This window comes from Capricornis sumatraensis, chromosome 18 (genome assembly GCF_032405125.1).
Source record: "Capricornis sumatraensis isolate serow.1 chromosome 18, serow.2, whole genome shotgun sequence".
In the NCBI taxonomy this organism is placed as follows: domain Eukaryota; kingdom Metazoa; phylum Chordata; class Mammalia; order Artiodactyla; family Bovidae; genus Capricornis; species Capricornis sumatraensis.
In genome coordinates, this window is record NC_091086.1 from 14885888 (window position 1) to 14957976 (window position 72089).

A 72089-nucleotide genomic window follows, 5' to 3' on the forward strand; every position below is an offset into this window, starting at 1 on the left:
GGTTGGAAAAATATACATCATAATTTTCAAACTTTTCTTTAATGGAATATAACCACTCCAAATTCTGTTAGCTACTTAATTCTTTCCTGCTCCTCATTCTATTTGCTTTGCCAGTAATTCTCAAAGATTGACTAACATTGTAAATCTAATGTTTGGACATAGCAGTTGGAAAATTTTCAATGTTTCCTAAATAAAAGCATGATACTAGAAGACTATAGATTTGGGGTCGGGGGGGGACAAGTTTTGGAACTAGAAATAAGATGAGCTTAGGAAGAGTTAACCTTTCTAAGTCTCCATTTCCTCAACTGTTAAATGAGCATATAAATAGAATTTATTATCATTGTGAAGATTAAATGACTGAAGGTGATTATGGGACATTTAATAAGGATGCAGGAAATGGTGGCAATTAATATTTCAGGGTATGGAATATTAGGATAACACTTCAGAGCTTTGAGAATTAATAGAGCATGTCAGACTCTGATATAAGAAACTAGTTCTGGATTATACACTTGATTGCTCAGACTGAGAAGGTTTCGGGAAACACAGAGAAAAGAAGCCAAACTGATCAAAACCGGGGGAAAAATCTTGTGGAGAATGTCTCACAGTTCTCATTCTGGCTAACATTAGCATCACCTTAGAAGCTTTAAAAGTAAGACCTTGATTCCCACAATCTTACCCTACACCAATTATTTCAGAATCTCTAGGGGATGAGGCCCACACATTGAGATTTTGGGAGTTTTTGTTTGGGTTGTGTGTTTTTTTTAAGCTCTCTCCAGGTGATTCCAGTGATCTGCCGAAGTTGGAAAAAACTGGACTAAAAAACTGAATTAATTACCCCTGGAGAAGGGTAAGAGCTAGTCCTCGATTATATGAGGTTAAGAGAATCACCTCTTTCATTTCTGCTAATGATGAACCATCCTGTTTAAATTGCAGGCCAGTGGTGCTTCAGTGTAACATGCATGTGAATCCCTTGGAGATCTTGTCAGAATGCAGATTCTGACTCAGTATCAGTTGGAGGCTAATACTCTGCATTTCTGACCAGCTCCAGGTGGTGCCACTGCTGCTGGTCTGTGGACTATACTCTAAGGAGCCAAATGAGAGATCCAGAATTGCCATTAGGAACAAAAAGTAGAGAAATATTCATATTTGAAGTCTTGACATTTCTGAATATTTTTAATCAATTAATATTTACTGTACACCAATGGAAGCTGAAGCTCCAATACTTTGGCCACCTGATGCAAAGAGCCAAATCACTGGAAAAGACCCCGATGCTGGGAAAGACCGAGGGCAAGGAGAAAAGGAGGCAACAGAGGATGAGATGGTTGGAAGGTATCACTGGCTCAATAGACATGAGTCTGAGCAAGCTCCAGGAGATAGTGAAGGACAGAGAAACCTGGCATGCTACAGTCCATGGGATCACAAAGAGTTGGACAAAATGACTGAACAACAACAACTATGTACAAAATATATTTTGCAATCTTTTAAGAAAAGATAATTTCCAGCCAATTTTAAGTGTGAAGGCTTTCCTAAAGTGAAGGTACAACCTCTCAAACAGAGCCAACGTCTCCACCAGGTAGAGCAGTTTCAGTGCCCAAAGCCTGCTACACTATTAGAAGCCAGCAAACTGTTTTAATTTCTTTTATAAGAGAAGAAAAAAGATGAACTTTCAGGTCAAAGAAAATGTTTTAACGTATTAGTATATTTGACTTTGTGACAATGCAGTCTTAAAATGTAGTTATTTTACTTCATTTTTTATGGAGGAAGTGACCTGTGAAGGCAAAAGTGCCTAGGGCCCACAGAAGTCCCCAGCCATAATGCGGCTGTGTGCTCTGTTTCAGTCCCAGGTAGTTTTAGGAAAGCACACGAAGCCTGTTGTGGTTGATATTTGCATACTGATATTTACATGAACAGGAAAATGGGGAAGACATAAATTGCACCTTGACTGGAGTCAGCCCTAACACCCTACAGAGTTCATCACTTCCCATGTGCGTGATTTGAGGAACAGCAGGGATGCTCCATTGACAAAACACTGTTCCTCATCAGCTGGTTTCTACCATGGGAGACTTTTTGCACCTTCAGAGCCAGTCTCCAGGGGCTCAACTATCTAGAGACCCTTCCTTTGTGACACTGACCTTCTTTCAGCTCCAGTTCTTTTTGCCTTCCAGATCTAGGACCCCCATCTCAGGAACTCATCAGGGGATTTTCTTCAAAAAGAAGAAAGCATAATAATGAGATTCCGTTTTATAAGAAACATCAATTCTAATCAGTTCCTAGAAGTGTAAATGTAGCCATTTATGGCTAAACAATGTCATCTTAATCACTATTATTCAATACATTAACCTCAACAAAAATTACTGATTGTTTTACTGTCCACTACTATAGCTGTAAGTCACATGATACTACTTAATTAAAATGAAATAAAATCTAAAAATCAGTTCCTCATTGCACTAGCCATGTTTTGAGTGCTCAGTAGCCACATGTACCAATTGGACAACGCTGATACAGACCATTTCCATGATTGCAGAAAGTTCCATTAGACAGTGATGTTTCAAGGATTTCAAGTAAAGAGGGGCCCACCCTTCCTGGACCCTCTGAAATGCAAGGCCAGTTGAGGAAGTATGCAGACTCTAGCTCAGGCGCATTTTTTGACTCCTATTTGTGAGCTGGTTTCCAGCTGCCCAGATCAACAGTTTCTTTCCTCTTTTCTAAACCACCCACGCCAGGCTTTCTAGAAAACCAACATTTTGTTGAAATCCCCTTGCCCTTCAAGAAAGCTAGCCTTTTTTGACTTGTGAAGGGCATTAAATTCTATTCTTGATCCATCCAAGGAATGGCAATGATTTTTCCCAGGATCTCTAACAGTTTTTATCCTAAAAAGTGATTGTTTATTTCCATCACTGGTTTGTTTAGGTTTTATCCTTGTAAAATTACTCTACTCTAGCTGTCCTCAAGTTGTTGTTGACTTCTTAGATTTTAAACTAACTCCAAGGCCCCTTTTTGATCTCCCAGGCAGTTCTGTGTAAGGCAGGCCAGCTGGATAATGCCCCAAATGCATGTGTCTGTAAATCCCCCATCATCAGCAATTTTCCTTCCAAGAGCACTGCTGGAGAGCTCAGGTATGAGGTACGGGGCAGAACAACTCATTATCTAATATTTCTCCAACCCCCTAACACCTGCTGAGTACTCACATGAAGCTATTAAATCCCAAGTCTTCACAGTTATATAACATAACCCCTGAAAAAACAGAGTTGATAACTGAGATTCTAACACCATTTTAATTAGGTAGGGAGGAGGTAATACAGGTGGGAAATAATGTGTGTGCAGCTGTCACATGGGCTGTAATTATGTTTAAGACTTCTGGTGACATGACAGATGGTGAGAACGCAGCTTCAGTGTTCTGCACATGATGTCATTTGGAAGCCTTAAAAAGCACGAATAGCTTTGGGCAGCTATTACTCATTAAAGAGGATTGAGATCCTGTTTTTCCATTTACAAAGGGCAGGCAGAGGAAGGGAAAATACAGGAAAATCTATAAATAAAATTGGTATGAATCAGTCCCCCCAAAAAACATTTTTTTATAAATACATTTTAACTCAGTTTTTTCATTCAGATCCATTTGATTGCTCCTAATATATAACCCAACAACTAAGTTTGGAATCTTGCCACTAAAGAATCCAAGAATTGCTTAATAGCCTGAGTTAAATGTCCTGAAATTTCTGAATCCAACTCAAAAGACCAAGATAGTTAATGCTAAGTGTAATGCACAAGAACTGTTTTATTGTTGCTATTTTCGATTCTGCAAAGACTCCATCCCCATTTACCACTGAAGTTGTATATTTTGGCAGAGCTTTTCCTTTGGACTTTAAGGGGGTAGGTAGGGCAAGTAACCTTATGCAGGTTCTGAGACTCCAACTCAGATAAAGAGACTTAAGAATCATCCATAATATGCCAAGGAAAATTGAAAGACATGGGGAAAAAGAGTCCAAAAATAACACGTCTTTAACTCTTCTTGTTTTGCAATAATATATTGTCCTATCCAGAGCCCTGCCATAAAAGGAAGTTGTTCTATCAAAGAAAACATCTTAAATGGTCACTCGCTGACATTATTGCATAGTGTAAATAATTCATTTTTAATTTTGAAAAATCATTTCAGCCATAGATGAGCATGGGAAGCAACCACGACAGAAGGGATGGACAAGCTCAGGGCTTACAAGACGGCCTCTGCCTTCTTCTAGACCAGGGACCAGCAAACTTCCTCTGTAAAGGGCCGTTAATAAATATTAAATAATAAATATTTTAGGCTTTGTGGACTGTATGGTCTCTGTCAAAACCACTCAACTCTGCTACTGTAGTACAAAAATAGTGAGCCACAATATGGAAACAAATGAGCTTGTTTGGGTTCCAGAAACCTGTGTTTACAAAAGCAAAGTGGGCCAGATTTGCCCCACAGGCTGTAGTTTGCCTGCCTGCTGCCGTAGACCACTGGAATATCATGGGGAGCTTTAAAAACACTGAAGCCTGGATATTGTCTCAAATATGGACAATTATATTTCTATAAGAAAAGCCACACTATGACAAAGAGTCCAGATTTTAACTGTAGAATTAAACTATAGAAATTAAAATTTAAGCTATAGGGAAGAAAAATAAAACAGACATAGTGTGAGGAAGAAAACAGAACTTTCCATCAGTTTACTTCAGTTGCTCAGTCATGTCCAACTCTTTGCAACCCCATGGACTGCAGCAAGCCAGGCTTCCCTGTCCATCACCAACTCCCGGAGCTTGCTCAAACTCATGTCCATCAAGGTGATGATGCCATCCAACCATCTCATCCTCTGTTGTCCCCTTCTTCTCCTGCCTTCAATCTTTCCCAGCATCAGGGTCTTTTCAAATAAGTCAGCTCGTTGCATTAGGTGGCCAAAGTATTGGAGTTTCAGCTTCCGCATCAGTCCTTCCAATGAATATTCAGGATTGATTTCCTTTAGAACTGATTGGTTTGATCTCCTTGCAGTCTAAGGAACTTTCAAGAGTCTTTTCCAACAACACAGTTCAAAAGCATCAATTCTTCAGCACTCAGCTTTCTTTATGGTCCAACTCTCACATCCATACATGACTACAGGAAAAACCATAGCTTTGACTAGACGGACCTTTGTTGGCAAAGTAATGTCTCTGCTTTTTAATATGCTGTCTAGGTTGGTCATAGCTTTTCTTCCAAGGAGCAAGCGTCCTTTAATTTCATGGCTGCAGTCACCATCTGCAGTAATTTTGGAGCCCAAGAAAATAAAGTCTCTTAATGTTTCTATTGTTTCCCCATTTATTTGCCATAAAGTGATGGGACCAGATGCCATGATCTTTGTTTTCTGAATGTTGAGTTTTAAGCCAGCTTTTTCACTCTCCTCTCTTACTTTCATCAAGAGGCTCCTTAGTTCCATAAATTTCCATAAATTCTCATTAGTACATTCCAGAGGTATAAAAGAAAATAATGTGTCTACCAAATAAGAACAGGAAGCTATGAAAAGGGGATAGAGGACAAGAAAGTATACTTAGACTGAAAAAATTAGGTGGTAAAGTTTAAAACTTCAACACAAGGCTGAAGACAATGTTGAGAAAATATCCCAGAAAGTTTAAGAAAAGGCAAATGATAGAGAAAAGGGAACCCTCCCACCTCGCTGGTGGGAATGTAAACTGGTACAGCCGCTGGAAAACAGTATGGAGGTTCCCTAAAAAGCTAAAAACAGAGTTACTGTGTGATACAGCAGTCCTCAACATTCAGAAAACTAGGATCATGGCATCCGGTCCCCTCACTTCATGGGAAATAGACGGGGAAACAGTGGACACAGTGGCTGACTATTTTTCTGGGCTCCAAAATCCCTGCAGATGGTGATTGCAGCCATGAAATTAAAACATGCTTACTCCTTGGAAGGAAAGTTATGACCAACCTAGATAGCATATTAGAAAGCAGAGACATTACTTTGCCAACAAAGGTCTGTCTAGTCAAGGCTATGGTTTTTCCAGTAGTCATGTATGGATGTGAGAGTCGGACTGTGAAGAAGGCTGAGTGCCAAAGAATTGATGCTTTTGAACTGTGTTGTTGGAGAAGACTCTTGAGAGTCCCTTGGACTGCAAGGAGATCCAACCAGTCCATCCTAAAGGAGATCAGCCCTGGGATTTCTTTGGAAGGAATGATGCTAAAGCTGAAACTCCAGTACTTTGGCCACCTCATGTGAAGAGTTGACTCATTGGAAAAGACTCTGATGCTGGGAGGGATTGGGGGCAGGAGGAGAAGGGGACGATAGAGGATGAGATGGCTGGATGGCATCACTGACTCGATGGACGTGAGTGTGAGTGAACTCCAGGAGTTGGTGATGGACAGGGAGGCCTGGCGTGCTGCGATTCCTGGGGTGGCAAAGAGTCAGACACGACTGAGCGACTGAACTGACTGACTGATACACCTAAAATGGTTAAGATAGTAAATATGTTAGGTGTATTTTACAATTAAATATTTTTTAATTTTAAGTAGCTAATTTCTAATTTTGTAGTTACATATCTGAACTTAAAAAAATGCGTGGCCCAGGTCCATTCAGAAACTTTGACATTTCTCCAATTTCCTAAATAGGTATAGTAACACTTAACCGTGTACCCCTTATACTACAGTACAGGGTAGACTTCTGGTCTGCATGTGACGACAGAAGTCAGCCTTTGTCCCTTCTCACCCATACACTCATGGTGCCTCGAAGATACCACTGTAACAATAGCTACCACATTGTGCTTTAATTGATTGCTAATCATGTTGCTGGTTAAGAGACAATGTTAAGTGGAAAGAGCAGCCTTTATCAGACAGACCTGACTTTCCCCTTGCTAACTATTTTCCTCTAGCAAGTTAACTTTCAAGATGTGCTTCAGTTACCCTCAATGTGAAGAACATAACATGAACCTTACATGCATTTTTGAGACTCTGGTGAAGACTGGAGCTAGTACTCAGCCAGAACTTGGTGAAATGATAGGCTTCTTTATTGTTTATGTCTTCTTTTCTGGATTCAAAGGTCTTCTAAAGGACTTACTTATCTCTTTGTGAACCCCTAGTATCAACACAATACTGCATGCCTTCAGTTCAGTTCAGTTCAGTTGCTCAGTCATGTCCGACTCTTTGCGACCCCATGAATCACAGCACGCCAGGCCTCCCTGTCCATCACCAGCTCCCGGAGTTCACTCAGACTCATGTCCATCGAGTCCATGATGCCATCAGCCATCTCATCCTCTGTCGTCCCCTTCTCCTCCTGCCCCCAATCCCTCCCAGCATCAGAGTCTTTTCCAATGAGTCAACTCTTCGCATGAGGGGGCCAAAGTACTGGAGCTTCAGCTTTAGCATCATTCCTTCCAAAGAAATCCCAGGGCTGATCTCCTTCAGAATGGACTGGTTGGATCTCCTTGCAGTCCAACGGACTCTCAAGAGTCTTCTCCAACACCACAGTTCAAAAGCATCAATTCTTCAGCACTCAGCCTTCTTCACAGTCCAACTCTCACATCCATACATGACCACTGCAAAAACCATAGCCTTGACTAGACTGGATGTCCTGACAAGAGCCATTTCAGCAAACAGAACTGTCAACTGATAGACACTGATGAACGCTCTAAAGCCAGCAGCACGCAGACCAGCCCACACCAGAATGTCACTAGCGCATGGCAGTACCCCAGAGTCAGGAGGGACGCTATGGGAACTAACCCTCCCCAGGGACAGTCAGTGACATTGTAGAATTCTCCTTGTGGGACATTTGAAATTCTAGACACCTAACAATTGTTGCTTCTTTTCCTTTTTTTATGCATCATAGTTTATAAATATGTTTTACATTAACGATATTTCCTTTAGGTGCACTGAGGTAAGATATTCATTTTAGAGTGCTTCCTGAGAAACAGACAGCCCCCTGTGGGACACAGAGATGCATTCAAGCCTGACCAGTCCCATCAGTGTTCCCTCCTTTTGAAAATCCACCTACATCAACATTTTCTATGGATGGTTGTGATGTAAGAAACACAAAGGCTCTGCATAAGCTCCCCCGACCCTCCCTTGTTTAACATAAGTCAAATTTCTAAAGCATAGGGCACCACACCCTAATCCCTTCGACAGCAAAGCTCTTCTGTTGCTCTTGTCCTTTTATGTTTTGCCTCACCCCATCTCTTGACATTTGCACGTGGGAGCATCAAATTGCAGGGTGGAAAGGGAAACGATCTGATTTCTTCTGTGTATTCAGGAAAACGACCCAGCAGCAGGGTGTGCCTGGCATGCTCTTCACTCAATGTATTCCCTGGTCGGGCTGTGGTCCCACAGTTAGGCGGAGCCAGCCATGCTCTTCAGGCCAGAGGTCTGAGCAGACATGTCACCTGAAAGCCTTCTCCCCATCACTCATGCCTGGCCCCTACACCTGGAGGCACTGAGTCAGCAGGCGCTGGGAACATCCTGAACATGTGTGGTTTGAAAATGCTCCCCGGGTAATTCTGTTAGGTTCCTCTCCAGCTCTGCCCTTGGGAAACATCAGTGCTCCCCATGCTTCCCTTCTGAAGTACTGTTGGCAATCCTGCCTAAAAAGCCATTTCCTCATCAGCCACTGGTCTCATTCACCAGGGCTGTAAGGAATTTCACTATGGACCACAGCCTCAAAACCAAGACTACCACCAATGCTTAGTACATACCAGGGCTCTTATACTAACTTATTTAACTCTTACAACAACACTTTGAAATACTCGTTTTATCAAGAAAGAAACTCAGCCCGATATCCGGTATCATAACCGATACCCTACACGGCCTCTTGCAGTGAGTTTCAAAAGCCCTCAGGGGTCATATACTTCTTTATGGTCAAACTAACCCCAGTCACCATGCTGACCATTCCTACCCTGGTGCACCTGGCTCCCTCACCAGCCCCAGACTTCCCATCTCTTTGGTCTGCTCAGCCGCATAGCTTCTAAAAACAATATTTAAGATCTCGGTATTTTCCTACTGATCTCCTAAGTCTACTGATCTCCGGTCTTAGCTCAGGCTCTGCTTCCAGAAAATGTTCCTGCATGCCAAGCTCGATTAGGTACCTTATCTACACTTCCCTCTTGTTCTGTGTATTTCTTGATCACTAAACTTATTATGCAGCATCGTGACAGTCTGTGTCGGCTTCCATCTCCCTCGGCTGAGTTCACTAGGATCAGGAGTATGTTTCAATCATCTTTGGATCTGACACCTAGTACAAAATCTGGCAGAAGCAACAGATCACTATTTGTTGAATAAACATTGGTTTCAGTGTTACCTCCACCCCTCACCGTACAGAAAGAGGTGTCCATTCTACTCTGGAGTCTGGACAAGAAGGAACATCTTCCAACAGCCCCTTATTAAGACTTCATCTCTAGAGACTACAGACTTATTCTTTGCATCTTTTTCTATTTTCCCTTTCAAACCCTCAGCCCAATACACATATATTCCTTTTTCATGCCTAAAGTGCCAGTGACACAAAAGTCTTGCTTAATATGCAAAAGATAAGCTCCCATTCAACCTCCAGCTTTTCTAACAGACAAGTCACCTTTATCATCCCGAAATCGCTCTTTCCCACCCTACCTAGACTTGCTGGTAGGGGACTTACAGCAACAGGTGAAAATGGGGCCTTAGGGCTTCTGGATGGGGGCTCCAAAATGTAGATGTGTGACAAATGGAAACATTTCATAGTCATCTGCAACCTCAAGGTTGTAGATACAAACTCTCTTGTCTTTCCCTTCTAAAATGTGAGGTCTTTGGAATTAGTTGCAGTTTGTGAAGTAGTGGGAGATGAGCAAGAACAGCCTGGAACCACCCAGTGGTTAAGGAGCTCAATAAGCCAAGGAAGAAGGAGCAAAGAATGGCAGGCGCTTTTCGCAACTTCTCTGTAAAACTTTTCATCTGGTTTTATAGATGACAAATATTTTTTATGATTTCTACTAACAATTTTATAAATAATTCCTATTGATCCCTAGAATGCTCATGATATACCAGATTACTGAACATACTATCAACAAATCTCATTGTTCATCGCTTTCTCCCGGCTCCCCTGCCCCCATCATATGCGTGTAGCTCAGGATCTATTTGTTTTGCCAGTCACTTCAGCACTGTTAAAATGTGCCACAGGTGGCTCAGACAGTAAAGAATCTGCCTGCACTGCAGGAGACCTGGGTTCAGTCCTTGAGTGGAGAAGGGAACAGCAACCCACTCCAGTATTCTTGCCTGAAAATCCCATGGATGGAGGAGCCTGGTAGGCTGCAGTCCATGGGGTCACTAAGAGTCGGACATGACTGAGCGACTTCACTTTCACTCTTCACTTTCATGCATTGGAGAAGGAAATGGCAACCCACTCCAGTGTTCTTGCCTGGAGAATCCCAGGGACGGGGGAGCCTGGTGGGCTGTCGTCTATGGGATCGACAGAGTTGGACATGACTGAAGCAACTCAGCAGCAGCAGCAGCAGCAGCATCTATTTGTTCTGCCAGTCACTTCAGCACTGTTAAAATGTGCCACAGGTGGCTCAGATAAATCTGGCTCAAAGAATCTGCCTGCAACGCGGGAGACCTGGGTTCAGTCCTTGGGTGCGGAAGATCCCCTGGAGAAGGGAACAGCAACCGACTCCAGTATTCTTGCCTGGAGAATTCCATGGACAGAGGAGCCTGGTGAGCTACAGTCCTTGGGGTTGCAAAGAGTCAGACACAGCTGAGCGACTAACACTATAACACACAAAATGGCCTTGATGACAAATACAAAATACCATCCTTAAAACACTCAGTAGAAAACACTGCTTTCTTCCTTCACACAATATGAGCTGTCTTAAGAAGCAGGTGAAGAGCACTTGAGAGAAGGATGCATATGGTGTTCCACAAAGCCTTTAACGTGCTGCTGGGCGACTTACACCTTTGACACTGACTGCATGACGAACTGTATAAACCACAATCAGCAAACATTACACTGCAAGATTAAAGCCTCAGTGGGAAAGTATCATTAATCACACCAAACACGTATTTGCTTTTTTTGTTGGCATCAAAATGCAATTGTTTCTCTATAAGTTAAACATACCTCATGGTGCAATGCTGAGCCAAATCTGTGTAGCTGGCAACATAAAAGGAAAGCTTATCGTCTTTCATCCATTGTATGAATGTTTTCCTCCAACCAAAATGATCAACTTGGATTAAAGTTTATTCTGGCCTCCTCTATCTGTGTTGCCAAACCCAGTGCTTCAGGTTTGAGTAAGTACAAAAGAATGATCTACGTTTGTCCACTCAGCTGATTAAAGAAACGGCTTCTTTAATCAGGAGGTAGAGGGAACAAGGTCACAGACACATTTGAGAACTTGGGGAAAAGCTCATATTTTCAACCTAAAATAATACACATTCACTCATATTCACCCAATTGTGAATTAGCCCTATCAAAGCCCTATTCATGGTCCACAGGTTAAGAACTCATACATTTGAACAAAAACTTCATAGGGTATAGAAACTAAATCATTTGCATTTCTTGGCAGCAATCCTATTAGCTAAAATTAAATATGATACCATTTTGAAGTAGGATTTAGTAATAAACCAGTTTTTAGAAAGGAGCTTGGAGGATCCTTCCCCTTTTAACCCCTCACAAAGAGCTTGTCCATAAGTATCAGCAAAGCACCCATCTGATACGGGGGTATTACAGAAAAAATATAAGGAACTCACACAACTCAACAGCAGAAAAAGAATAATCCAATTAAAAAATGGATCCAAATAACATTTGGGTAGATATTTTCCCAAAGAAGTCATCCAAATGGCCAACAGGTACACGAAAAGGTGCTCAGCATCACTAATTATCAGGGAAATGCAAACCAAAACCACAGTTAGTGGGCAAAACTGGGAAAGCTTAAGCTGAATCAACTCTGAATACTCATGGGAAGGACTGATGCTGAAGCTGAAGCGCCAATACTTTGGCCACCTGGTGCGAAGAGCTGACTCATTGAAAAGTCCCTGATGCTGAGAAAGATTGAGCGCAAGAGGAGAAGGGGGAGACAGAGAATGAGATGGTTAAATGGCATCACTGACTCAATGAACATAAGTTTGAGCAAACTCCAGGAGATAGTGAAGGACAGGGAAGCCTGGCATGCTGCCATTCACGGGGTTGCAAACGGTTGGACACGACTGAGTGACTGAATAACAATGACAAAAGCTGAAAATAGGATATTTGCATAATTGAGATTAGGAGTTTCTCTCCTAAATATTTCTCAACTACAAAGGGAAAAATAATAACCTAACTGTAGAGAAACCTGGCCTGCAGTGTTTTAATTAATTAAGCGATCAAAGCTAAAGTAATGAGACATATAGACATCATGAACACCTGCCCTGGCACTCTGAGAAAGACACAAGATCATTTGTGTGATATTCTTGCTCAAAACTCGTAACCTGAATCTAATCATGAGAAAACATCAGACAATCTCAAATTGAGGCTCATTCTACAAAATAACTGACCAGTCTAAAGTGTCAAGGTCATGAAAAACAAGGAAAGTGAAAGTCACTCAGCTGTGTCTGACTCTTTGCAACCTCATGGACTATACAGTTCATGGAATTCTCCAGGCCAGAATACTGGAGTGGGTAGCCTTTCTCTTCTCCGGGGTATCTTCCCAATCCAGGAATCGAACCCAGGTCTCTCACATTGCAAGTGGATTCTTCACCAGCTGAGCCACCACGGAAACCCAAGAATCCTGGAGTGGGTAGCCTATCCCTTCTCCAGCGGATCTTTCCCGACCCAGGAATTGAACTGGGTTCCTCCTGCATTACAGGTGGATTCTTTACCAGCTGAGCTACCAGGGAAGCAAGACTGAGGAATCATCACAGATTGGAGGAGATTGAGGAGACACAACTAAATGCAATGTAGGATCCTGAATTGGACCCTAGGACAGAAAAGGAATATCAGGGAGCAAACTGGAGGCCCTGGCATGCTCTCATAAACAGCCGTGCACCAATGTTCGTTTCCTGGTTTTGACTGTTGTGAACTTTGGGGGAAGCTGAGAGAAGCTGCACTGTTCCTAGAAATTTCCTGTAAAACTAAAATGACTTCACAATGAAAACATAATAAAATAAAAATCCTAGGGTTTGGAAGCCTTATGTCCTTGAAGCTTCCATTTTTATTTAGTTCTTAGGAGAGAGCTAGAAAACTCATTCTTTGTTTAGCCCTGAGGGAACAAGCCACCTTCCACTCTAGTAGCCCTACTCACCTCCATCTCAAGTCTGACATTTGCCTCTGAGGATTCAGCGTTCAAGTAGCAGATATTTATTTATTTCACAGCTTACTTCTTCTCTTATCCATTCAACATTTTGTCAATTGCTATTTAAGTGAGTCACCACTCAGATTTTAAATATTGTACTTACCTCTGTCTTTCCAGGATGGATCCAAGAGGCTCATATTTTTATTTCCTATACTGCTGAGAAAGAAACCCAGAGGAGAAGTAATCCATGTTACTATTTGGACTATTAATGTAACAGTTGATATTGGTTGAGCTGAACATTAAGCGTGAGTGTTCCTCTGACTATCAAGTGACCCTCACGTCCTGTTTTCTAAGAAAATCTATCACTGATCACACAGCTTCCTTACAGCAACAGCAGAGACAATGTTTTGTTTACAAGAACAACCAGTTACCTGAGGTTCTTTGCAAGAGCTTGATGTGTTCACCTTTTAACGACTTAGATTCCCCACATCTGTGGTTAATTCTTTTTTTAAGCGGCTTGTTCTTTCCTTCCCCTCAGCTTTACTGAGGTGTAATTGACAAATAGTGTATATGTCTAAGTTCTATAGTGTGATGACTTGATATACATATACAGTGATTACTACAACCAAACTACATATCCATCACCTCACACAGTTATGACCTTGTTTCTAATTGTGTTTTATTTGCATTAACTTAACACATTTACTGCAAAAACAGTAATTTTGATAGAGAATAGTACCAACTCCAAAGTTGTGAAAATTAATTAGTATATGTACATTGGTGAGAATAATGCCTTAGTAAGCATATTATTAGTATTAACCATTATTATCGTTCTTGTCCATCATTTTCCAGTTTTGATCACTCTTATTGTTAAAGCAGAATCAAACATGGTCTTCTTTACAAACTGATTAGCGAGATTGAAGGTGGGAGGAGAAGGGGATGACAGAGGATGAGATGGTTGGATGGCATCACCGATGAGATGGACCCGAGTTTGAGCAAGCCCCAGGAGTTGGTGATGGAGAGGGAAGCCTGGCATGCTGCAGTCCATGGGGTCGCAAAGAGTTGGACGCAACTGAACTGAACTGAGTTTCCTACCACTAATGATGCACTGTCTTGCGCTATCTTAAATTAACTTGTACTCACAAGATAAGTAAATAAAATTGCTAGGTTATGTGGATGTTTATGGTAATAATGTTGTCGTGGAAAATCATGTGTATGACCTCATAGTGTTCTCCTAGGAATTACAGGAAAATGAAGTTCAGACATGCTACTAGCAACAAATTTCATGCAATTGTTTTTTTCAGTTCTTTCTCATCATGTGGATCTTTTCCCATTCAAAGATAAGAATGGGTTAGACAGGTGAGCCTCAAAATCTTTTTTCCTAAGGGGAAAACAGTAAAAGAAAAATATCTGACCACTGCTTTCCACTTGTTTCCTATGAGGAAACTGCTTTTGACTCGAGCCTTCTGTTTTTTTAATTGGGAACACTTTGTCAAGCATCTATCTTAGTACACCTAAAACTAATATAACTTCAATTATATCTCAATTAAGAAAAACCTTATGTGAGTGCAGTGTTTTAGAGTAGCGTTTATTGAAAAATTGTCAACCCTTATTAACAGAATTCTAAACTAAAACCCTTCTGGTCAATATAGCCATCACATAGTCACAGCTAGTACAGTAAATCTGAATAAAGAAAAGTCTGCATTAATATATATGTTTAAAGACATAATTCTGCTTAAAATTTCATCTAAAACACTAATAATCCAATGGGAACTCACATCTTACTTTCATGAATAGGGGTCTTATTTGTACATACTGCAAATCATACCATTTGCTTTCAAAATCAGAGACTTGTAAGCAGTCTCTCTCAAATCAGTTAAACCCCTTATTTTATAGTGTATGCAATTAATTTATTTTAAAAACATCCTTTATACTAGAAAGCTTCAGCCTAAACTTTAAGTGATACAAATCATGTTAATAATCAGAGAAATTAAGAAAAAGCTCCAAAGAGGTTCAGGGCAAGCATTCTTTTTATAATCACAAACGTTGAGTAACACAGTAAAGCACCTAACGCACTTTGGCATGTCATTCCATTTATCTTCACAACAACCCTATAAAGGAAGTGACATTAACTCCACGTGACAGATGTGGAAGCCGAGGCCCAGGGACTTACCCAGGATCACGTAGCTCATGTTCTTTCCATTATTCTACATTGTTGAAAAGTTTCATCTTTAATTAAAAATAGGTGTTGGTTAGATTTTGTTTCCACATTTCTGGCTAGCATCTAATAATTATTGATGACTTCTGAACCCACTGTGTCAACATTACAATAACCAAGTATCTTCACTGTTTTCTGAGAGAACTCACCTGACTACTCAGCACCACAAACTTGATTGAGAGAAAAGGCTATGGAAAAAGCAGGTTTCTCATGGTTTTCAAAGTAATACTGCCACCTCGTGGACTACTAGTGAGCTAGGGGTTCTGATGCATGGTTTAATTAAGTTCCACCTGATTAAAATTCTCAATGGGCAGTAAGGCCAATTTCCAGAAACATTTTACATTGCAGCTCTCAGAAAAAGCAACCATTTCATCTTGTTCACAGTGATCACATTGCTGTTTTCACGTGAACTGCCCAAACTGGATCCAGTAAGCATTCCTTCACTCCATTCAGTTATTCAGCACATTTACTAAGCACCAACTAGGAATCATGGTGATATCGAGAATACAAAGATGAAAAAAGACATATTCCATGTTTCTAGAATATTCCTGCAATGGATAAGACTAGGTACTCTTCAACCAGACTAAGTTCAAACCCCAGATCTGCCACAAACCAACCGTGTGATTTTAGACAAGTCACCTAAACTTCCTGTCACTTCAGTGTCACCATATGTAGAGTGGGAATATGAGTAGCCATTGCCCCTAAGGTTAAAGTATCTCATTAACCCTAAGGGGCTTCCCTGGGGGCTCAGAAGGTAAAGAATCTGCCTACAATGCAGGAGACCCCATTTGATCCCTGGGTCGGGAAGATCCCCTGAAGGAAATGGCAGCCCACTCCAGTATTCTTGCCTGGAGAATTCCATGGGCAAGAGGAGTCTGGTGGGTTATTGTCCACAGGGTGGACAGGAGTCAGACACAACTGAGCGACTTTTACTCACCCTCACTCAATCTATGGAATACAAAGTACCTGGGAGAAGAGGTCTTTAAGGAACACATTTTGCAAATGATTCTGGTGGATGGAGCTTGACTGAAAGCTGGGCAGCACCTCCTTAGATGAAGATGAGCAGCAGGGATGAAACGTTACTTTGGGGTGGGAAGACGAAGACTTACACTGTAGATTAGGGTAATTCACGTCAATTTATCCCAGTATATATATCTCAAAATGCACAAAAGCTTACATAAAAACCTACTCAATGCATAACTGTGCAAGAATGGAAAGAGTCTGGCTAAACTGATTATGGCACATCTGGTTCAGTGAGATAGGGCAGGATAAAAAAACGGATGAAGCAGAGCTCGATGTACTAAGTTGGCAGATTCTCTGATGCACAGTAAGTGGAAAGCGAAATGCACAACAGCAAGTATAGGGCACTCCCATTTGTTTATAGAGTTGAAGGTGTGTGTGTGTGTGTGTGTAAGTCACTCCATCGTGTCCGACTCTGCTACCCATTTACTACAGCCCGCCAGGTTCTTCTGTCCATGGGATTCTCCAAGCAAGAATACTGGAGTGGGTTGTCATTCCCTTCTCCAGGGGGTCTTCCTTACTCAGGGATCGAGCCCAGGTCACTTGCATCAAAGGTAGATTCTTTACCATCTGAGCCACCAGGGAAGCCCAGAGTTGAGGGAATGTATGCTCTTATATTTGAAGATGTGTAGACTATTTGGGGAAGAATAGCGTGTGGATTGCCTTCCCGATCCTCTGCTCCGACTCGTTCTAGGTTTGTTCAGAACTGCAGAGCTGAAACACTAGAAACCACATCTCTCAGACTCTGCTGCAGACAGTGCTCTGGATGCAGGATTAGGCTCCACTAATCAGATATATTCACACAAGATTTGGAAGGCAGGAGGCAGAGGGGGGCGTGCTTCCTGTGTGCCCCTCTAGCCAGCTTCCTCGGCGGTCCTCCTGAGCGCTGCTAATGTTGTCCCCACACCCCTCATACAGCTGTCCTAACAGGTAGGGCAGGTGAGCCTCAATGCTTCTGGACCATTCTGCCCCATTCCTTCCCAAGAAAACCTCTCCTTAAAACGTTCACGTCATTTGACAACATATGGAACACTCCACTTTATTGTTCATCAATAAGGGCCACTCTGTATTCTTTAAAAAAAAAAAATGTATTTTTGGCTGCACTGGGTCTTCATTGCTACACATGGGCTTTGTCAAGCTGTGGCGAGCGGGGGCGGGCGGGGACCACTCTCTCGCTGCGTTGGCTTCTCGTTGCAGAGCCCCAGGGTGCGCGGGCCTCAGTAGCCGCGGGACACAGGCTTATGTCCCCGGCACCGGCAGCATCTCCAACCACTGGACCACCAGGGAAGTCTTCCCCAGATTTTTCAACACTGTTGCTCCTCGCTTGCTGTCACTCTCTCTGACGTTATTCCTGGCTTCATTCTGTCATAATCTTGGCCTGTTCACCAGCACATTCCATGTCTCCAGCTCACTACCTTTAATATCCAAACTGTAACTGCTCATCTCCACACATACCAACAGTCCGTCAACCCGGCCATTCTCAGTCCCTCATGATCTCGTTTCCTTCCTTACCCAGCTTTGATTCCACGGTGCATTATGTACTACTTCCATGTCTCAGCAATGCCCTTGTCCCTTTCTTAATTACTCCGCTCTGCTCTCACTGATGAAACCTCTGCTGTTGATTCCGTCCATACCTCGGCCTACCCGCCATCTGCATCCTCAGAGCCAAACGTGACTAGAGAAAAGCAGTCATGCTGACCAGTCTTGCTCGAAGTCCATAACACTTCTTCGCACGAGGGCCTGAGCTCTGCTGGTAATGCTACTTCCCTCTCTAGTATTTCCATTCCCCCAACAATAACAGCAGCAAACAACAGAAATAGTCTAGGTACTTTTATAGGCATTAACTCACTTAATTCTCACTGCCACTTTCTGTGGTTGTGTCTAATTAACAGATGAAGAAAATGAAATACAAAGTGGTAAAATAACTTGCCCAAAGTCACACAGTCACACAGCCAGCGAGTGGCTGAGCCAAGACTGAAACTCAGGCAGACAGGCTCCAAAGTATGAGCTCTTGACCTCTCATATCTACTCTATGTTCTCTTTTCAAACTTTCAACACCTCTGATCTCCACCTTCTCCAACCTGTTTCAGTTGGTTGTTTTTTCCAATAAAGGAACTCATTAAAGAACTTCCACAAACCACCAGCATCACTGCTACACACTTAACTGCATCTGTGTCCTATCTCTGTCTTCCTTCCTGAACAATGCCCAAACTATTCATACACTGTCTAAGCCAACCTTTGGGCACGCAGACCCCTACCTCCTCCCAAGGATGCTGATCCAGCCATTGGCATCCCTCTCCTATAATCATCAGTTTCCCCTTCTCTACAAAGGAATTACCCCCACAAGCATACACAGTCATTCCATTCAGAAAATTACTATATTTTAACAATCATTTTAAATGAGGCTTTTAATTAATGTTTGATAGAGCTGATTCAAGTCGAACAGACTAAATTTCTTTAAACAAACTTACTTATACTCGAGTCCTTTAAACAACTTAATAGCATTTATACATTGAAGGTATTTGATTTTCTTGTAAATAGCACTTCAAATCAACAAGCATTTGAAGCAACAAGCATTTGACCCAACAAGCAAAACTTTCCACAGTTTGTAACTTTTATAAATAAAATAAATTAAATGTGCAGTGAATAAGCTCTCTGAAATACTTCAATATTTCTGCAGGTTTAGTAACATCTTAAAAATACATTTCAACTAAAATTCACAAATCTAAAAACCTGTTAGGCATTTTTAGGCGTTTTAAGCTGGAAATGAAGGCCAATGTTACATTGTAATATGCCAATTACAAACAGTACTTCAAACAGCAAATACTACAGTTTGTCCCAAACTTTAAAACCTATTCATGAACTCAACACTGAACTATTGATGGCTATGAGAATTGTTTCCTAGCCTTTTTGAAAATTTATAATTATTACATATCTCATCTAAAAAATGGCAGCACTCTGGTGAAGTTGTGTTAAAGGGAATGAGTGGTTTTGGCCCCAGCAAGGAGGCCAGTTCACAGTGCCGGGATGAGGAACTCAAGCTTGGGAAATTCAAGGGTGAATTCAATGATAAATGAGAATACCAACCCTGGATGGTTGTGGTAAGAACCAGATCAAATAATCTATGAGAAAATCCTTGTCAAAAAACTCGTCTTAACTAGCTTTTTTGGAAGAACCTCAACCTTTCAGCTTTACTAGTATCCCATTTATCAGTGTATTTATGAAATTTAAAAAATAACTTATAAATTTTTACTGAGCAACTTCACTTTCACTTTTCACTTTCATCCATTGGAGAAGGAAATGGCAACCCACTCCAGTGTTCTTGCCTAGAGAATCCCAGGGACGGTGGAGCCTGATGGGCTGCCATCTATGGGGTCGCACAGAGTCGGACACGACTGAAGCGACTTAGCAGCAGCAACATAAAGACACAGCTTCTGATCTTGACTAATCTCATAATTACTCAAGGAAGCAAATTCTTGGTTTCTTATAAGCCACTGGGCTTCATAATGGCTTAAATCAATTCATGAAGGGAAAACCAGACTCTGTTTGAGCATACATCCTTATCAGAACATGGGAATACTTCTTTCTGCTTTAAAAATACACATATAAATTCAAAGAACTGGAAGTGAATTTAAGAGGCGATTGCAATTACAAATCTTCCTTTAATTAAGGACTCTTCTAGCCCAAGACATATTTCCTTACAAACAGTTAACTTCTTCAGGAACTGGGGGAAGGTGGAAAAGGGACCAAGCGTAAAATCAGTGTGCTAGAAATGAATAGTCAGTGACTCTCCATCAGGAATTGATACATCCCAGAAAGTCAAGAAGAAAATAAGAGTCTCTTTATAAAATATGTGATTTACGTTGAACCTAAAAAAAACATAAAAAATACAAGGGGTTCTGAAACACAAAATGATGTTAAGAATAGAGGAGGGAAAAATAACCTAAATACAGGCCAAAGAAAATGGTTTTCAGAGGTAGGTAGCGGCAAGATAAGCTCCAAATATACATATAAAAAGGCTGAAAGGCTATTGGTCACAAGAGAAATTGCAAATTTTATCATTCCCCTGACCTGAAATAAGCTGAAAAGCTGGTAGAAAGGCTGCATACTGAGGGGAAGAGGATAAATATGGTCCCGAAGGCCTACCTGCAGGCCCTGTCCCGAGCAGCAGTCAAGATTACGGGAAGAAAAAGAACACACAGGCTGGTGAGCACAATTTCTAGCTATCAAATCTTCCTCATCACACTCTCTGAATACATGTCAAACTCGTGTCAAGCATTCGGAGCTGGCCACTAAGCTGCCACACCAGGAACAGATGCAGCCCAATTACCAGCTGAGGTGGCACTTGTGACCTGGGGCAAATGACCACAGCAAGGAAAGGGGCCACATTCAGCTGGAGCCTGGGGACCCCAAGTGCACTGATTAGAGAATTCACTGGTTGTTGCCATTTGTTTTCCTGTTTTTCCACGACAGAAGGAAAAAATAAAGCCCTGTTCCTCTAGCAGGATTCTTAAGTCGGAACCCTCTCCAGAGTTCTGAGTGTCTACTCAAACGTTGAAACAGAACTCAGCTATATTAAAATTAATGTCGACCTGTCCAAGATGGACATACACTATGACCAAAACTGAGATCTCTTCCGGCTGAAGATGCCATGAAATAATTCAAAACAGAACATGGAAAACCATGTTTAAAAAGTTTCTTATTTTCCAAGCGTAGTTATTCCAGTCTCTTCTATAAAATTGCTTGTGCAAATAGATTTTTAAAATGTATCAAAGGGATTCTCTTCCCAGTAGTTAATAGCATCAAATCTATTTCATGTTAGGAGTTCTTACGTTTCCTATTAAGCAGACACTACGATTCAATCTTATTGTTCTCTAGAAATCCATCAGATGTATTATGCTGCAACACAGAAGTGCTTTCTTTCCTTGTCATGGTAGCAAAAAGCATATCCATCATCCCCAAGGTTTCCAGTAGTTCTCGCTGGTAATCAATCTCTTTTTCTACAAGTCCTTGAAGTACCAAAAACTTTTTATCAACTACAGGTGACTGACCAATCACAGGAAGATATATATCTAGAAAGAGAGGAAACATTAACTATAAACATCTTTCTAAACAAAACATGAACAGCAGAATTTAGAAAAAGTATAAAAATATTAAATATAAAAAACACCAAAACTCTGTACTTGTACAATTTATGCTTTACATAAACAATCCATCTGAATAAATGTATTTCAGAGAGAAATAATTCTGACTTATTTTTCATTTTCTCATTAAAAATTAGTCACGGTCATTGTAGGTATTTAAAGAAAAAAACTTTTTAAATTGTATTAACCCTAGTGCCAGCAATTGAAAGCCAATCCATTGTAAACATTCTACTCTACTTTAAAATGCACTGATTTACTATTATTGTTTTCTCCATGAAATCTTTACTGGAGACTTGATAAAGACAAGGTATTTCAATCTATTTGATTTCATTATCTGACACCTCTACTTCTTTAAGCATGCTAGAATTTTAGCAACTACTTACCAATAATTATTTCAGCAGCATTAATCAAAACAGGGGCAAATCTTGGCTGAGACAGATTCCTACGAAGCAAAAAATCTGTTTACTGAAACCTGTAAACTTTTAAAAAATCCTTAAAACAGATTTACTAAACTGTTCTGTCAGTTCTCTACAAAGCTCAAACTAAAAGTAAATTTGGAGATAAAATTTCAGATGCAAAATACATGCATTTCAGAGACAGAAAACATACCTTATCAAAAAATTAAGAACGCGACTGATTTCCTTTTCATCTCGACCTGCAAGGGCATTTGCAAGGACTCCTCTTCGATTTAGCTCCTTTATGATGGAAACTGTAACTTCGGGTGTCTTTATCGTACAAGTGGGCTAGAAAATTTTTCAGAGTCAACATGAGCAGCACAAGAAAAGAATCAGTCTTAGTATTCATTAATAATTACCAAATTTAAATGGGTTTTTTTCCTTCCCAATTTTGAGTCATGGCAAGAAACAAAATAATTCTTTTAAAAATAAACTCAATGTTATATGGCAGCCTGGAAGGGAGGGGAGCTTGGGAAAGAATGGATACATTTATAGCTGAATGGATACATTTACAGCTGAATGAATACATGAACAGTCCCTTCACTGTCTACCTGAAACTATCACAACACTGTTAACTGGCTATACCCCAATACAAAATAAAAAGTTAAAAATAAAAAAATTTTTTTAAGCTTCAGAATTCCCTGGTGACCCAGTGGCTAAGAATTTGCCTGCCAGTGCAGGAAACCTGTATTCAATCCCTGGTCTGGGATGATTTCACATGCCACAGGGCAACTAAGCCCATGCACTGCCACTACTGAAGCCCAGCACTTTCAAGTTCATCAGTTCAGCTGCTCAGCTGTGTCCAGCTTTTTGCAACCCCATAGACTGTAGCACACCAGGCTTCCCTGTCCATCACCAACTCCAGGAGCTTGCTCCAACTCATGTCCATTGAATATGTGATGCTATCCAACCATCTCAATCTTTCCCAGCATCAGGGTCTTTTTAGATGACTTAGTTCTTCGCATCAAGTGGCCAAAGGATTGGAGAGTTTCAGCTTCAGCATCAGTCCTTCCAATGAATATTCAGGACTGATTTCCTTTAGGACTGACTGGTTGGATCTCCTTGCAGTCCAAGGGGCCCTCCAACACCACACTTCAAAAGCATCAATTCTTTGGCACTCAGCTTTCTTTATAGTCCAACTCTCACATCCATACATGACTACTGGAAAAATCACAGCTTTGACTAGATGGACCTTTGTCTGCAAAGTAATGTCTCTGCTTTTTAATATGCTGTCTAGGTTGGTCATAGCTTTTCTTCAAAGAACCAAGTGTCTTTTTCATTTCATGGTTGCAGTCACCATCTGCAGTGATTTTGGAGCCCAAGAAAATAAAGTCTGTCACTGTTTCCACTGTTTCCCCACCTATTTGCCATGAGGTGATCCGACTGGTTCCAAACTGGGAAAGAAGTACATCAAGGCTAGAGTCCATGCTCCATAACAAAAGAAGCCACCAGGACACTCCCGTGAACTGTAACTAGAGAGAAGACCTCACTTGTCACAACTAAAGAAAGCCCACACAGCAACGAAGACCCAGTGCAGCTAAAAATAAATTATAAAAATAAAAAATAATGTCCTTGTAGGTTCATCAGTTGCAACAAATATACAGGCTATGCATGTGTGGGGCAGATGGCAGATGGGGAAGCTCTGTACCTTCCCCTCAATTATGCTCTGAACCTAAAGCTGCTCTAAAAAAAAAGTTTTTACAAAAAGAAAAATCGCACACACGTTACTGACTCACCTCAAGGACTCTGTCAAGCGCCTTAGAGATCCGGAAGTTTTTCAGATCCCTGTCATACAATTCTAGATGTTTCTTTGATGGTCTGTTGATCAAAATGTCATCCTGCATTGAAAAGCAAATTTACAAAGAAAAATCAATATCCAAATAGAGTTTCATTCAAAATAATCATAGTTTCACAGTGTCCTTGAACCCTATCATAAATAAGGGTCATAAGCCCATGAAGTCAATCAAATGAAAACACAACAATCTGCCACATGACCATGTTCTTAGTGGCCTGTGATTTTAACTTAGGATCCACACACAACACCTCCATCCTGGGCAGACACTGCTCGCTGCAACTCTCGTTACACAGCAAGCAGTCACTGAGTAGAAAGAGAAAACAAGAATCTGAGCAACCGCCTGGTCCCAATAAAGAAATCCTGGATCAATCATAACTTCTTTCTATCTCCATCTTCTCAGATGTCAAATGGAGATATTACTCTTTTTCAGGGTGATTTAGAAGATCAAACCAGACAGTGTGTGAAAGACACTGTTCTGAGCACAGTAATGCTGCCAAGATTCAGGGCATTAAGAAGTATCATTAGACAGTTTCTTCAACAAATCGTTTTAGGAAAACTGGACAGTTACATCCCCATTACTTATTAATTTAATGTCCCCAATCTAGCAATCTGGAGATAAATATGACATAGAGAAAAGTAAAATCAAGTTAAAAATGAAGCTAACTGCCAGGTGAACTACACTTTTTCAGTAATGTGCAGGGATGAAGCTGGCTATTCTACCAACTTTCATCTTTAAGAAATATATATGAAATATACAAATACCTGTTGTTTCATATAATTTTTTCCCTTAATAAAAGTTCGATATGCAGGCCGCCTTCTCCTGGGCACCGAATCCTTCTTTGCTTCAGATTTCCGATGTTTAACACTCAGTATTCCATTGGTCATTCCTACAACTATTGTCTCATCTTCATGCTAAGAGCAATTAGAAAAGTAAGTTAGTGTATTAGGAACTCATAATTCATCTTGCTTTTTCTTCCAAATACCATTTATAATGTGCTTGCTACTTGTCCATACTTTGATCAAGAGTTCCATTAGGATACTGATTCTCTGCCTAACCATGACTGACCTATGTGAAAAGTTAAAAGTAAAATCATTTTATTCCTCTAAGATACTACTGTTTGATAGGGTCTGCTGGAGAAGGGATAGGCTATCCACTCCAGTATTCTCGGGCTTCCCCTTTGTGGCTCAGCTGGTGAACAATCCACCTGCAATGAGGGAGACCTGAGTTCTTTCCCTGGGTTGGGAAGATCCCCTGGAGAAGGGAAAGGCTACCACTGCAGTAATCTGGCCCGGAGAATTCCATGGACTGTATAGTTCAGGGGTCGCAAAGAGTGAGACACCACCGAGAAATTTTCACTTTTTTAATTATACTTGGAAATTATCACTGCCAGTTGGTATAATAATACACAGTTAATAACATCTTAGGAAATATTTCCAAAATAATTTTTCCCCATACCCTCTTCCTAGAAAAAGAATGATGTGGTAGCACACGTGTGTGGACCCGTGTTAAGTGGCTTTAGTTGTGTCCTACTCTTTTATGACCCTATAGACTATAGCCAACCAGGTTTCTCTGTCCACAGGATTCTCCTGGCAAGAAAACTGGAGTGGGTTGCCCTGCCCTCCTCCAGGGCATCTTCCCAACCCAGGGACTGAACCCACGTCTCCCACATCTCCTGCGCTGGCAGGTGCGTTCTTTCCCACTAGCGCCACCAGGGAGCCCCAGCGGTGGCACCACTTTCCAACATCTTGTCAAGAAAACGTTTTACAACTTCTTTCCCACTCTCAGTTCAGCTATGTAAGGTGTTCAAACCTACTCCTCCTCCTCAATAGCTCATGAAACTTGACACTAAACACTCCAGAAAGAGCAGTTACCAAAGAAAAGGAGACATTTCATTTTGTTGCTCCTTTGTCTATCCGCCCCCCGGCCCGCCCTTTTGTTTTTTGGCTTAGAGAGCCAACCTGACTTTTTGGAGTGTTTACCCCTTAGGTAAATGTGCTGAAGACAGATTTATCTACTTTCCAGGTCCTGCCCTTAGTGTTAACAATGCCTACACAACACTACAGTTAGTTTGAGTTGTGCAATGAGTAGGACCTAAATCTGAATTCACGCTTAGTTATTGAGACAACTCATATATTCCAGCAATTGTCTTAACCCAATTATCTAATGTGACAAGAAGAAAATAATACTTCTTCAAATGCAAAGATAAACCCTAATACTTTATGTTAGTTTCACTTAACAGACAACGTTAAAGTTTTTTGTTTTTTTTTTAAAGAGCTAAAAGTATACTTACTGCAAGTGCAAGACTCAGAATTGAAGCTGTATAATCAAAACTGTGGACTACTTTGTAGGAAGTTGTGCTGTATACTTTCACCTTCCTAACCAGAAAAGAAAAAAAGAGCTTTGTCACAAAGCATCTTAGAAATGAGTATAAAAAATTATTATTTTTTTAAATTCAATATATGAATAGTAAAACATACAACAATGAAGAAAAATGATTAGTAATATTAGTTACAAAGTAATTTATCACTGAATCTCTTTTAAAAACGTACACCTGTGGCAGATTCATGTTGATGTTTGGCAAAACCAATACAATATTGTAAAGTAATTAGCCTCCAGTTAAAATAAATAAATTAAAATAAAAAAAAGAACTCTTTTTTATTGTGTGCATAAAGGCTTCAACCAGCCACCAGAAGGATAGATCACTGTCTCCTGAAGATGAAACTCAAAACTAAAGAAACAGCATCAAAGTCCATCAAAGTCAAAAGAACAGGGTTTCTCAGCTTCACTCATCATTACTGACACTGTGGGCAGGATAATTCTTTGTAATGGTGGCTGTCCTGTACACTGCAGGATCTTCAGGAGCATCTGTGACCTCCTCTCCCTACATACCAAGAACACTCTAACCCCAGGTTGTGACAATAACCGAAAACGTCCACAGAGAGTGCGAACAGCCCCTGAGGGACAAAAGGCACTCTGGGTTGAGAACTACAATGAACAGAGCTAACTTCCCAAGAGCTTTTGAAGGGACACATCTAAAAATCAAGTCCCAAACTGTCTAGTAATACCACTGCAGGGAATTTGCTTTACATTTACATGGTAAGTTCCTCTGTATCAGAAGTATTTTTTAGCTTTTAAAATATGTATACTTTTTAATAAATATGCTGAAAAACCAAGGCTTTACATAACAGTGAAAAAAGAAATATGGAAATAAAAGGAGCGACAACAGATAAATGAAAGTAAACTCTAGAACTGGGTCATCGCTCTAGCCACAGGCGGCTCATGAGCACTTAAAATGCGGGCACTGAAAAAGAAGTGAATTTATTTTGCTTAATTTTAAAATTGAGGCAGTATAAAAATATTTTTCTATTAAATACAACTATATTTCACTTAAATCATAAACTATCATCGGGCACATATATGAGGCTGAACTTGTTTCTGGTCTATCATTAATAATTTTATGCTGATTACATACTAAAATAATATTTTAGAGTTAATATATTATTAATTTTACCTTTTAAACATGGCTGGCAAAACTGAAAATTACATATGTAACTCAGACTGTGTTTCTGTTGTATGGCACTGTTCTAGAACATTAACTAGTGAAACACTAATACCTACTGAAAATAGTAATATTTAGAAATATGTAATTTTCAGACATTAACACATAGAAATTTTTACACAAAGTTTTACATTTTAAAGAATATAAGCTAGAATATATATACACAGACTCATAAGTATTTCAAAATATACAATAATGATTTTAAAAGAAAACTACAGAATAACAAATTATTTTAAAAGAATACTCAAATAATTCAATAAATTCCTGAAGTATATAAATTAAAGCAAAAAATTATATCAAGGGAGAAAATAAGTTTGCTATGTATAAATGAAAGGTCAAAACTATTTTCAACTCAACAGATTTTTTTCATGGAAATCATTTGGCAGCATGTTAATGCTATCACAAGTTGTGCAGAAATAACATTTCTTCAAGCAGTAAACATAAGCACACTAAGAATGATTAAGAAAGAAAATTAAAATGCTAACCTATCCAGTGAGCCAGAGAGTAATCTCTGTCCAGAGCTGCTGAGACATAAACATGTCACAGTTTTATGATGATTTTTCAAAGACACTAGCAACTGTCCTCCTTTTAGCATGTCCCAGACTTTAACATACCGACCTCCTACAAAAAGAAATAATCATCAGTTTAATTTGGAAAACAACTGAAAACCACCATAAAATCATTCCTCAAAGGAATTTTGTACAAAAATGGGAAAGAATAACAAAGATATCATTTCCTAAAAATTCTGTGAATCCCAACAAAACTGAAAAACTTCCCTGTAACTTTTACTCTAAGAACTGGAAGCATTCTTAAAAGCAATTTAATCCAATGGTTTAAAAAAATTTTTTAATTGGCATCTTTTCTTTCAATTAAGTATTAAGCAAAAGTCTAGCAGGTAAAACAGAAAAAGAGGCTGGAGAGCTAGGGGTGGGAGGGGACAAGGAAGCTGGGGTTGCTGGGGACAAAGTTCTTACCCATCCTGACTGTGAAAAAGGGCCTGCCCTGTCTCCCCACCGGCAGCAGCTCATGAAAGAGACCATAGTTCGAAACCACTGACCTCGCCCAGTGGTCAGACAGACCTCTCATTTTCAAGGTCTATCTATATTGGTTAAGGGACTGCCCAAGGTCACACAATTAATAGTGACAGACGGAGACTGGAACACAGACCTCCATTCTCCCTGTTCATCTTGTACGTACTTCCATTTCTCAAAATTACAGCCAGAGAAATAGAAACTCTGACAATATTATCAACTTATTTTGAATTCAAATAGGTATGAGGAAAAGAGTATAAAATGGGATAACTTCTATTTGGATTTTAGAATTAAGCAAAAAAACAAAGCAAAGCTATACACTACCTATGTATTCTTCTAATGCCAACACATGAATTTTGACTTAACAAATGAAAAAAGCCAATTTACTACTTCCATTATAAATCTGAAAATGCACTATGAACAATAATAAAAAAAAAAACCTTAGTTTCAACTTGACAAAAAATACACTGAGGCCACTCTGAGCCACATTATCTCCTCCTCCAGCACTATCAGCTCTTTGCTGGGTAAGGCCATTTCAATCAAGAGTCACGTAAAAAGAGAGAAGCCTAATTCTAGATCTGAAAGAACCTGTGTTTTCAAAAGCAGCTACAGATCTCGTATGTAGGAACAACAGCAGGAGTCCGACCTGGATTTCTGGGTAAGTACACAACACGGGCTCTCAAATTCTGAGATTGCTGATTTGCTACTTACCACTTTTTCTTGGACAAATTACTTAAAACTTCCTCTTTATTTTGTAAACCAGAGAAAACTATCTTTTAAGCACAACTAGAAGGCAATGGCCAATCCACTCCAGTGTTCTTGCCTGAAGAATCCCAGGGACGGGGAGCCTGGTGGGCTGCCATCTATGGGGTCACACAGAGTCAGACACAACTGAAGTGACTTAGCAGCAACAGCAGCAGCAGAAGGCAATGGCACCCCACTCCAGTACTCTTGCCTGGAAAATCCCATGGATGGAGGAGCCTGGTAGGCTGCGGTCCATGGGGTCACTAAGAGTCGGACACGACGGAGCAACTTCACTTTCACTTTTCACTTTCATGCATTGGAGAAGGAAATGGCAACCCAATCCAGTGTTCTTGCCTGGAGAATCCCAGGGACGGGGGAGCCTGGTGGGCTGCTGTATATGGGGTCGCACAGAGTTGGACACGACTGAAGTGACTTAGCAGTAGCAGTAGGGGACTGGAGAGAATATGTCTATAAAAGCACAGTGCCTGGTTCATAGAAGGTACTCAGTAAATAAAAACTGCTCGCTTATCCAACTTATCACCTGTCTGAGCAAAAAAACTAAATGTGCAATTCAAGTGCACACTGACAAAGAAATACCTGACTCGAGACAAACAATATTGGTGAAGCAATTTTTAAAAGAAATACCTGCTGATACCAGAAGACCTCCAGAGGGAAAAAGCAGGACACTCTCCACTGGCTGTCCATGCTCAACAGAGATAACACTCTGGTTTGTTCGTGCATCAAACATCTTCACAGTATGATCATATGACCCTAAAACAAAAATGTGTGTGTGTGTGCATATTCAAACAAAACTTTTAAAAGGAAAAAAGGCTTAGATGAAATTTTAAAGACATACGTATATTCAAGAAGATACAGTACTTCTAAACTGTCTGTTACCACTGTCTGTTTCTGAAACACTAACCTACATGGAACCTTACACTATTCCTGCCTTCAGACGATTAAGTCATCTGCGTCACCTCTGCTTCCTAACCACTGGGGGAGCTCTGAAAATCAGAGCACCATGTTTCAAATCACATGTGGAGGACTGCTAAGAACAATCCCCCAAAGAAGAAAAAGAAAAGAAAACAATAGGATAAACACATACGTATTTCTTTGAAAAAGAATCCCAAAGCAACACCCAAGTATATCAATAAAATTGCCAACTTCAAGAGGGAAGAAAAAGATTTCACTAACCTGTGACAAAGAGATCTGGGTTCAGTTTGCTAGCACATCCACACCTCACATAATCAGAATGTTCTTTGAATGTCAGAATTTCTTTGGAGTTTGGAATATCCCATAATTTAACTGTATAATCATCAGCCCCAGAAACCACATGATATTTGTCAGCTGTAAAATCTACTGAATGAACTGCTCTGAAAAATCAAGAATCAATATATCAAAAAGCAAGAAAAAATTATTTCTGCTATCTTCTAACATCCTAAATAACAAGAAAAGCAGCTCATTTCCAGTAAGTAATTGTAGAGAGAAATCATAAGAGAAAAAGAAAATCTTAAAAATCTTTAAAACATGTTTATCCTCAAGCCAATTTAAAATGTATATATCCCTTGTACTATGAAGTTAATAAAAATACTGAACAGCCTTAAAATTATATTTTCTGATATGTTAACATTTCTACTTTGCTGCTCAGTGGAAAGTTAAATGTTCTAAATGTTGGCACAAAGTTACTTTAAAAAATTTAAAAATGGGTAGTTCTTAAAAAATTCTAAGGAGACTTGACACTAAGCAGGATCATGTTCCATGAATTTGCTATACTTAAAACATTTCACTGATGAGCTAAGAGTATCCTGATAATATACTATAAAAAACACTTTTGAGATTTAAAATCAACACTAAATTTCAGTGATGACATTGGTAATCCTGAAACAGTTATAAAACTGCCTTCAGCTGTTTAATTTTTAAGAAGCAAAACACCAAATATAAGTAGAAAAAAAAATCCCACCTTCCAACTTGATTTCAAAAAGCAAACTCTAATATAATCCAGGCCTCTTGAGTTCTCCATAACAGCTGTGAGGTTGCCTTTAGAACCTCAATGGGGTCACAAAACTCACTGAGAAGAAAGCTATAGGACGTCTACAGAGAGAAACACACATTTCCTAAAATGTCACAAAAAATTCTAGGGCATTCATGAGCCCCATCAAAATGGACCACAGGACTGAACCAGGTTATGCACTCTGTCTTAGAACAACCAGGAAATAAAGTCCATAAAGGTAAATAATCGTCACAGAACTCTCTTTCAAAGCCTGTAAAACCAACTGAACTTACAATAAAACAAAAGTACAGAAAAACTATCTGTAACTGCATGGTGACAGATATTAACCAGTTTATTGTGACGATCATTACACAATATACACAAATACCAAATCATTATGTTGTACATCTGAAACTAATAGAATGTATGCTAATTATACTTCAATTAAAAAAACAAAACAAGAAGTGTCTCTTACTTAGTATGGCCTTCAAACTGCCTGAGGGGAGCCCTCCCACTTATATCAAAAAGCTGAACACCACCATCTTCACTGCCAGCCACAAGGAGTCTACCATCCTGTCGAAAAGTAGCACAGTATGCTGTGTCTTTAAATCGGGAAAAGGTTTTTATAGGTTCTTGGGAGTATCGGCCATAAATGTGAATCTACAACAAGATAAAAAACAGAGCATTTTACTAGATGGCTCAAGAACAGCAGTAAATATAAACGGCGTAAAAGAAAAACATGACATTTACCCTTGAAGAAGCTGTGACTGCATAGTTATATGGAGGCTGGGAAGAAAAGTCTACTTTTGACACTGCACCAAACTCCTTGATCTGAACAGGTGTCTTAATGAAAAATAATAGAGAGTATTAACAGAGTTACAACCATGCAGGCTACTTTGTACCTTGCCTTTTTTTCATTAACACATCTTAGCTAACTTTTCACATGAGCAATAGCTTTACCATCCATTGTAAGATATACCATAATTTACTTTACCAGTCCACTACTAACAAACAGGTTTTTCTGAGATTTCTAATATTATAAATAATACTTCAACAAGCATCTTTACACATAAGGATAACATACACAAATTTTGGAGAGTTTATTCACTGATTAAGTTCCAAGCTGTATAATTTACAAGACCACAAGTTATTTTTATCTTAAGAGATAATGCCAGAATTGCCCTGTGAAAAGTTTGCGCCAATTTTCCCTACCTCAAGCAGCAATGATGATCAAAATTTTTCATTTGTGCCAACATTATACATGAAAAGGTATCTAAATTATTATTCAATAATTATCCAATTATTGTTTCAACTTGCATTTATTCAGTTATGAGTGAAGTTGGAGCTCTTTTAGTATATTTATTGGCCACTTAAATTTCCTTTCCTATAAACTTTCCAATCCCAACCTCTTTCCATTTTTCTATTAAGTCAATCATCTTTTTTATAAAGAAAAATCGTTTAATTAGCCTTTTCAGATGGCACAGAATTCATTTTACATCTCTTCCTCCTGAGATTAAGAAAAAAAATTTTTAAAAACCTTCTTTCATATGAGATTCAAGTTCTAAAATTTAATTCACTTGCACTGATTAATCATCTATCGTGTGTTAGATACCTGTACTATTAAACTGATTAAGGAATATGGACTTTTATATAACTCCAAGAAAAAAAAATCAGACATCAAATTTTCCACCCAAACTATAAGCTGCTGACAGATTATTTTTAGTTATTAACTCTTTACTAGCATATCCAAAGTCCAACAAATGCTGGGGAAATTGGCATTAAGTGCAAAAAGGTACCCCCTTAATTTTGTCTACACTTACCTTATAGTTGTTCCAGTACAGTGTATCTTGGGTGATTTTTTCACCAAGTACAGGATATGTCTGGATTGCTACAGGCTTATAACCAGCCATACTTTCATGTAATTGCACTGTTATCCAAGGGTAACTAGTTTGAAACTGGTGTAATTAAAGTGACTGTCTTTTGTCTGAAAAAAAATATTTTATATACACATTACTACTATTCATAAACCTATACACAGTTATGATTCTCACTCTGTGTCTTTTCCAAAGGTTGTGTGGTAGCTTACAGATCAGTGATCAGTAACCATTTAACGTTAATACAGAAGAGACAGTCTAAAGGAAACAAGAAGAAAACAGACAGGGCTACCAGAGTGAACTATCTGCTCAGTTATACGCAGAGACTACATGCAAATGTTCCCACACCTCACTGACCAATTTACAACCCTTGGGAATAAATCTGGCTCAGCCATCCAGTTGCCAAAGCAGAGAGAAACACACTGGCTTGGAACGTTCATTTATTAACAACAAAAAATATTAACATGAAACTGCAACTACAAATGCTTCCTAAAATTAAACTTAAGACAACATTTAACCTGTAAGAACACAGTCTAGGGACCTCGGGCTTCCCTGATGGCTCAAGAGAGTAAAGCGTCTGCCCACATTGCAGGAGACCCAGGTTCGATTCCTGGGTCGGGAAGATCCCATGGAGAAGGAGATGGCACCCCACTCTGGTACTCTTGCCTGGAAAATCCCATGGATAGAGAAGCCTGGTAGGCTACAGTCCATGGGGTCACAAAGAGTTGGACACGACTGAGCGACTTCACTTCACTAGGCACCTGACTTCCTGAAAGCCTAACACTGCCAAAAAGAAAGCAGAGCTGATATTTTAATGTAGAAGAATAAAATTAAATTTAAAAGCTTAAAATAAAATCTAATATTCTGATGTAGAAGATTAAAATTAAGTTAGTTAATTTTAAAAGGCTTAAACGTAAGAAAGAAAACAAGAATAAAACAATTCTGAAGTGAAATTCTAAATTAAAGTGACAGAATAAAGATTAATTAAAGCTTTTATCATTCCACATTTGTTCTATTAAATCTAAGGTTTAAAAAATAACTTTTCACAACATCAAGAGTATTTCTTTGCATAAACTTCTTCACATACCATAGGATCTTTACAATAACTTTACCTAAATGTTTTACAATGTTGTGCTGGTTTCTGCCATACAACTAATTAAAACTTTTAACTGACATGCAATTAAGCTGAAATGTCTTTCCAGAACCATTTATTTGCAACAGAGGAATGATTCAGTAGAGCAACTCATCTATTCTCAAAAGTCTGAAAACACTGTATCAGTAACACCAAAATACACAGGTGCAACATATTTTAAAGGCTTTGAGGAAACATGGCAATTCATGATTTAAAAAAGGGAAACTTTTCTGTTCACTGAAGTACTTACAAAGTAACACACTGTTTTAGGCACTGGGGTACAATGCTGAGTGAAACAGACATGGTCAGAGCCTTCATATACTCTTGAGACTCTTCATTTCAGCTGGTAATTGGCATAAGCTCGGAATCTTGAATCAGTCTTAACTTGTCGTTCCTTCTCACTTCTAACATGTAATATTTAGCAAGAGCTGCTGATTTTACCTTCCAAATCTTGCTAAACTCCATAATGTCCATACTACCTAATTAGACTGCCCTAATTCACATCTTCTCAACTACTGAAATAGTGCAATATACGGTTTCCCTGATTCTGTCTGTCTTCCAAATAACCGTCAGAGTTACCGAACTACCACGCAAATCTAGCTTTTGCTACAAAGCCCAAAACTGCCCGGAAAAGAAGGTGCAAGCTCCTTCAAACAGAATTAAGGCCCTCTGTAATCTTGCCCTTGCTTATCTTTCCAGCTTCACTTCTTTTTCCTCACTTAACACACCATGCTCTTCCTTGTCTCAGTATCTGTCTTCATCTGCCCTCTCTGGCAAGAAAGATCTCTATCTACCTCCTCAGTTCAGTTCAGTTCAGTCACTCAGTCGTGTCCGACTCTTTGCGACCCCATGAATCGCAGCATGCCAGGCCTCCCTGTCCATCACCAACTCCTGGAGTTCACTCAAACTCACGTCCATAGAGTCAGTGATGCCATCCAGTCATCTCATCCTCTGTTGTCCCCTTTTCCTCCTGCCCCCAATCCCTCCCAGCATCAGAGTCTTTTCCAATGAGTCAACTCTTCGCATCAGGTGGCCAAAGTACTGGAGCTTCAGCTTTAGCATCATTCCCTCCAAAGAAATCCCAGGGCTGATTTCCTTCAGAATGGACTGGTTGGATCTCCTTGCAGTCCAAGGGACTCTCAAGAGTCTCCTCCAAAACCACAGTTCAAAAGCATCAATTCTTCGGCGCTCAGCTTTCTTCACAGTCCAACTCTCACATCCATACATGACCACTGGAAAAACCACAGCCTTGACTAGATGGACCTTTGTTGGCAAAGTAATGTCTCTGCTTTTCAATATGTTATCATTTAATATTCAAGAATCACATCCTCCAGGAAACCTTTGACGTCCTTAGCTAGGTTACGGGCTTGTCTTTTATAAACCTACTTGACTGTATTTCTGTCAATTCACATAATCATATGGCATCATAATGATCTTTTTCCCCCATTAGTCAAAGCAATGGTTTTTCCAGTAGTCATGTATGGATGTGACAGCTGGGCCATAAAGAAAGCTGAGCACCTAAGAATTGATGCTTTTGAACTGTAGTGTTGGAAAAGACTCGAGAGTCCCTTGGACTGCAAGGAGATAAAACTAGTCAGTCCTAAAGGAAGTCAGTTCTGAATATTCATTGAAAGGACTGATGCTGAAACTGAAACTCCAATACTTCGGCCACCTGATGGAAAGAACTAACTCATTGGAAAAGATCCTGACGCTGCAAAAGATTGAAGGCAGGAGAAGGGTATGACAGAGGATGAGACGGTTGGATGGCATCACCGACTCGATGGACATCAGTTTGAGCAGGCTCTGGAAATTGGTGATGGACAGGGAAGCTTGGCATGCTGCAGTCCATGGGGTGGCAAAGAGTCAGACACGACTCTAGGGGCCAAACTAAAACTGAACATTTCATGTCTGGAAGACTAAAAACAATTGCTCAATGGGGGCTTCCCTGGATCAGACAGTAAAGAATCTGCCTGCAATGCAAGAGATGTGAGTTCGATTCCTGGGTTGGGAAGATCCCCTGGAGAAGGGAATGACTATACCCACTCCAGTGTTCCTGCCTGGAGAATCCCATGGACAGAGGAGCCTCGTGGGCTACAGTCCATGGAATCACAAAAAGTCAGACATGACTGAGCGACTAACACTTCAGTTTCAAAGAAATATTTGTGAAAGGAACAAAAGGAAGCATTGCGCTGGGTTACATGGGAAACAAAATTAAAACCATGGGTGGTGCAAACACTGCTATAAAGCACAAGTCCACAGAGTTTTTCTGTAAAAGGCCAAAGAATAAATATTTTAGGCTTTGTAGGCCAGCAGGCAAAATGGAGGATATTATGTAGTTACTTACATACCAAGAAAGAAAAAATTCCAAAGTTTTTACTAACAAGCTACCCCCAAATAACTGTAAGTATGATATTCTCTTTATGAATGAAAGAGACTCTTTGGAGAAGGGGGAGAAAGTTTCATGGACTTTGAATGATGTGTCCTGTCATCAAATAGGGCTTCCCCGGTGGCAAAGTGGTAAAGAACCTGCCTGTCAATTCAGGAGATGCAGGAGACTCAGGTTCGATCCCTGGGTTGGGAAGATCCCCTAGAGGAGGGCATGGCAACCCACTCCAGTCTTCTTGCCTGGAGAATCCCCATGGACAGAGGAGCCTGGGGAGCTCTAAGGTCCATAGGATGGCAGAGAGTGAGACACAACTGAGGCCACTTAGTACATATCCATCATCAAACAAATCACAAACATTCATCTATAAAAAGCATACATGGCTCACTGACGACCCCAGGACAGACAGTTGGCCAGATCTAGCCTGTCTGTGGGCCTTAGCCCCTCACTAGAGCACGGCTGACCCTTGAACAGCAGTTTTGAATTGTGTGGGTCTGCTTAGAAGCAGATTTTTTTTCAACAGTAAATATCACAGTACTACAGAATTACAGCTTGTTGAAAGCACAAGTAGAGCCCAGGAGGAATCCCATACACGGAGAGTCCACTGTAAGTTATCCCTCCCAAGAAGGTAGGGGCCCCGAAAGCTGCCTCACCGCAGTGTTCAAGGGTCAACTATATAGGCGATGGAGAACATAACTGCCTCGAAAGAAGTACTTTACAGTGGTTTGCCAGATTAAAGTGACGAACAGCATCAGAGGCCGGAGAGGAGAAGCAAGACGGTGCAAAAGCACGGACGCAAGACGTGACGTGAAAATGAACAGGAAGAAAACAATCAGAGTGGTAACAGCCTGAAAAAAACCGGGACTGAATGAAAACTAGGTACTACATCACAAGGCAGAATACCAAAAGCACGCTATAAGTAATATACAGAAAACAGAACGCTCAGACGAGACTAACTGGGAGGCTACCAGAAACATTCCAAGGGTGCATTTCAGTTGGGCCTTTAATATTAAAACCAATTAACCACTTAATAAGAGCGGGCCCTGAAACTGAGAGAACCACATAAGCAAAGCCAGAGATGGAAATCTGCCTACTACTTTGAAAGGGTGTGGATTACTCCAGGGACTAATAATGGAGGACAGTAGAAGTGGACAGTGACCGTAGAGGAGGAAAATCTAGGTAGAAACTAAATTGCGAGGATCCTGAGAGGTTGCTTAAGGAGTTGCTTTAGCCACTCCGCGGAGACCGGGAAGCGCCAAGGAAACATGCTAGATAGCAAGGAAGGCCTGATGTGAGTCTGGGGTACCTTCATTGGGAGCCCCCTTTACCTCCGTGGGCCCGGACGGTCCGCCGAGAAACCCCAGCATCAAGGAGAATTTCTTGGACCCCACCAGTCCTCTTCCTGACTATGCAGGAGAACATGCAGAAGATCACGTGGATACGCTAAGAAACCACTGAAACACGCTGCGAACAGGAGAGCCCGTCGGGTCGCACGAAGGTGACGTCAGGGCGCAGGCTCCAGAGACGCACGCAGCCTGGGTGACGCAGGGGCGGGTCCTGTGGGCGGGGCTATGGTGGAGGAGGAGGCGTGGCCAGAGCGTGAGGCCAAGGCCTGGCGGTAGACCCAGATTCGCGGCAGAAATAACGCTATCTCTGTAGTTACTGGGACTGTAAAGATCGCGCAGCACAGCGGCGGGAAAATACCTGGAAGTCCTATCGGCTGCAACGACGCCGAACGCTTTTTGGCCGGAAACTGAAAGCAGAAATCGGAAGTGACGTCGCGATCACAACAAGCCGGGGCTTGGTTGAGGTCCTGCAGTGACTGTGGCCGCAGATGGAGAGGCCCGACTCGCTGTGGACTGTCGAGAGTGGTCGCCAGGCCCTGCGCCCCGACCCGGGCAGCCTCCGGCCCCTGTTGCCGGGGCCAGCCCGCCGTGGTTGAGCCAGTTTCCGCCCGCCGTGCCGGAGCCGCGCTGGGATTTTTTTCGGGCAGAGCTGGCGGGTGGCGACAGAACGAGACTTCCCTCCTGCCACAGTCTCCCCTCCAGCGGGTTCCTGTCCTGGAACGCCGGGACACCTGTCGCCTGTGAGGCATCATTCATTCTCATAGCACCTTCCTTTCCTCGTAGGGCAGCTCCAGGATGAAGACGAACGGGGGGCGGGGAGTTCCTGTTATTAGCACTCACTGGGGAATAACCCAGTTGCCCATTTTATTTCGTTAGGGCCGCTCTACCCCTTCTCCCTGGGCTCTGACTGGTTGAGGTGACCCTAGCTTTCCTTCTTTTTTTCTCCCCGCCTCCTCTTCTGGATCGTCTCCCTCCCCTTCTTTTCTTATACTTAAAAATTATGGCTTAACCGGTCAATTTTGCCTCTCCTCCTCTCTAGACCGGTGCCAAGATAAGCAATCTATTTCCACTTGGTTTAGAAAGAATTGGTTTCTTTTGCTGTAGTGCTGCTTTTTATTTTAATGAACCGAGTGATGGGAGTCATGAGCTCCCTGTTTCTCTTCTCTACGGTGGACATTGATTATGATTACCTGCCCTGGCTACTCAAAGGATTGTTTTGTTTTTTTTTTCAAAGGATTGTTATAAAAATTAAATAACATAAAAAGGATTGTTATAAAAATCTCGGAAGATGTTCTAAAACTGTAAACAAGGGCTATCTGTAAAATGTATGATTTGCCAACTTTTGCTCCACTGTGATCCTCTTTTAGTTCCAATTAATTACAACTTTAAAACACCCTGCACCCTCAAAATTTCTAAGAGGCAGTGGCCTTAACGTGATAAAATTGTTTCGTTTCGTCCCTAAGTCCTGTCCCACTCTTTGCGACTCCGCGGACTGCAGCCTGGCAGGCTCCTCTGTCCATGAGGTTTCTCAAGCGAGAATACTGGAGTGGGTTGCCATTTCCTTTTTCCCGACACAGGGATTGAACCCGCATCTTCTGCATTGGCAGGCGAATTTTTTACAACTGAGCCACTGGAAAAACTATGAAAAAATTAACTGGATGCTATTTATTTTCTTCCTGTCTCAGTGACTATATATCTAGGACAATTATATATCTTGGAGTTCTTGTTTTAGAAGCAAATTTAGGTACAAAAATGAAATTTCTCTTCAGATTATATATATTAAGGTCCATAGGAAAGTGCCAGTGATTACCTTACTGAAAACTCATGTAAAACAGTGGTAAATGATTCAGTAACAGGTGTGCTTATAACCTGTATTTTGAGAATTCACATTTTTTGAGTTTATGTCTTGACAATATTTGGATAAAAATCATTAATCCTTATTTCTTACTACTTATTACAAAGATTGGGGCCAAAATAATACTTAAATTTAATATCCTAGAGATGCTAAAGCGAAGGAAACCAATTCATAATCTATTTTTTATTTTTCATAAAAATGAAAATTGTCATTTTTCATATTAATAAAAACCTGTATTAAGTTGCCAACACTTGATCTGAACAAAAACTGATTAATATACACCCGTGGCTGATTCATGTCAATGTATGGCAAAACCAATACAGTATTGTAAAGCAAAATAAAGTAAAAATTGAAATTAAAAAAAAACTGATTAATAAATATGTCTTCAGTTATCATAACCAAGACTTTGTAAAGCCTTTCACTACTCAGGAATCGTGATATATTTGGGTACAAATGGGTTCTACCTTTTTCTTCAATTCAAACTGAGAGCAAGTTATAAACAGTATGTTAAAAAATGAACCTCAGATTAGTGGTTAATATTTTTTACGTGAAAACTTTATTTTTGTTGTTAGCCTGATTTTTAAAAAATCCAGTTTGCGGTATTCAAGAATAGGAAAGGGAAGGTAAGGGTAAGAACAGTTTGTTGGGACCTAGTAATGGAGGTGAAAATGTTACTGTATTTCATCTGATCTTTGTCAAGATCCTGTGAGATTATTGGTATATCCCCATTTTACAAGTGAGACTGAGGCTTAGAGAGGTTGAGGAACTTATACAGATTCACATCAGCTAATAAATGGTGAAACTTGGATTCAGACCCAGGTTTTTCTACCTTTGAACATTGTATGCTTTTTATTATCTACTGATGCATGTAAGAGCACTGTTTGCATATGTGATTGAAAATTATTATTTTCTGTACATTAAGTTGATAGACTTTTAATTTTTTTCTTTCAGATGTTTTAATACCCAAATTCAAAGAATGCATAGTGTACCATTCTTCTAAAACCAAGAGGAAATCATGAAGAAATTTTTTAACTGTTGAAACTCAGTTGAAATCATGGCTACATCAGCAAATCTGGATGTTGGAGCGCAGCTGATAGTGGAAGAGTGTCCTAGCAGTTACAGTCTAAGTGGCATGCCAGACATTAAAATAGAACATCAGCTGGACTCAAGCGCAGAAGAAGGGTCAGCTCAGGGTGTTGCCATGGGAATGAAATTCATACTGCCTAACCGATTTGATATGAATGTCTGTTCTCGGTTTGTGAAGTCCTTAAATGAAGAGGATAGTAAAAATATTCAAGATCAAGTTAACTCTGACCTGGAGGTGGCATCTGTCCTATTTAAAGGTTGAAAGTTATGGTATAAATATCTGCATTTGTTTTGTTTTTGTTTGTTTGTTTTTTCCTTTCTGTTCATGAAATTTTAGTTTGGGAAGAACGTTTGGAAGGCACCTTGTAATGTGGTTTTCTAGAATCTCACAGAAACCAGAATTAAATAATTTCGTGTTATATAATGTCCATAAGTACATGTTGATTTTTTTTTATTTCTTGTTTGACCTTTGTTTACTTACAAATTCTCTACTAAAGTTTCTTATTGTACCTTTTAAAATTATAGGAGAAAAAAAATTATGTGTGCCTTTTCTAAATGAATTAATTCCATGAATATGTGATTGGCATTAGCTTCCTGTGCTTTAATGCAGTGAAATCTGTCATCATACTGTAGATTTACTTTTATAACCATCTACTGAGTAAAAACCTCTCTGGATAATATTGCTCAAGATTAATATTGATTTTTTTTTTTCTGGAACTTTTACTAGTACAAATTTTTTATGGCAAAAAATAATGTCACTTGAGAACCAGTTGAAGATATTATACATATTGTATTTTTTTAATGTAAACATTGACGTAGAACTTTGAAATGCTTTGTTGTTTAAATATTGTTTTAATGTGTTTCACTTAATTTTACCTAGCTGAATGCAATATCCATACATCTCCTTCTCCGGGAATTCAAGTAAGGCATGTCTACACTCCGTCTACAACAAAGCACTTCTCACCCATAAAGCAGTCCACTACTTTAACCAACAAACACAGAGGAAATGAGGTCTCAACCACACCTCTGTTAGCAAATTGTAAGTATTTCCCACTGCTGTATGAAAATATTGTTATTGCTAATGTAATAGTTTCAAGAGTTTGGCTGAAACATTATTTTCATTAAGTGCATATCCTGTTTTGGAAAGCATAAGTGATATCCTGATAGTTTTAGTAACTTCCAATTAAAATAAATAAATTTATATTTAAAAAAAATTTTTCACATATTATTGCATATTCAAATATATCATGTTTTATGTTTCTCTGTTGAGAATGGATTGAAACTTTAACTCTTAAAACCTTCATAGTTTTACTATAAAAACTATAGTAAAAAGTTTAATAAAAAACTATAGTAAAATGAATTATAAAACTAAAAAATGAGTTATTCTGAACTTTGGGCAAAGCAAGACATTGTCTTTTTGTGTTCTTGGAGTGGGTTTTACTTGTAAACTAGATCACTGATCAACAACTGATTTGTAGTAAAAACTGAGTGATCTCTAATATAATTTTTAATCAGAATATAATATGAATATGAAACCACCTCTTTAAAAACTTTGAATTTACAATTTTTAAAATGTAGAATTATTCTAAAAGAAATGAAGATTTTCTATGTAAGTTAGAAAATACTCTATATAGTTCAGATTTCTTAATGAGAGAAAACCAATCAGCAGTTTGATGTTAGGAACTGTATTTGAGAATATAAGGTAAATGTATCTATATCCTAAAGCATGGTGAAATGTATGTCTTTACTTTGGAAACATTATATCCTTCCAGATTTTGAATCATATGCTGTGACAGGTAAGCCAGAAAGAGTTCATGACTCTTAACTCCACCTCAGGCCGATTTTTGTTTTATTGACATTTGTGTAAATGTGCATGTGGCTCCCAGTTGCTTTGCTTTCTGTATTAAGGCAGTCAAGGATTGAGTGATACAAATTTTAAAGTGAGCTATGATATAACTGTGCCTGATTGGCTTTAAAATAAAGAGATTACCTTAAAATATTCCAGCCATAGTTGTTGTTGTTTTTTTTAAACATACTGAGAGGCTTAAGGGATCCTAGTTTCCCAACCAGGGATCAAACCCAGGCCCTTGCATTTAGAGCACTGTGTCCTAACCATTCGACCACCAGGGAATTCCCCAAAACCAAAGAGTTTTTGAGCTTAAAAACACAGCTGGAGATCATGTGGTTCACAACCCTCATGAACAGACAAAAATGTTTAATCAGCTCTCCAGGCTCCCATAGCTAATTGGCCAGAGCTAGGTCTGCACTCAAGAATTTACTCTCAAGGCTAGTTTTTCATTTCTTCAGTTCTCCTAAAGTTAAGAAATACCCATTATTTCAAGAAATAATATTTGGGACTTAAAGGAATTCAGTCAATTAAAGCACAAGAGTCTTTTAGACCCAACTTCCTTATAAGCTTGGACAAAGAGAGATTTTAAACTTTTTATTTACTTATTATTTTTATTTGTCTGTGCCAGGTCTTAGTTGGGGCAGGATCTAGTTCCCTGAGTAGGGATTGAACCCGGGCCCCCTGCATTGGGAGCACAGAATTGTAGACACTGGATCCCCAGGAAAGTTCCAAGAGAGATTTTAAAAATTAAGTACCTAAACCATTTCTTTAATTTATAAGATCAGTAACAATTCAAATTGTTAATAATTGATCAAACAGTTAGCATATTCATTGACAGTAACACTTTGCAGCTGTCAGAATTACCTTAAACATATATGAGTCAATTCTCAAACTCTTACATGTTTAAGATAATGCTGACATTTGCAAATGTTAGGCTATATTTTAAGTTCAAAAGTGAAAGTGTTACTCACTCAGTGGTATCTGACTCGTTGCGACCCGGTGGACTATAGTCTGCCAGGCTCTTCTGTCCATGTAATTCTCCAGGCAAGAATAGTGGTGTGGATAGCCATTCCCTTCTCCAGGGGATCTTCCCAACCCAGGGACTGAACGCGTGTCTCCTAAACAATAAAATGATGGATTGTGTTTTGGAGAAGAATATTGCTACACGAACATAAACAATAAGATGATGATAGTGTACTCTACAGATACACATGAAACTTCTTCATGGTGTTGTTTCAGCTTTATCTGTTCACCAGCTGGCTGCCCAGGGAGAGATGCTCTACCTGGCTACTCGAATCGAACAAGGTACTATCCTATTTTTAAGAATGTATTTAAAACAAATTTAATAGGATTTGTCAGATTTGTTATTATTTTATTTTTATACAAGAGAGTATAAAAAAAGAAATGGTTACATAATCTCACCAGGCAGATAACCCAATAGATTATTTTAAAAATAATAATCTAATAAAATAATAAAAAATTATTTAAATAATATAGATTATTTAAAAAATAGTAATGTCATGTATAGAAGTTACAGCTTCACTTACCACCCACCCTAGACTTTTCTCCAAATGCACACACTGTAAGTTTCTTACATTTTCAGAAGACTTTTCTGGAGAATATTTCTATTTATACTTGGGGCTACATGTGAGAATATGTATATGCTTTTTTTGAAAAAAAATATACACACTGCATTACACTTTACTTTTTTTCACTTACATTTTGAGATATTTCCATGTAAACACACAAAGATCTGTTTCATTCTTCTTTAATAGGTCTGTAGTTTCGCATTGTATTGGATGTGTATATGCTATGTTCTTTATTTTTTAATGAGTCCCCCTGGTAGTAGTTGATTCCAGTCTGTTTTTATTTTAACAATATTGTTGGCATTGTTTTAAAGTATATCCATAGGGTAAATTCCTATAAGTATATTTACTGAATCAAAAGGTATATGAATTTTTATTTGTATATATATATATAACCAGATGTTTGCCCTGTCCTCACACCAGAGTTAGAGTTTCTGCTTCCCCATAACTTCACTGACACGGAATACAATCAGACTTTAATCTTTGCTAATCTCATGGGTGAAAAATGGTATTTCATCCTGGTTTTGTTTGCCTTTTTAAAATTATGGCCCATTTGAATTTCTTTTTGTATGAACTGCCTGTTTTATATTGACTTATATAAGCTCTTACCTAAATTAAAGAAGTTCACTTTTTGCTTATGTTGCATATAATTTTTTCCCAGTTTCCCATTTTTCCTTTGACTTTATATTTTCAAACAAAAGCTTAACATTTTTAAGTGGTAAACTTTTATCCTTGTGACGTCTGAGTTTCATATCTTGCTTAGAGATGATTTCCTACTCCAGGTTTATAAATAAATTCACTCATGCCTTATTCTAGAATTTCTGTGGTTTCCTTTTTTACATTTCTTTAACCTGTGTGGAACATGTTTTGATGTAATGAGGTAAATATGGAGCTTTACTCTTATTTTCATTTTTCGAAAAGCTAGCCAATTGTCCCAACATTATCAGTTGAATGCAGGGCATATGATTAAAGAGTGGTTTAATCATGTCATTATTTTATAAGAAAGGCTCATTTCATCATTTAGAATCATGTCATTCTTTTATAAGAAAGACTTATTTTATCTTTTGTTTGTAAGTATATGAAGGTCTTATTCTCAATATACTAAATAAATTTAGGGACGAAACTGTGGACCCAGTAGACTGAGTCTAGGGAACAAAATTGGTTTTGAGGTAGAATTGCATAAAGCTGTTTTTCAAATGATTCAGTTTTCATTCACATTATAATACCAAAAATTTGAGATAATTCAAAGGCAGCAATGTTCACTAGCTTTAATAAGATTTTGGACTTTCTATAATATGTATTTTTATAATGCTAAGGGCTATCATTAACCTAATTTTTATCATGATCCTCCCAGTTTTACGTTGAGATGAGCAAGGTCTTATTCTGGATGTTAGCGAAATTAAATGATACGCCTAGAGTCACACTGCTGGAAAGCGCCAGTCGGCGTTCAAACCCTGGTCTCCTGATTCTGAGTCTGGTGTTCTACGGACTGCCCTGTACCTAGCGTTATGTTGTATCTGGCAGTTTATACTTTTAGTAATGTACTGTTTGAACTCAGCTATGTACATTGAGGCATATTTTAAAACATTCAGACTGAATATTGCAAAAACGCAGTAGGAGTTCAGTGAACCCGAATCAGCACAGTATGAACCTCATTGCGTAATAGTCACCTTTTTAGAATGCCAGTATTTTCATAGCGATATTAATATGTGGTTGTTAAATTAGATCACAAAAATTGCTTTTCTTTTAAATAGAAAATGTTATCAACCACACGGACGAAGAAGGATTTACCCCTCTGATGTGGGCTGCAGCACACGGGCAAATAGCTGTGGTAGAGTTTCTACTTCAGAATGTAAGGAGAACGCCTCAGACAATGTATATGTACAGTTACTCAAGTTCAGTTAAGTATATAGTAGTTTTCGTATCTCCAGCCAGCCAGATGTAACGGTAGAGGATCAAAAACAGAAAGTTTACATGCTCTTCCTCATATTCTTGTGGAACTCGGATCTAGTTAACCAGGCAAGTCTAGTCACTCATGAAGCAGTGAGAGAGAAGTGAATGCCCAGCCCCTCCTAAGCGCAATGGGGAAAAAGTCTGTAGGAGAAGCTTCTTGGAGAAGATGTAATTTGGCTCCAAGTGGCAAGACAGTTAGGATCCAGGTACAAGCGAGACAGGAAGACCTTCGGATGACCTTGATAACGGAGCATCCAGGAGTAGACGTTTGTGTTAGTACTGTGTAACCCCAGAACATTACCTGACCTGTAATTAGTATTGACGAAAGTAACAATATTCTTATTTTCAAAAAACTGAGAAGTCTTTTCTCTCCGTTTCCCACTCCAGGGTGCTGATCCTCAGCTTTTAGGAAAAGGTCGAGAAAGTGCACTGTCATTGGCCTGTAGTAAGGGCTACACAGATATTGTCAAAATGCTGCTGGATTGTGGAGTTGATGTAAATGAATACGATTGGGTGAGTCTATAATACTGATTTTTAGGTTTTGGAAAACTATATTTTATTAAACACTTAGAAGAATACCTTTCGTTAATGGAACACCTAGAAGAAAAAGTTACTGCCCTAATTCTGATTTAAGTATTCCTCACAAAATTTTTAAATTAGCTTAAACTACTTTTACATGCCCAATTCTTAGTAAAGCTTCACACGGCAGCACTAAATTATTTGAATCTTATCCTTGAAAAGCTAAATCACCTGTTTTTTTTTCCCCCCAGAATGGAGGGACACCTTTGCTTTACGCTGTACACGGAAATCATGTGAAATGTGTAAAAATGCTCTTAGGTAAGCAGGCAAAAGTGGAAATATTTAGAAAATGCCACATGAAGATGTAATTTTTTTACAAGCTGGCCTCACGAGCATCATGAGCTGTCACTGAAAACATTGTGCACCCCTGGAGCACCCCCTTCCCTAAGGCTCTCATGCAAGCCACAGCTCCACCCCACGCCGCGCCTGCAGCCACAGCATCTGTCCCTGCTGCTTTGCTGTCAGAGCTCACATGCCAACCCATGGCTTTTCTCTTTTCTCTATCTGCAATGTCTTTAAGCCGAAGTTCTATCTGTAGTTGTGTATTAGTTTCAGTTGCTCTAGAGGATGCCTGTATGTTTAAAGGGTCTTCCCTCTGACCCACCAGAGTGAATTCTATGCCCTTCCTGTACTCTGTACTTTGTCAGACCATCCCGAAAATACCCTCCAGATTTGCTAACAAGCTGTCCTGCTATTTGCACACGAGCTGCCATAGACAAAACACATCCAGGTGTTCGTTTTGTTTATGTAGATGTTTCTATTTTGGTTTAGAAAATGGAGCCGACCCAACAATTGAAACCGACTCTGGGTATAATTCTATGGATCTAGCTGTAGCCCTGGGCTATAGAAGTGGTAAGTGTTTTAGAATTCTCAGGTTCCATTTTAGTAAAGTTCTATGATAATAGAAGCCAGTGGTCCAGACTGTTCTCACCACTTGCAGTCATGGAACATGTATGTTATCCTAACTCCTGACATATACTTTTAATTGTGGGCAAAATCAACAGATTCCTACAAAGTCTAGAAATGAGTCTGTTACTGTTACTTTTCACCCACCCAGATAATTAGTTGCTGCAGGATAAGTGCGCACCTGTTTACAGATGTGTTTAATGTTTCCTAGCACACTGTTTAGAGAATGCTTGATAGTTGCCCTTTCTCTGTTCCTTAGAACAGCCTTATATTCTGGACTCTCCTTCAGTTCCAAAATTTAGAACCCAAAACAGAAAAATCCAATAACTTGAACAACTGTTAAAGCCAGTGATAGACTAAGTTTCACGTATTGCATTGTAATCTTATCTCCCTCGAACTATGAGTATATCCTAATTAGAAATTATTTTAGGAAAAAGTTGGTGAGGTTAAGTTGAATTGGATAGGTTTTAAAATTTTGTAATGAGTGTGCTGTAGTCTTGATCACCTGTCTGTTTTAGTTCAACAGGTTATTGAGTCCCATTTGTTGAAACTGCTTCAGAACATCAAGGAGTAGACAGAGTCGTCAGAAAGTGTTGTCTGCCCTTCGGTTTACCTTCGGCCCTTATAAATGATAGTTTTGTTTACTTATAAATTTTTACCTCAGTTGCAATATTGACTGATTTTTAGTAAGTTTTAATAAGTATTCCTCTGAGTCACTGGTTTATAAAAAAGTTAATGCTGATGGTTTTTTTTTTAATAAATGTGTTTTACTGCATATTTAAAATTATAAATGAGTGTTTTGTGGCATGTAAATTTTATGATACAGATGGTTATCTGTCTTTGTATCAAGTGCTGTAATTTAATGTTTTCAGAAAATTATTCCTCCCTATTCATCTTCACTCTTGTATTAACTCATTGACTTTATATAGGGTTTGCTATAAATCCATAGAAAAAAATTTGTTATTATTGAATTTCAAAATGCACAGTGTGATTGTTTACAAAATGATGTTATAAATGAATAAAGTCCTTTTTTGCTGTTTGCCTGCAGCTTTTTCTTTATAATTACATAAGGTTATTAAGGGAATTGTTTAGGATTTTTAGTTTAACCCTTCTGTCCTACCAGGGTACTCCATTAGATCAAACAATACAGTTAAAATAAATTCAATGTAAGTTAATCAGCATAGACTTATTACCATTTTTAGAAGTATATTGAGAATATTTTTCTCTCATGAATAAGCTTTTCGGTAGGAAAAGTCATCTGGGAAAGAGAACTTATTTCTTCAATGAAAGTCAGATGTTCTTTACTTCCACTCCAGGAGCACTATAAACTCACGCTGCACCAGCATCTGGAAGAGAGAGCAGGAGCTCGCAGTTGATGTGACCACTGAGGGTGGGACTTGGATTAAGTCACTTCATCTGGAAAACGTGTGACATCAGTTACTACAGTGGGCTGCAAGCCATATAAACTTGATCTAGCTAATTTAAGCAAACGGGAATTAATGAAAGGAAAAGCTGAAGAAGTAACCAGTCCCAAAGGTTGAAACTAGACCAGCTATCTCAATCAGGAAGTCATGGCCAGCCATGTTGGGTGCCTCTTTGTAATGCTTAAATCCCTTCATTCATCATTGGGCTCAGGATTAAATTTTCCAGGAGGCGGAAATCCATTTCCCCTGGATATAAATGCACCACTGTATGGAGTTGAGGGGAGAAAGGGGATGACTGTTTAACAAGCCACCCTTGCCCCCAGACCACCTGGAAGGCAGGAGGCACAGTCTGCCTAAGGAAAACCACGGGGAGAAAAAAATGGTAGATGTTCGCTCCAAAGGCAAGCTCAGTCATGTGAAAATGGTACTAGTGCTTCCACCATGTCAGCCACATGCTTTAAACTGATTTTACCTAACACCACTCACCCTTCCATCTGGTTCTTTTTCTTACTAATAGCCCGTATCCATGAAGTGTTAGTTCCCATTCGTAGTGCGTGTGTGTGTCTATGTGGGTATATGCACTCAGTCATTTTGTGATCTGACTCTTAGTGATTCCATAGACTGTAGCTTGCCAGGCTCTGTCCATGGAATTTTCCAGGCATGAATGCTGGAGCGGGTTGCCATTTCCTCTTCCAAGGGATCTTCCCAACCCGGGGATAGAACCAACATCTCTTGCATCCCCTGCATTGCAAGCTAATTCATTACTGCTGAACCATAAAGTAACAAAATCCAGTGATCCATTTGGGCATATCACTCTTGAGTATTGTTTGCAAGTGCTCTCCACAAGAGAACAGGCACCAAAACACATATGCTGGGATTGACTCTAAAATAACCACTTCTCTCCTGGTCTGACTCAGGTTGACAACCAACAGATCTCAGAGAATATCTTAAATAAAATTCCCCTTTCCAGTGCTATACCTTTTAGCCCCAGGGTCCCTGATAACAAGCCCCAGAAAACTCCTTTAAGAAATAGACAAAGTTAATTAAAACAATAGGAATGATAACTAGGGCCAGTTATAAAATCCCTCTTTTAAAAATTAAATACCTTTTAGGTAGTGTTTGTTGATTGCATAAAAATTTATTTAGAGCTCATGTGCTAGACAGTGCTTGATGTGAGGGTTAAATACTGAGCAAAAACAGTCCTGTGTCAACGTGCTCACTGCCTAGTACAGGACTAGGGCTTATTACTGCCACAGAGTGAAATACATTAGCAAAATTTTTCAAGAGACTTCCCTGGCCATCCAGTGGTTAAGAATTCATGCTTTTTCAATGGGAATTTGCTCTATGACTCAGGGAACTCAACCAGGGCACTGCAATGACCTAAAGGGGTGGAATGGGGAGGGAGGTTCAAGAGGGAGGGGGCATATACCTATGGCTGATTCATGTTGGTCTTTGGCAGAAACCAACACAATATGGTAAAGCAATTATCCTTTAATTAAAAATAAATTTTTTAAATAGCAAATCAAATAATCATCAAGTATTAAAGTAGAAAAGCATGCTACAACTGTTATCTCAACAAAGCAAAATATTGACAATAAACATTTTTAATAGAAAAAAAAAAGGAATCCTTGCTTTCACTGCAGGGGTGTGGGTTTGTTCCCTGGTTGGAGAATTAAAATCCCACATCCTGCATGGAAAGATCAAAACTTTAAAAAAAAATGCCAATTTTCAAAAAGTTTAAAGCTTTTATGCTTATGTAAGTTTAACACCTGTCAGATTTTATTCAGCTAATTAACTGAAAAAGCAAGAGAGTTCCAGAAAAACATCTATTTCTGCTTTATTGACTATGCCAAAGCCTTGGACTGTGTGGATCACAATAAACTATGGAAAATTCTGAAAGAGATGGGAATACCAGACCACCTGACCTGCCTCTTGAGAAAGCTGTATGCAGGTCAGGAAGCAACAGTTAGAACTAGACATGCAACAACAGACTGGTTCCAAATAGGAAAAGGAGTACGTCAAGGCTGTATATTGTCACCCTGCTTATTTAACTTCTGTGCAGAGTACATCATGAGAAACGCTGGACTGGAAGAAACACAAGCTGGAATCAAGATTGCAGGGAGAAATATCAATAACCTCAGATATGCAGATGATACCACCCTTATGGCAGAAAGTGAAGAGGAGCTAAAAAGCCTCTGGATGAAAGTGAAAGAGGAGAGCGAAAAAGTTGGCTTAAAGCTCAACATTCAGAAAACGAAGATCATGGCATCTGGTCCCATCACTTCATGGGAAATAGATGGGGAAACAGTGGAAACAGTGTCAGACTTTATTTTTTTGGGCTCCAGAATCACTGCAGATGGTGACTGCAGCCATGAAATTAAAAGACGCTTACTCCTTGGAAGAAAAGTTATGACCAACCTAGATAGCATATTCAAAAGCAGAGACATTACTTTGCCGACTAAGGTCCGTCTAGTCAAGGCTATGGTTTTTCCTGTGGTCACGTATGGATGTGAGAGTTGGACTGTGAAGAAGGCTGAGTGCCAAAGAATTGATGCTTTTGAACTGTGGTGTTGAAGAAGACTCTTGAGAGTCCCTTGGACTGCAAGGAGATCCAACCAGTCCATTCTGAAGGAAATCAGCCCTGGGATTTCTTTGGAAGGAATGATGCTAAAGCTGAAACTCCAGTACTCTGGCCACCTCATGAGAAGAGCTGACTCATTGGAAAAGACTCTGATGCTGGGAGGGATTGGGGCAGGAGGAGAAGGGGACAACAGAGGATGAGATGGCTGGATGGCATGACAGACTCGATAGACGTGAGTCTGAGTGAACTCTGGGAGATGGTGATGGACAGGGAAGCCTGGCGTGCTGCGATTCATGGGGTCGCAAAGAGTCGGACACGACTGAGCGACTGAACTGAACTGAATTAACTGGTAAGGAAACCAGTAAGATGTTAAAACTAATTTCAGGAGCTAGGTATTTTAGGCAATATTAGTAAAAGATTGCTGAGTGAGACACAAATCTGATTAATGCCCAACAAAGCCATAAACCCTAACCTTTAATCATAAACCATAATCTTTTCCATAGGACAGAAATTACTGGCATCTCTAAGGACAGAAATCTACACGCTAACATGTGACTTCACTAAAACTGGTATTTTCAACCAACAATAAACAGTTTTACCTCTTGATGAAGGTGAAAGAAGAGAATGAAAAAACTGGCTTAAAACTCAACATTCAAAAAATGAAGATCATGGCATCTGGTCCCATCACTTCATGGCAAATAGACAGGGAAACAATGGAAACAGTGTCAGACTTTATTTTCCTGGGCTCTAAAATCACTACAGATGGTGACTGCAGCCACAAAATTAAAAGACTCTTGTTCCTTGGAAGAAAAGTTATGACAAAACTAGACGTATATTAAAAGGCAGAGACATTACTTTGCAGACAAATGTCTGTCTAGTCAAAGCTATGGTTTTTCCAGTAGTCATGTATGGATGTAAGAGTTGGGCCATAAAGAAAGCTAAATGCCTAAGAATTAATGCTTTTGAACTGTGGTATTGGAGAAGACTTGAGAGTCCCTTGGACTGCAAGGAGATCCAACCAGTCCATCCTAAAGGAAATCAGTCCTGAATATTCATTAGAAGGACTGATGCTGAAATTCCAATATTTCAGCCACCTGATGTGAAGAACTGACTCCTTGGAAAAGACCATGACGCTGGGAAAGATTGAAGGCAGGAGGAGAAGGGGACAACAGAGGAAGAGATGATTGGATGGAATCACCAACTCAATGGATATGAATTTGAGCAAGCTCCTGGAGATGGTGAAGGACAGGGAAGCCTGGCATGCTACAGTCCATGGGGTCGCAAAGAGTTGGACACGACTGAGAGGCTGAACAACAACAATGAGTTGAACTAAGCAGTTTCCCCTGGATTAATCAATTAGTTCTCAAATTTTAGTGTATATCAGTGTATTTGTTCAGTTCAGTTTAGCCTCTCAGTCATGTCCAACTCTTTGCGACACCATGGACTGCAGCACGCCAGGCTTCCCTGTCCATCACCAGCTCCCAGAGCTTGCTCAGACTCATGTCCATCGAGTCAGTGATGCCATCCAACCATCTCATCCTCTGTCCTCCCCTTCTCCTCCTGCCTTCAATCTTTCCCAGCATCAGGGTCTTTTCCAAGGAGTCAGTTCTTTGCATCAGGTGGCCAAAGTATTGGAGTTTCAGCTTCAGCATCAGTCCCTTCCAATGAATATTCAGTGCTGATTTCCTTTAGGATGGACTAGTTGGATCTCCTTGCTGTCCAAAGGACTCTCAAGAGTCTTCTCCAATGCTACAGTTCAAAAGCATCAGTTCTTCGGTGCTCAGCTTTCTTTATAGTCCAACTCTCACATTCACACATGACTACTGGAAAAACCATAGCTTTGACTAGACAGACCTTTGTTGGCAAAGTAATGTCTCTGCTTTGTAATATGCTGTCTAGGTTGGTCAGAGCTTTTCTTCCAAGGAGCAAGTGTCTTTTAATTTCATGGCTGCAGTCACCACATGCAGTAATTTTGGAGCCCCAAAAAATAAAGTCTCACTATTTCCACTGTTTGCCTATCTATTTGCCATGAGTGACGGGACCGGATGCCATGATCTTAGTTTTCTGAATGTTGAGTTTTAAGCCAACTTTTTCACTCTCCTCTTTCACTTTCAACAAGAGGCTCTTTAGTTCTTCTTCACTTTCTGCCTTAAGGGTCGTGTATCTGAGGTTATTGATATTTCTCCCAGCAATCTTGATTCCAGCTTGTGCTTCATCTAACCCAGCATTTCGCATAATGTATTCTGCACATAAGTTAAATAAGCAGGGTGACAATATACACCCTTGACATACCCCTTTCCTGATTTGGAACCAGTCTGTTGTTCCATGTCCAGTTCTAACTGTTGATTCTTGACCTGCATACAGATTTCTCAGGAGGCAGGTCAGGTGATCTGGTATTCCCATCTCTTTCAGAATTTCCCACAATTTGTTGTGATCCACACAGTCAAAGGCTTTGGCATAGTCAATAAAGCAGATGTTTTTTTGGAATTCTCTTGCTTTTTCCATGATCCAGCAGATGTTGGCAATTTGATCTCTGGTTCCTCTGCCTTTTCTAAATCCAGTTTGAACATCTGGAATTTCATGGTTCACATACTGTTGAAGCCTGGCTTGGAGAATTTTGAGCATTATTTTGCTAGCGTGTGAGATGAGTGCAATTGTGAGGTAGTTTGAAGAAGGTAGTTTGGAGAAGGGAATGGCAAACCTCTTCAGTGTTCTAGCCTTGAGAACCCCATGAAGAGTATGAAAAGAACCATCTAAAGGCTTGTTAAAATACATATTTCTGGGTTCCATCCACAGAGTTTCTGATTCAGTCAGTCTGGGTTGAGACTTAAGAATTTCAAGTTCTAACAAGATTCCAGGTAATGCTGGAAATGGACTGTCATTATATAAACCAGAATCCTTAAAATGTTTCCAAGCTAGCAATTTCTGTAAGAAAAATATTTTTCTTAAAATTCTAGCATACAAAATACTAGAGGAGGTTCAGTTTCTTTGTCTTCTGGGTTTCGAAGGAATATCTGACTCATATAAGTGATTTTGTTTAAAAACTAATCATAACAGTGCTCCTTTAAGAGACATCATAATCTCGCTTTTTAATAGCCTCTAGTGTTAGGAAAATATTTCTATTACATAATTAAGAGGCCTTTCTTAATTATATTTTTAATTATATTTTTGTTTAATTTATCCATTATAAACATGCAGACACACAGAGGGAAAATTTCTATCTTTGCACATTAGCTACAGATTAGAAGTGAACCAGAAACACAAAAGCTTAAGGTTACTTTTCTTACAGTGAGCATGTAATTCTTAATTGATTTAAGGTTGCAAGCAGACAAACAGATTTGTTAAAAAAGCAAAAACAAAGAAGACTACTAACTGGATTCTCTGTCATCTCTCACCCAACAGAGAACAGGTCTTCATTAGAGATCACCCAGTAGTCAGACCATGATAGCAAACACCCATCGTTGCTGCTCAAGACTGACTGACTGAAGGTGTACAAGCCAGACATAAAAACCAGCAGATAATATCAGTAGAAAAAGAAAAAAATAACTAGAGAGTTGTGTTGTCACCCAGGATTCACTTCAAAAGCCAAGAAAACATGTGCCCGCAAATAGATTAAGCTTATCTCCATCGGGTTAATCCTCTCAGCCATCTCAGTGGATGACCTTCAAGACTGATCAAATACAACTTTCAAAAGGTCACATGACTCTCTAAAGTGAATAAAATGAACGTGTGACAAAGACTTAATTCAGCTTATTAACTGATGGTATAAGGCGTCTGGCTGCTTGCCATTCAAAAGCCAATGAAGAGGTAAGGGTGGAGGAAAGGAACGTGAGCTCCATCCTGGATGCTGGCCACTGGTGGGTGGGGCAGGGAACACCTGTCCAAAGGCCATCTCCCCTCCTACAACCAGTGGGCAACTGGGCAAGAGCTTCAATAGGCAGGTGGAGGGAGCTACGGACATCAACAGTACAGTCAGCTCTGACAGTCATCTTGAAATTGGTCCTGAGTGGTCTGACCAGCATCACAGTGATTGTTTTAAGTACAATTAATCTTCAGTACCAAGGCCAGTTTGTTCCCAATTTCTTGAGGCAAATTCTCAGAATTGTGGCAGATTATGTCATGACTATCGTCTGGCCATCCTGTAGTTAACTTCTTCCACTTTGCGGGAGTTCCAGTATCTAAGACAGCCCACACGATATGGCTCAGGATATTATTTATAGCCCTTGATAAGGAACTAAAGGTCCTTGACTATGCTTAATGACTGAACTATTATTGTTTGCTTGGCATTGGCAGTATTGGTATTCTTGGACTGTTTTCCTTTGTTTCTGCATTTTCTCACTTCTCTGATTAAACTTATTTTTTGGCTAAAGGTTTTCCACAGACAAAAGGCAGGCAGAGGACATGAGGGACAAGGATCATAGGGTCTTGCTCTGTTTCAGTAAGGAAACCAGTAAGATATGAACACTGACTCCAAGAGTGTTTGAGAGGCCGGGCATTTGTAACAACGCTAAGATAAGATTGCTGGGTTATATGCAAGTCTGACAGTTATTCAACAGGGACAGGAATTGTTATCTGGGGGATCTTTTCCCAGATGACAGAAGAAATTGCTTCTCTAGCAGACAGAAATACCCAAATTAACATGTAACTTCACTAAGTCTGGGGCCTTGAATAAACAGTATATGGTGAATCAAACCACATTTCTCTAGGTAACCCTCAGGCGGCCTTCATCTCACACGGCCTCGAGGAAGGCCCTGTGGCCACGACCCCTCTTAGTACCTCAGTGAAAGCCAGCCTGGCGATAAGCTCATCACCCCTGTAGTGGCTCTTCTGTCAGCAGCTGAGAGGTAAACTAATGTAAGCGTGCTAGTGTTGGTGACAAGGCCTCGCTCACATCCTCCTCCTGACTCGATCACTAATCCACTCCACGGTGAAAGAAGCCGCGAACCAGAGAACTCAGTGAGAAAGGTTAGTCATGTTAATATTCTTGAACTTTTCAAAGAATATTGCTGATAGCTTGAAAAATGGTTGTTTTTATGGAAGATGTAATGGGGGTGTTAACCACTAAACTATAAAGATTTTTAAAGGTTGTAGCTTAGAAATTTTCTCCTAAAATGATAATTAGCGACTGATATTAAAAAAAAAAAAACAACTATAATTTCATTATCATTTCATGTTTCTTTATCCATACCAAAAGTAAAACCTATATATTTTGGTAGAACAAACTGGTTTCATATGTATATGCTATCTTTTTACATGCTTCCTGCAATATCACTATTTATATTTCCAGTAGGTGGCGTTGAATACATTTCTATCCATTAGGTGATTTTCTGTGTGATAAATACATTTTTCCAAATCTGATAGTTGCAAAGAATAAACAGAATGAAAGGTAGGCCAACTCTGGCTATTATAAAAACCTTAAGTGTCCTTTCTCTTTAATATTCAAATGTTCTCTGTGACAGTGCTTCTCAGGTTTATACACCTAATAAGAGCTTCAAAAGTTTACCCCCTTACTCCTTGTAGTGGATACTACTGATAAAACCCAGGATGGCAAGAGTAACTGTTTACATTTTTTGTTGCCTAGAAATGTTTACAATATGTATAGGTTGGTTTTAAAATAGCAATAAAGATATGGAATGGGATTGTAACATGATCGAAACTTTTTTAGGTATCCCTTTAGACAGGAGGTGCAATCACTTCAGAGAAGGAGTACAAACCACAGATATTCGTGTAAAAGTTTTCTGATGAAAGTAAACGTCACAGGTTTATGGCCTGTTGTGTAGATTTTCCTGTTCAGACAGTGAAGCCTTTTCTGAGCTGTATAATAGGAGCTGGTTCACACAATCATGATAGACCTGCGTTAATCATGATGGACCTGCGTTACCATCATGTCAATGACCAGAAGCGTGAAATGTGAGTGGTGAGCTTATGCTCCGAGGCTGAAACTATGATTGGACATGTAATTATTACACTGAGACTACACCATCCCAGACTCACTGCCTGCTGAGTTTCCTCTCTGTGAAACAGAGTACAGGCCACTATATGGTACGTCTGCCCTGCGTTTTATTGCTTATTCATAAACTCAGTGAAACTGTTCTCCACTCAGATTTGTTCATGTTACTTTATGAACCTGGGAAGTGCCTTAAACTTGTAGATGTTTCTGTTATTTTCCTTCTTCACATTCCCTGAGAATAGTCAGATGTATTCATATCCCAGAATCAGTTTATGGAAAGTATCTTAAATAGCTTCTTGGCGCTCAGTGATTTTATGTTCACCATCTCTCCTCCAAAAGGTTTAATGTTTGAAACAAGAAATGTCCCCCTGAAATGGCCATTCAATCCCCCTCAACACACACGTATCGAGCCCACGCTCTCTGCTGACTTGGGCTGGGCCCCAAGGCTGCGGTGGAGACCAGCATAGACCCAGGGCCCTGCCCTGTCCTGCAGATCTTACGCAGTGACTCTGCACAGCAGGTGAGTATGGCTTTGCTGAAACTCATCTCCCCTCATTCCACACAAGTTCAGAGTGTCATGCACTCAGCTGAATGGATAAAGAAGATGTGCTACATATACACAGTGGGACACGACTCAGATAGAAAAAAATAATGAAATAATGCTATTTGCAGCAACATGGATGCAAGTCGAGATTACCACAGTGAAGCAATTCAGAAAGAGAACAAAACACCGTATTATATCACTTATATGTGGAATCTGAAATATGACCCAAATGAACCTATCTACGAAACAGACTCAGGAACATAGAGATCAGACTTGTGCTTGCCAAGGGGCAGGGAGCTGTGGGAGGGAAGGATTGGGAGGCTGGGGTTAGCAGAGGCAAACTATTATATACAGGATGGATAAACAATAGGCCCTACTGTATAGCACAGAAAATTATATTCAATATCCTATGACAGGGGCTTCCCAGGTGGTGCTAGTGGTAAAGAGCCTGCCTGCCAATGCAGGAGGATATAAGAGACGGTTGGAGAAGAATATAAAAAAGAATGTATATATGTATAACTGAATCACTTTGATGTACAGCAGAAATTAACACAACACTGTAAATCAACTATGTCTCAATAAAAAATGTCATGTACTAACTGAGGTATGTTCAAGGCTTGTTGTTGCTTTTGAGTCGCTACATCATGTCCAATTCTTTGCGGCCCCACAGACTGCAGCACGCCAGGCTTCCCTGTCCTTCACTATCTCCTGGAATTTGCTCAAACTCATATCCATTGAGTTGGTGATGCTATCCAACTATCTCGTCCTCTCATCCCACCAGGGAAGCCCCTCGAGTCTTGAATATGTCTATTACTGAGTTTCCCACATGCCACTTGTTCCGCTGTGTCAAAGCATCAGTGCTCCTACTGACATAACAGAAAGTCTTACATCCTGAGAGGAAGCAGAGGCCCGAGAAACTTAGAGAGATGGCAGAAAGTTCCATTCCAAGGGAAGCTGGTTCTCAATTCCCATGATGGAATCATCTAGAGAGATTTAGAAAACACCGAGGCCTGCCCCACTCCAAACCCCAGAGAGTCTGATTTTTCAGTCTAGGATGCCTTATGGGAACATATAGCTTTCCAGGTGATTTTAATGTATAGTCAAAGCTCAGAACCAGTGCACTAAGGGAGATTAGCTCTTGGCTGGTGTAACCAGTATATTTCAAACCACATCCTAACATTTGCCTCTCACATTGCCATCTTTGTTTATAAAGAACCTAGCTTATCCTTTCTGGCCTGTTGGTACCTGCTCTGATTTTTTGGTAAAGATTAACATGCTCCCTTTTAAAGCTATGTGACAAAATAAAGAATTTTGAAACCCTAATCTTACCTTTTGTGAGTAATTCACCTTGTCATTCAGCAAGCTATAGGTTATGACTCAACATCCTTTGCTAACCCGCATTTCTGAAAGACAGAGCCCACATCTGATGCCTCATAACTGCTTACTTATCTTGCTTACCTTTTGGATAAAAAGGAGTCCTGAACACCCAAGACAGAAGTTGACACCCAGAAATACCAAAGAGCTTATCTTGTTATTTTGTGTTCTGGGATTTCCTTGGAGACACAGGCACTGACTGAAGCCCTGGCCTCCTGAACCCATGCCAACTCACAGGGTTCATCTACAGGGCCAGGTAACCCCTCCTCCCTGATGCATGCCTGTATGAAAACTCTCTCCTCTTACTTGATGTGATGGTGTTTGCTCCTCTTCCAAGGAGGCTGTCGATAAGAAGTAAGTCAATTGCATACACCTCTGCCTCAGTGAGTCCCTTTCGCAGAGGCCTCCTCATCTGTGTCAGGAACAGGGTGTCAGTATTTTTTTAAAAGATTTTTTTTGACATGGACCATTTTAAAAGTGTTTATTGAATTTGTTACAATATTGCTTCTGTTTTATGTTTTGGGGTTTTGTCCACAAGAAGTGGGATCTTAGCTCCCTAACCTGGGATTGAACCCTCACCCCCTGCATTGGTAGGTGGAGTCTTAACCACTGAACCACCGGGGAAGTCCCCAGAGCATCCGTGTTTAAAGAAGAGTCCATCTACCCAACCAAGCCAGAGTTTGGCTTGACCACCCTCTTTAGAAAATAAACCACTCTGTGCTGTTGCATGGTTCTTCTTTTAGGGATAATGCTGCCCCGCCTACGCTGATGAGATGTTATGGGGCCCTCTCCAAGAGAGCACGGTGTCCTTGGTCAGCTTTCACGTAGCCTCCTGCTGCTGCTGCTAAGTCGCTTCAGTCGTGTCCGACTCTGTGCAACCCCATAGACGGCAGCCCACCAGACTCCGCCGTCCCTGGGATTCTCCAGGCAAGAACACTGGAGTGGGTTGCCATTTCCTTCTCCCACATAGCCTCCTCCTCCTCCTCCTCCTACTAAGTCACTTCCTACTTGGGGACAAATCAAATAGATCAACCACTATTGCTTTACAGCTTAGCACAAACATCAAGCTTTGTGCTGACTGCTGGGGTCACTGTTACAGTGCCTGACGGCTCTCAGTGTTATACAGATTAACCAACCACAAACCACTATGATATAGTAGATAACAAAACCCATTGTCTAGCAGGAAAGAACTGGGGGAAGAAAATTCTTTCTGTGGCTTTAGGAAGCAAATGTCAAATCTCTAGTACTTAGACATTTTAAAACCTTGACTTTTATTATTTTTCTGAATATAAAAGTAATGTATACTTCTTGCATCTGTTATTAGGATGTTTTTAGCTGTAAAATAAGACAACACTATTGATATTATGTATAAAACCGGTAACTAATGAGACTATGGGCTTCCCAGGTAGCTCAGAGGGTAAAGAATCCACCTGCAAAGCAGGAGACTTGAGTTTGATCTCTGGGCCGGGAAGATCCCCTGGAGAAGGAAATGGCAACCCACCCCAGTATTCTTCCCTGGAGAATCCCACGGACAGAGGAGCCTGGCGGGCTACAGTCCATGAGGTCACAAAGAGTCAGACACAGCTGAGGCGACTGAGCACAGCACAGTGAGAATACACTCTAGAGCACAGAGAATATTTATTCTCACAATGAGGATATATCTTAATGCCCTGTGGCGACCTCAATGCGAAGGAAGTCCAGAAAGGAGAGGATATGTGCCTGTGTGCGGCTGATTCACTGTGCTGTATAGCAGAAACTAACACAACATCGTGAAGCAAATATACTCCCATAAAAGTTAATTAAAAGAAAGAAAGATCCGCCTAAGATGGCTTAAATAAGCAAGCGAATGTGTTTGTTCACATGGGAGGAAGCCCAGAGTTAGGCGCACTGCAAGGCTGGTTTAGAGCAGCTCAGCAGTGTGTCAAGACCCAGATTTCTTCAGACTCTGCACTCTGCTGGCTGCAGTCCAGCTTTATCCTCTGTCTGGTTGCCCTAGGTCTCACAGTGTGACTTCTAGTAACTGGGACTATATGCTTCTTAGTTTCTGTCCAGCCCATTGGGAGAAAGAGGTGTCCCATATCCCTTCCAACTGAGTGAGGAAGAATGTCCCCAGAAGCTTCCAGGAAACCTCTCCTCTAGCCTCATTCACTGCAGTTAGGGCACGTGCTCGTCTCTGAACTGGTCAGGGAGACAGCTTACCCTAGTACCCACCAGTCATACCCATTCAACTGAGAGTCAGCATCTTGTGGAGCACCTGGGCTGAATGGGGAGAAGCACTGGCTTCTCCATACAGGAGAAAGAGGAACAAACACAATATATACGAAATGCACTTCGGCGAGGCCTGACCAGCAGATAAGCATAAGAATAAAACAGAACTGAAAAGCTAACAGAGAAGATAAAGCGGGATGATAATTTTAAAAATACACTTGACTGATTCAAAAAGGCAGGAAATGAAAAATATGGGAACAAAGAAGAGGTGGGACAAATAGAAAACAAATAGCAAAATGGTAGACTTAAATTCAATCTCCAATGTACAATTCTAAACATTCTGGTTGAGAGACTGGACAAGAAACCAACAAGAATCACTGATGACTATTTTAAAAAACACACTTTGATTAATATCAGCATATGGAAATGGATGGTCAAAACTTGAAGAACAATGTACAAGAATTAAATTACCCAATCTCAAGACTTACTCTAAAGCTACAGTGATTAAGACAGGTGTTGACAGAGCAAATAAACCCATGGAACAGAATAGAGAATCTAGAAACAGATGTATACATATGTGTCAATTAATTTACACAAAGACACCACTGAGACTCGGTGGAGCAAATTTTTTTTTTTTTTTAAGTAAACAGCCCTGGGTCATTAAATATCACTGTGAGAAAACATTAAATTTCAGCTCTCACATCTTACTAAAACGTTATCTAGAGATGGATTATAGACCTAGACCTAAGTACAAATCTTTGGAGGAAAACGTAGGCGAATACCGTCATGATCTTTAAGTAGGTGAAGGCTGTTCATCATCCCTCCAGGGTTTCTAGCTTGTTAATCTTCATCCTAATGATTTTAAATGGTGGCTCGGTCCCACTTTGATTTGCAATTCTTCAACTGCAAGCAAGATTGGATAACTTTTCACAAGCTAAGCCACTGGTATTTAAGTGTTCATTTGTCCCACTTTTCTGTTAGGTTATTGTCCTTTTTCTTATGTAAAAAGTACTTTATATGCTAAGGAAATGTATATATTTCTTAATGTTAAAAAAAAATTTATTTTTGGTTGTGCCAGCTCTTCTTTGCTTTGTGCAGGCTTTGCGCAGAGAGTGGAGGCTGCTCTTCATTGCGGGGCCCAGGCCTCTCACTGTGGTGGCTTCTCTTGCTGTGGGGCACAGGCTCCGGGGCTCGTGGGCTCCGTAACCGGGACTCGCAGGCTCTTGGGCGTGGGCCGGTAGTTGCGGCGCACCAGCTTAGTTGCTCCTTGCTCCACAGCATGTGGGATCTTCCTGGACCAGGAATTGAAATTATGTCCCCTGCACTGGCAGGCAGATTCTTATCCACTGTGCCACCAGGAAAGTGCCTACTTTTTAATTTTTAAGAACTTAAGTTTTTAGGGCAGTTTTAGATTGACAGCAAAATTAAGCGAAGATACAGAGATTTCCCATATATCATTGTTCCCTCACATGCACCCTTATCAATATCCCCACCAGAGCGGAACCCTTGCTACAAAGGATGATTAAAATATGAGGCATACTTTAATCCCTCAAAGTCCATGGTTCACATTAGGGTTCACCTCTGGTGTTATACACTCTATGGGTTTGGACAAGTGTGTAATGGCATGTATGCATGTCATTCAAACAAATGATATTTGTTAAAAAACAGATTGTCTTAGAACTTTTCTTTTGTACATAAAGGTAAGTAAATAGATAACTGGTTGATTCATCTTAAAACAAATTTATTCTGACAATCAGTTTGTCATTATCTTTGGCTTTATGCTAACTTTTCCAGACCAGGCACATTTTATTTCCTGTATAAATTCACCCATTCCCTGGTGCTCCTGAAGTCATTCAGTCACTCAGTTGTGCCCAACTCTTTGGAACCCCATGGACTGCAGCATGGCAGGCTTCCCTGTCCATCACCAACTCCTGGAACCTACCCAAACTCATGTGCATTGAGTCAGTGATGCCATCCAACCATCTCATCCTTTGTCCTCCCCTTCTCCTCCTGCCTTCAATCTTTCCCAGCATCAGGGGCTTTTCCATGGAGTCATTTCTTCGCATCAGGTATTGAAGTTTCAGCTTCCCCTTCTAATGAACATTCAGGACTGATTTCCTTTAGGATGGACTGGTTGGATCTCCTTGCTGTCCACAGGACTTTCAAGAGTCTACTCCAACACTACAGTTCAAAAGCACCAACTCTTCAGCGCTCAGCTTTCTTTATAGTCCAACTCTCACATCCATACATGACTACTGGAAAAACCATAGCTTTGACTAGACAGACCTTTGTCGGCAAAGTAATGTCTTTGGTTTTTAATATGCTGTCTAGGTTGGTCATAGCTTTTCTTCCAAGGAGCAAGTGTCTTTTAATTTCATGGCTGCTGTCAAAATCTGCAGTGATTTTGGAGCCCCCCAAAATATAGTCTCTCACTGTTTCCATCGTTTCCCCTTCTATTTGCCATAACGTGATGGGACCAGATACCATGATCTTAGTTTTCTGAATGTTGAGCTTTAAGCCAGCTTTTTCACTCTCCTCTTTCACTTTCATCAAGAGGCTCTTCAGCTCCTCCTCATTTTCTGCCATAAGGCTGGTGTCATCTGCATATCTGAGGTTGTTGATATTTCTTCCGGCAATCTTGATTCCAGCTTGTGTTTCTTCCAGCCCAGCGTTTCTCATGATGTACTCTGCATATAAGTTAAATAAGCAGGGTGACAATATACAGCCTTGACATACTCCTTTTCCAATTTGGCATCAGTCTGTTGTTCCATGTCTGGTTCTAACTGCTGCTTCTTGATCTGCATATAGATTTCTCAGGAGGCAGATAAAGTGGCCTGGTATTCCCATCTCTTGAAGAACTTTCCAGTTGGTTGTGATCTACACAGTCACTCACTCACTCACACAGTCAAAGGCTTTGGCGTAATCAATAAAGCAGCAGCAGGTGCACTCCTAAAACAATGCCTCAAATCGCTTCCCTTTAAAGAAGCCAGAAAGCCCAGCTACTCCTTTACCCAGCCTCCCTTGCAGCTAAAATGCAAGTATGTGATGAAGGTTTAACCAATCAGATGCTCCCACTCCAGATTTTTTAATTGGTGTCTGTTGACACAAAGCACTAAGAACAGTGGAGTCCATAGCAGCGGCAGCAGTGAGCACAGCAATGTCCAGTTTCTGGGAGAAGCAGATTCTGTACAAAGTGTCACAGCCATATCCTCAATGGCAAGACATCACTATGGGCTTACAGATGCCTGGTCTCCCTTATTCCAGCCTTCCACCAGCCTGCCTTTCAAGCTTCCTGGCATTTCTGTGAAATGATGGCTTTTCAGTCCGTTCCTTTTCTGTTTAACCACAGTTGATTTTTGATGCTGAACTTCTTAACAGGTGTAAGGAAACAAGGAGAAAATCCCTCTCCCAGACTCTGTCCCACTTTGCCATCTGAACATTAAAAACTTCACAAAAACAGTTCCTTATATACCAACAACATGCAAACAGCTTATACAGCTCAAAAAAAAAAAAAAAAACCTCAGTCTAGAAAACATACAAAGAAGACATACAGCCAGCCAATAGGCACATGAAAAGGCATGACTGCTAATTATTAGAAAGTGAAAAGTGAAAGTCACTCAGTTGTGTTGACCCTTTGCCACCCCATGGACAAATTTTTCAGGCCAGACTGGAGTGGGTAGCCATTCCCTTCTCCAGGGGATCTTCCCAACCCAGGGATTGAACCCAGGATCTCCCACATTGCAGGAGGATTCTTTACGAGCTGAGCCACCAGGGAAGCCCAAGAATACTGGAGTGGGTAGCCTACCCCTTCTCCAGCAGATCTTCCCGACCCAGGATTTGAACTGGGATCTTCTGCATTGCAGGCAGATTCTTTACCAGCTGAGCTACCAGGGAAGCCCAATTATTAGAAAAATGCAAATCAAAACCATGATAACCCTAAACTCATAACAGTCAGAAGAGCGGTCATGAAAAAGTTTACACATAACCAATGCTGGAGAGGGTATGGAGAAAAGAGGACCTTCCTATACTGTTGATGGGAATGTAACCTGGTGCAGCCTCCTATGGAGAACAGTATGGAGGTTCATTAAAAAACTAAAAAATAGAGCTACCATATGATTCAGCAATCCAACTCCTGAGCATCTTATCCAGATAAGATGAGAACTCTAACTCAAAAAGATACATGCACCCCATGTTCATGGCAGCGCTATTTACAGTGACTAAGACATGGAAGCAACCTAAATGTCCATCAACAGATGAATGGAGAAAGAAGATGTGATTGATATATATACAGGATAATATTTCTCAGTCACTTAAAAAAATGGAATAATGCCATTTGAGGCAACATGGATGGGCCTAGAGATTATCAAAGTAAGTGAGGTAAGTAAAAAAGAGACAGATATCACATGATATCACTTATATGCAGAATCTAAAAAGTAATGCAAATTAATCTATATACAAAACTAAAATAGACTCACAGACATAGAAAACAAACTTATGGTTACCAGAGAGGGTAGCAGGGTAGGGATAAATTAGAAGTTTGGGATTAACAGATATAAACTACTATATATAAAATAAATAACACGGACCTACTATATAGCACGGGGAACTATATTCAACATCCTGTAATAACTTACAATGGAAAAGAATCTGAAGAATATACATAGATGTATAACTGAATCACTCAGCTGTATACCTAAAACTAAAACAACATTGTAAATCAACTATACTTCAATTTAAAAAACTCAAACCCAGCTCCTTTAGTCCTGGTTGCATTTGCTCACCTTGCCCACCCCTCCCCTCTCTCTAAGGCCCGGGTATGATTTCAGATTTCAGAAGACCAGCCCAGGAGCCAGGATCAGGCGCATTCAGCTTGCTCTCTCTCCATCTCTCGCTGTCTGAACCTCTTCCACTAACCTTCCCAGAGAAGACCCTCCACCCCGAACAACATGGCTCCTACAATTCATCCATCTGCCCAGACATGTCTAACTGCCTGGAGAGGACACAATTTGGCTTAGAACTCCTACATATTGAAAAACAGTATACTTTCCCCCAAAAGACCCTTCTAGATTATCTTTAGTAGGACGAAATGATTCTTGTTGAACCTGACACCTGCTTCCCAAAAGCTTGGACCTGCCAATGTCCTCCTTTCCTCCTTCCCTCCCCTCTCCCTCTCTTTCACAAGCATTCACAGCGCAGTCTTTCATGAGGCAAGATGGCAGAGCCTCAGCGCAGCTGTCCCTCAGAGAACTCTTGCTTCACTCTGGTATGTTCTGTAACCCCAGTAAATTACTGTGCATCGGAATAGTCAGGCCTGTTCCTTCTCTTACAGGTGACGGAAGTCTCTCCTTTCTCCACCGCAAAGGAAATGCCTTCAGATCTGAGTCGTAAAAAAGGTGACATTTCTAATTTTTTGGAAAATAAATAAAATAGTTCTGCAAAACAAGAACATTTGGGTCACATCGCGGAGCCACCCAATGATACCTTCTCTGTGTTTCAGCCAATGGCTTCAAGGCACCTAAAGTATCAATAGGGGTTTTCCAAACTCTGGCTCCTGGACAACTTTACCTGGAGGCAGCTGCAGGCAAGTCCTGAGTAACCAAGCTGGTGGGTGTTAAATCAGCTGCCTGGGTCATACTTAGGTCCTTGGGGTTCCCAGGGACTGAAGATTCTGCACAAGAATGGCTCAGGTACATCCACTGCCAGTCACTTCCAGTAATCAAAACTTCCCATAAATGTCAATATGCTTATATTGATGTATGAACATGACACACACATGTATACACACATTATATAATAGTTTCATTATAAAGACATTTTAATAAAGTTAACTATATGCATAAACACATATCGTCTCCAATTAAGTTTTTGCCCTAAAATAGGCTAACCTAGTTACCAGCGGTAGAAAGCAGCCATGATTTTCATTGCTGCTAAAAACGACTTTCCATGATCATGACTGAAGGAGATCTTTTGCAGCTCACAGGTCCCGGAGGTCAGATTTTCTACATCACCCGGTGCCAGGGTCTCACACTCTTATAATCCTTCTGTCAGACAAATAGTCTGGACCTGGGGAAGATTATTCCAATTTGGGGCCATCCAGAGGAAACGGAGAGAGGAATCCCCAAGGGAGGAAGCCCTGGAAGAGTTCTCCCGCTTTGAGGGGCCCCGGGTCTGCTCCCCACTGCGTCCCTGAGTCACAAGCTTCCCACAGCCTCAAGGGCTCATTTTGGAGACCACGAGGGCTCTGAAGCTTGGCTGCCTGAAGAAAGGAGTTTATGTCAGGGAGTCCCCACGTGCCTGCCACCCGGGAGAAAGTTGAGGCTGCTCTTGGGTGGGCTTCCCCGCAACCTGGGCTCTGCCCGCTGAGCAGGACTGGAAAGCCAGTGGGCCAATGGCCATCCCACAGGGTAACAGTTTGTAATCTTTTTTTTTTTTTTTTTACCAGTCATTGTTTATTGGATGTTAATTCTCCATTAGGATATGAAAGGATTCAGGGCTGCCGGGCAAAGGTGATGGTCAGGAATGCAGAGTGCGCCCTCTTCAATGGTACTTGCGTGGCCGCTCGTGTTTGAGCTCCTTGTAAGAACGGCGGTAGTTGAAAACCACGTTGGCTGCCAGCGCGAGAGAGAGCCTGGCGATGCTCCCTCTCTTCACGTTCACGTACTTGTTGTAATACCGGTAGTTACCTCTTTGAACCGCTCCAGCGATGCCTGAAGGGGTGAAATCGCGCATCAGTATCCAGCTCGGCAGCTCCCCTAGTTCGACTTCCAGGAGCTTCTCCTCCTTCAGTGGTACGACTGACGCCATCTTGGAGTCCTCTGTCATCATTTTTAAACCTGAAAGTTGGCCAAGTTCCTTACCACACACAGACTCAGATCCAACTCTTGGATTTTGTTCCAAAATTATTTTAAAAGTAAAAACAAATTAAATTGAGGAGTTTTGTTTCTACCACCTCAGGCACTTGCCAAAACACTCTCCAAGAATTTTTTCAGTCATTTTCATTATACATTTGCAGAAAGCTTTTAACAGATCCAAAATGCATCTGCACACGCCTCCTTGGCTTCACGTAGGAGTCCCTCATAGCTGGGAGGACGGCTGAGTGTATCCATCAGACAGTCAAGGAAACTGACACCCAGAGAAGTGCAAGACGCACACAGCTAGTAAACAGTAAAGGAACCAGGCCTCCCGTAGGAGCCAGCGTGTGTGTATGTTCACAGTAGAAATGCACTGAGGACTGTCCCTTGGCATACCGAGGGACCAAAAGCACCCACAACTATCTTATGAAGTCTGCTATTAACTGTTTTATTTGAAAGAGAAGTTGACTGTGAATAACTTTCTATATTTTCTGAAAGGAAAGAGAGACAGAGGAAAAAAAAGGAAGATGATCAGGACTAAATTGTATACTGATGTCAGAGCCTTTTCTCTCAACAGGTGAAAGGCACCCACTCCAGTATTCTTGCCTGCAGAATCCCAGGGACGGGGGAGCCTGGTGGGCTGCCGTCTGTGGGGTGGCAGAGTCGGACACAACTGAAGTCACTTAGCAGCAGCAGCAGCAGCAGGCAATAAGCACAGCTTCTGTGAGGCTGTACTGGCAGCTGTCACCTCCTTTGTGCAACAGTGACATTTCATCAACATTGTGCAGCTACTGGGGTTTAATAAATCAAGCCATATTTTTTAAGACCAGAGTCATTATTTGAGGATCTAATATGAAAATTTTATGTAAAAAAATAGCCACTAATATGTTTTATGCAAATATACCATCTCAACAATTTTAAAGTACATTCTTTTTTTTTTCCCCTCATTTTTACCTCTAAAATTAGCATCCATCTGGGAAAACAGGACGCAGTCAATGTGTCATACAACAATGTCCGCCAGGTGGCAGGCACGACGTAAAGAAAGACGGTGAAGTCACTCAGTCGTGTCCGACTCTTTGCGACCCCATGGACTGCAGTCCACCAGGCTCCCCCGTCCATGGGATTTTCCAGGCAAGAGTACTGGATTGGGTTGCCATTTCCTTCTCCATGATGTCATGATGTAGTTACAAGAAATTTTCCATTGACTGCATTCCAGCAGGATGGAGAAACCATCAATCTCAAAAGCACCTTAGGTTAGATTTGATGAAATGGGTAATGGCTTCTTTGAAGCAAGATACAACTACAAGTGTTCATTTAAAATAATACCACTTGTTGTTTAGTCGCTAAATTATGTCTGACTGTTCTTCGACCCCATGGACTGTAGCCCGCCAGGCTCCTCTGTCCATGAGATTTTCCAGGCAAGAATACTAGAGTGGGTTGCCATTTCCTTCTCCAGGGGATCTTCCCGACCCAGGGATCAAACCCGCATCTCCTGCATTGGCAGGTGGATTCTTTACCACTCAGCCACCAGGGAAGCCCTAAATAATACTAAGAACTAGGTTATATTCTCACACTAGCTTTGGAATTCACCAATAAAGTGAACTTGTGAAACCCTAGGCACTCCACCTTCCAGCTCAGTAAAGGCAGAGCCCTGGGTCTCACTGCTCCACACCCAACCCCACTGTGTGACCCCAGGTGCGCTCCATACCCTCCAGGACTTCTGAATCATAAAACTCATCTTTTCAAAGCTCCCTAATACAATCAGTTGTTGCTGAGGTACAATTTGCAACTATAATAGGAACCCAAGGGCAGGGCCATTCCACAACCAACAACATTGGTTGGGGAAATGTCTATGGGGGTCTCACAAGAAGTAGGAGCTGCCAGGGCGAGCACCCTCAGACATTTTTCACTGAGAACATCACTATCCATAGGCTGAGACCAGACACAAAACAACTGTGTTCTCCTAAATAGCTCACACGATTATTTCGTGACCTTTTATAGTTGGCAGCTTACACAGAACATTTCAAGTACACATTTTACACTAGGCAGATAATTATTTCCTTCTTCTCCACTCCAGCCTCCTATGAATCTGTCCTCACTATACATTTCATAAGCACACCAATCAGTATGATTAAAATGTCCCTAAAAAGGCAGCCAACCTTCAAAGAAGCCAATAAGACACGACCCGTTTCATCAAAAGAAAGAAAGAAAAAAGTTGGTTCAAAAACAGCTGAAATGTCAACATGGTTTGAAAGAAACCAAACAGTAATACAGATATAAAGATGCTATGCTTGTAATTAGCTTGATTAACAAAATAACAAAATAATAAAGCCAATTAGAAAAATATTAATAAAACATTCTGGTGATGAAAGCTTATCTCTGATGAGTTGGAAAAGCAAAGAAAAATAATCCAAAGCTATTCCCTAGTTTAGAAAGATTTTGTTTATCCTTCTTTGTTAGAGTTGGAGCCAACCATTCTGATGGTTTGGATTAGCTGTTAATATTTCCAGCCATTTGCGAGTATTCACATCAACAGTGCATTTCTGGGAACAGATGACATCACCACGGATGGCAGGCTGTGGAACGACGCTTCTCCACACCTAAGTCACAAGTCTTCCTCTCCTTTCACCACCTTTATCAGTGGCCTTTCGTGAAAAGTGGGCAAAAGCAAGTTAGTGACCCCAGGATACCAACACGGCCACACCTGCGTGGTGGCCATCAGACCTCCTCCATCCCCAGGGTTGCCGTGCGGTAGGCTGCCCACCAAGAATCCAGGCTTGCAGCCAGTTGACCCTCCCTGTTGTGCATCTTAATCACTTGGGTTTTTTTTAACATTATGGAAGGTGAGGCAGTGAAACAGTGACGGAGAGGGGCAGTCAGTGTGGATAAGAGGCTCATACAGTTCTCGAGATTTGAGAGAGATGAGTCCTTTTATCAGGAGACCTAGTTTAGACTTGAGTAGAATTCATGTGTTCACTTATTCATTCACTCTACAAATCCATTATCTCTTCAAATGACTATATATATAAGATTCACACCATAGTGGGAATAATTGGAGTTTTAGAATCATTCTGACCTGGATTCAGCTCCTGATTTGAACATTTTTTCTTAGCCTGTTCCATCACCTGTACATTTAGAATAATCACATCTTCTTTGAGGGTTTTTCTTAAGATTTCCAAAAATGTGTGTAACATTACTGGCACATAGTACATAATCAATCAGAGCTATAGCTAGTACTATTTTATTATTATCAACACTATCTGCTAAGCAAAACAAGCCCCTGGTTCAGTCCTTCATATTCACCTGAGGACGAGTCTTCCTCGCAGCCAGCTGCTTCAGCCTGACAAATTCAGATTCCCACTGGGTTTTGTTAACTTAGCTCAGCCTGGCCATTCTCAGCCTCTAACAGACTTCTTTCCTGACAAACCTTAAT

General features: G+C 40.4%; 3 protein-coding genes across 4 annotated transcripts; 1 reads left to right on the forward strand and 2 right to left on the reverse strand.

The window, feature by feature from the left end:
- Nucleotides 1–18955: 18955 nt before the first annotated feature.
- On the reverse strand, nucleotides 18956–37990 carry UTP15 (UTP15 small subunit processome component). Its single transcript, XM_068990581.1, has 13 exons — nucleotides 37893–37990; nucleotides 32996–33159; nucleotides 31926–32018; nucleotides 31651–31835; nucleotides 30380–30558; nucleotides 29831–29956; nucleotides 27896–28031; nucleotides 26142–26226; nucleotides 24613–24762; nucleotides 23792–23893; nucleotides 22210–22343; nucleotides 21984–22042; nucleotides 18956–21528 (listed from the first exon to the last, which is right to left on the reverse strand). The coding sequence occupies exons 2-13, from the start codon at nucleotides 33083–33085 to the stop codon at nucleotides 21308–21310; spliced, it is 1560 nt and encodes a 519-aa protein (XP_068846682.1). The 5' UTR covers nucleotides 33086–33159; nucleotides 37893–37990; the 3' UTR covers nucleotides 18956–21307.
- Nucleotides 37991–38272: 282 nt separating this feature from the next.
- On the forward strand, nucleotides 38273–48621 carry ANKRA2 (ankyrin repeat family A member 2). Its single transcript, XM_068990561.1, has 9 exons — nucleotides 38273–38650; nucleotides 40717–41108; nucleotides 41732–41890; nucleotides 43940–44005; nucleotides 46041–46138; nucleotides 46627–46752; nucleotides 47010–47076; nucleotides 47590–47670; nucleotides 48243–48621. The coding sequence occupies exons 2-9, from the start codon at nucleotides 40820–40822 to the stop codon at nucleotides 48296–48298; spliced, it is 942 nt and encodes a 313-aa protein (XP_068846662.1). The 5' UTR covers nucleotides 38273–38650; nucleotides 40717–40819; the 3' UTR covers nucleotides 48299–48621.
- Nucleotides 48622–68342: 19721 nt separating this feature from the next.
- Nucleotides 68343–68614, reverse strand: LOC138094679 (ATP synthase subunit f, mitochondrial-like). Of its 2 annotated transcripts, XM_068990768.1 has the most exons (2): nucleotides 68489–68614; nucleotides 68343–68371 (listed from the first exon to the last, which is right to left on the reverse strand). In XM_068990768.1, the coding sequence occupies exons 1-2, from the start codon at nucleotides 68607–68609 to the stop codon at nucleotides 68343–68345; spliced, it is 150 nt and encodes a 49-aa protein (XP_068846869.1). In that variant the 5' UTR covers nucleotides 68610–68614. The 2 variants fall into 2 exon arrangements, with proteins under 2 accessions (XP_068846869.1, XP_068846868.1); XM_068990767.1 differs by having other exon boundaries at nucleotides 68343–68614.
- Nucleotides 68615–72089: the final 3475 nt, after the last annotated feature.

What these genes read in the sequence shown, in the direction of transcription:
- UTP15 (XM_068990581.1), bottom strand. Translation starts at nt 33,085, where the DNA reads ATGGCTGGTTATAAGCCTGTAGCAATCCAGACATATCCTGTACTTGGT. An exon ending in CAGTCACAGCTTCTTCAAGG is followed by an intron (nt 31,836 to 31,925) that starts GTAAATGTCATG and finishes ATCTTGTTGTAG; the next exon opens with ATTCACATTTATGGCCGATA. An exon ending in TGCTGCTGAAATAATTATTG is followed by an intron (nt 21,529 to 21,983) that starts GTAAGTAGTTGC and finishes CTCTCTTTCTAG; the next exon opens with ATATATATCTTCCTGTGATT.
- ANKRA2 (XM_068990561.1), top strand. Translation starts at nt 40,820, where the DNA reads ATGGCTACATCAGCAAATCTGGATGTTGGAGCGCAGCTGATAGTGGAA. An exon ending in GGCATCTGTCCTATTTAAAG is followed by an intron (nt 41,109 to 41,731) that starts GTTGAAAGTTAT and finishes AATTTTACCTAG; the next exon opens with CTGAATGCAATATCCATACA. An exon ending in CACACCTCTGTTAGCAAATT is followed by an intron (nt 41,891 to 43,939) that starts GTAAGTATTTCC and finishes GTGTTGTTTCAG; the next exon opens with CTTTATCTGTTCACCAGCTG.
- LOC138094679 (XM_068990767.1), bottom strand. Translation starts at nt 68,609, where the DNA reads ATGGCGTCAGTCGTACCACTGAAGGAGGAGAAGCTCCTGGAAGTCGAA.